A 65,058-nucleotide genomic window follows, 5' to 3' on the forward strand; every position below is an offset into this window, starting at 1 on the left:
AATGTTGTCATCTAATATATGTATGTAATCAGAAATGTCAATTACATATATTATTATCTGTTCTTACATAGTGACGTAGGAGGAATTTAGCGAATTTAACTTTTCGTTTGATATATTTACTTATGTTAGTTTTCTATTTCTGTCTAGAGTTTTCTATTTTGTGTTTTGGGTTTCTTCTCTATATATAGAGAGAGTCTAGGTTATTGGCAAAACAGTTTTCATTCTAATTAATAAAAAAAGCAGAGAATTTCTTCTCTAATATGGTGGATTTCCAAAGTTTCTCTTTATCAAGTTCACGCTTGAGAACTTGATTTCCAACTAGGCTTAGTGCTTGCTAATCCTAGAGTTTCTGACTGCGTCAAGTGGTATAAGAGCAGGCTTTCTCTTGTCTCTTTTTCAAGGCTTGATCAGCTATGGGGGATCAATCTGTGACCAAAGCAGACTTTCAGGGTTTTACCAAGGCTATGACCTCGGCTCTAACTGCTTTGACCGACCAGATGACCAATTTGACAACTGAGATCAGAAACAACTTCAACAATGCAAATCAGCAAAGAAACAAATAAGGAGAACAAGGACTTAACGTGAATCAGCATAGAAACAGGGGAAGACTAATCCCAAGGGTAGACAACAATCATGCTGTTATTCATGAAAGTTCAAGTTCTGATGAAGAGGAAGCTGTGGAGGATGAAGTTGAGCAAAGAAATCGACAAAATAATCATGACTACCGCGTAAAGGCTGACATTCCATTGTTCTATGGAACTATGAATGTGGAAGATTTTCTAGATTGGCAAATAAGTGTTGATAGTTTCTTTGAAATCATGGGTGTCCCTGAAAACAAGCAAGTTAAAATGGTGGCCATTAGGCTGAAGAGTATTGCTGCTGTGTGGTGGGACAAACTTGTTTTTCAGAGGCAAAAACAAAGGAAGGGACCAGTCAAGACATGAAGGCGGATGAAACATCTCATGATGGACAGGTATTTACTAGAGGACTATGAACAGATTCTCTATAAGATGTATATTGAATGTGTTCAAGGAAAAAGGACTGTGACAGAGTATACAACAGAGTTTCTGCGATTTTTTGAGTGTAATGATCTTGGAGAGACAGAAAATCAGAAAGTGGTGAGATACATCAGTGAGTTAAAGAGTTCTATTGAAGAGAAGATGGGTTTACAAACTGTATGGACGGTGCATGAGGCTTCTAGTCTACCTTTGAAAGCTGAGTTAATTGAAAAATCTCCTCGCAATTTTACTTCCTTCAGAAGATATTCACCTCAGAATAATCCTGAATCAATAGGAGATAAAGAGAAGAGTGCAGTAACAAAGGATACTAGCCTTGGGAACAAAGGCGCTGGAAGTTCTAACAATGGTTCTAATAATGCTCAGCAGAATAAAGCACCAATCCAGAAGCAAAGTAACATTTATGCGAGACCATCCATTGACAAGTGTTTTCGTTGTCAAGGACAAGGTCACAAATCAAACGTTTGTCCGAGTAGGAGAACTACAGCTTTGCTAGAGGAGGAAGAAGAACATGAAGAAGAGGATGAATATGCTGGTGTTGAATTTGCTGAAGAAGAATCGAATGAGACGATCAACATTGTATTTGAAAGGGTCTTATTATCATCTAAAGAAGAAGGACAACGAAAAAGTTTGTTCAGAACAAGGTGTTCAATCTTAGGTTTTGTTGTTCGAGAAGAAGGGATTCATGTTGACGAAGATAAAGTGAAAGCTATTAGGGATTGACCTGTCCCGAAATCAGTCAGTGATATACGCAGCTTTCATGGTCTTGCTACCTTCTATAGGAGATTTATAAGAGATTTCAGTACTATTACTTCTCCTATTACCGAGTGCTTGAAGAAAGGAAAGTTCCAATGGGATCTCGAGCAAGAAAAAAGTTTTAATTTAATCAAGGAAAAGCTATGTACTGCACCAGTTCTAGCATTGCCTGATTTTGATAAAGTGTTCCAAGTTGAATGTGATGCTAGTGGAGTGGGAATAGGTGCTGTCTTGTCTCAAGAAAAACGACCAGTGGCTTTCTTCAGCAAGAAATTGAGTGAAGCTCGACAGAAGTGGAGCACCTATGATCAAGAGTTCTATGCAGTATTTAGAACCCAAAGGCAGTGGGAGCATTATTTGATTCAGAGAGAGTTTATTTTGATCACTGACCACCAAGCTTTGAAGTTCCTTCACAGCCAAAAGGTGATTAACAAAATGCATGCTCGTTGGGTTAGCTTCCTGCAGAAATTCCCTTTTATAATCCAGCATAACTCAGGTGCACTTAATAAGGTGGTTGATGCTTTGAGTAGGAGAGCATCATTGTTAGCTACTTTAACACAAGAGATTGTGGGATTTGAGTTGATGAAGGAGTTGTATGAAAATGATGTTGAATTCAAGGAACTATGGGCCAAATGCAACGAGAAGCATCCTTCTGCAGATTTTCATATTCAAGAAGGCTATTTGTTTAAAGGAGATCGATTGTACATCCCTTGCTCATTGCTAAGAGAGAAGTTGATCCGTGATTTGCATGGGGGTGGTCTTAGTGGGCATTTGGGAAGAGATAAGACTATTGCTAGCCTAGAGGAGTGATACTTTTGGCCACACTTAAGGAGAGATGCTGGAGCCATTGTCAAAAGATGTTATATTTGTCAAGTGTCGAAAGGCCAATCGCAGAACACTGGTGTTTATATGCCTTTACCTGTTCCTGATGATATTTGGCAAGACTTGGCTATGGATTTTGTGTTGGGATTGTCTCGTACACAACGAGGTGTGGATTATGTGTTTGTGGTAGTTGATAGATTTTCCAAGATGACACATTTCATTGCTTGCAAGAAGACTGCAGATGCATCCAACATAGCCAAATTATTTTTCAGGGAAGTGGTGCGCCTTCACGGAGTTCCTAAGTCAATTACTTCAGATAGGGACACAAAGTTTCTAAGTCATTTTTGGATTACTCTTTGGAGGATGTTTAGAACAGCTCTTAATCGTAGTTCTACAGCTCATCCTTAAACAGATAGACAAACTGAAGTAACTAATAGAACTTTGGGAAATATGGTTCGAAGTAATTGTGGGGATAAACCAAAACAGTGGGATTTAGCTTTGCCTCAAGTGGAGTTTGCTTACAACAGCGCTGTACATTCTGCAACAGGGAAATCACCTTTTTCTCTAGTGTATACTTCTGTTCCTAGACATGTGGTTGATTTGGTTAAGTTGCCTAAGACTCGTGGAGTTAGTGCATCAGCTGAAACCATGGCTGAAGAGATTTTGGCTGTTAAAGAAGCTGTTAAGGCTAAGTTAGAAGCTACTGGACAGAAGAACAAGGTTGATGCTGATAAACGTCGAAGACTCAAGGTTTTCAAAGAAGGTGATGAAGTGATGGTGTTCCTCCATAAAGAGAGATTTCTAGTTGGTACATATAGCAAGCTGGAGCCTCGCAAGTATGGACCGTTCAAGGTGTTACGGAAGATCAACGACAATGCTTATGTTCTGGATTTCCCAGAATCGATGAGCATTTCCAGTACTTTTAATGTCGTTGATAATTATGAGTATCATGAAGATGGAGTTCTATATCCAGAAGAGAACTTGAGGACAAGTTCTTAGGAGGTGGAGGAGACTGACGTAGGAGGAATTTAGCGAATTTAACTTTTCTTTTGATATATTTACTTATGTTAGTTTTTTTATTTCTGTTTAGAGTTTTCTATTTTGGGTTTTGGGTTTCTTCTCTATATATAGAGAGAGTCTAGGTTATTGGAAAAACAGTTTTCATTCTAATTAATAAAAAGCAGAGAGTTTCTTCCAGAGTTTCTCTTTATCAAGTTCACGCTTGATAAATTGATTTCTAACTAGGCTTAGTGCTTGCTAATCCTAGGGTTTCCGACTGCATCACATAGGTAACGAAACCATTAATAGAGAAACCATTGATGAAGGACAAATGAAACGAAAAAATAAACAAATTTTAAAAAATTAGGTTTATTATAAATAATAATATTTCAATTATATAATATAATAATTTTCATATTTTCACAATATATTAACAGAAGAATAGTTTTGATACAAATTTCATGTTATCTTAATCTTAACGCTTTATTTAAAATTTATATGAATAGTCAAATAATGTTTACATCATAAATAAAAACTAAAAAATATTTTAGATTACGCTTAAAATTTTTATTGTAGGTTAATATTATTTAATATTTAACATGACATATATAAAGTTTCATTCACATTTTAAAAAAAAAAATCAAATGTACAATTCATAACATATACATTAAAAGTAGTATTAGTATTTTCATTAATTTGATTTATATAACTAATATATTTTAAAAGATATTGTTACTGTTTAGTTACCATTTATTATTTTGTTCCTTCTCTGCATCTTTTTCTTTCATTCCTAAAAAATTGTTTATTCCATTTGGTATTGTTCTTTTTATTTATTTCATTTGTAGTCAGTTTTAGTATTTTTATTTGTGTTGTCAACTTATTCAATTAACGGAAAGTTTACTACAATTATAAATTCTTATTTCAGGGATATTACAAAATATAGATCCAAAAAAAGCTGCATGACTATTTATTCATTTTTACTATTTGAGATGAGTAAGTTGAAAAACTGATGCAACTTGTAATTATATGGTTAAAATTATGCCCAACACAACTCATTCAACAAAAAAATTGAGGACAATGAAGAAATTATAATAAAAAATTGTTCATCTCATATTTTACAAAAGAATGAGTTGAATGCTATATATTCACTTTTTTTGCAAACCAAATTTTTTTCAATCGTTCATTTGCATGCAGCCATTTGCACCAAATATTGATTCATCATTGTGAACCTCCATTTTGATAATCTTTTTGGCTAATGGTCGAAAGTTAAGAAGATTCCTTAAATCCATGAACCCATGGTAGTTACTAGTCCTGCAAGTTAGTTTAACCAAAGCAAAACCGACTTGGAGTTTTTGATTGCTTTTCAGTAATCACTAAAATTAATCGATTTGGTTTATTTTCGTTAATGGAATTTTTCTAAATTGAACAATTTTTTTTAGGGTTTTCCAGTTAAAATCGGTTAAATCTGGTTATATAGGGTAAAATAAAATGTCCTTTGGATGTAGATTTTAGCTTGCATGCGAAACAAACAAATTTTAAGAACAATATATTCCCACAAAAACCTTATAACCAAATCAAGATTGCTTTTTTTTTTTTGATTCAAACGTATGAAAATATATTGAATTAAACTTTAACGAAAAATGCTTCTTTTTTAGGTCATGTTCGTTTGTTTGCCGTTGGATCCAACGACAACAGTAGCAACAGTAACATATGTTGTTTGTATCCCAGTTGTTGTGTTGTTCGTTTGTCTATCGTCAAGACAAATCATTATGTTTTTACAAAAATTTTGAATAATATTTTTAACAATAATTAATTTAAAATATAGGTTTAAAAACAATTAATTTAAAATTTTCCTTTTATTTTATTTACTTTATATTTTATAAATTTCATTTGATTATAGTTGATTTATTTGAATTTAAGTTAATTTAATTAGCAATGAATTTAATTAGATTTAGTTTAGTTTTTTATGACTTAATTTATTTAATATTTTTATTATATTTAATTACATTAAATTAAATTATATTTATTTAATTTATTTTATCAATTTTGTTAATAAATAATTCTTTTACCGCTAATTTAATCCATTTTTAGTCTTTTCACATATATTAATAAAACACATTATAATTGCTTCATTTTGTAGTGATTTATAATTTTCTATAACTCTATATCAATAGTATTTAGTTATTTTTCTTAGATTTACAATTTATCATTAGCAACTATTAAAAAGTACATTGATAACTTAAAAGATACATATTTTTGAAACAAATTTTTTTCTAGCAAAATGATTAATAAGGAAAGGAGAGAGTATATATTTTTACCACTATGTTGTTCGTTTCTATGTCGCTAGATCTATTGACCAATCGCAAAGACTGATCACAGATAAATACTGAAAATTTTAGCGACTGAAAATTGCGATCGTTAGTCATCGGCTTTGGTCAACAAACATTGTTAGGTCATTGTCGCTGGTTTGTGTCACCAACGACAGAAGCACGAACAAGACCTTACTAGATTTTGTAGAGTAAATGGAGTCAACACCTTTGATTTAATTAGAAGTTTTTCGCGTAGGTTGTAATTAATTAAAAAGCATAAACACAATCAATAAGTTGAATTTTTTTTTTTTAACTGTGGGTTAATAAAATTGTGTTAAACTTTTTTTTAAAAAAATTTGGATTTAAGTTGGATATTCCATTGAGTTGGATTGTGTTTTCCATTCAACTTAAATCACATTTCTATTTTATATACTTTATTTATAACCTAAATTCACATGTTAAATTAAACTATTAAACATAATCCTCAAAAAATTACTGAAACTGTATTTTGACTATATATTTTTCGTTTATCTTTCTTGGTGTGACTATATGAACATTTCTTTATAGTAGAAGATAAGGAGATCAAGCCTCCCATAAAGAACATAAAATTAAGTACAAACTTGCCTAGGAGCGCAACACCCGTGACATCTTTCAACAAAATTGGAGCAAACACAACTAGAATTCTTTTCTAACAAATGAACTTTAGTGTAAAGAAATATCACAGTTTGCTAATCTGTCGACCAGACGATTAGCTTCTCTACACACGTGAGAAACACATATTATTCAGTCCCTTGATATGAAGCTATGACACAACCATATAAGGAACAACAACATATGAGCGTTACTAATCTCTATCTTAAGAAACCCCACCATCATTTCCGAATCCACCTCAAACTCCCCGCTATATATATGCCATAGTAAACACCCATACTTCTGCTATCGATGTCAAGCATATCCCTAAGTTTCGTTTAAAACCTACTCCTCAAACCCAGGAAGCATCCCACATCACACCGTTGGCCGTAGCCATTCCCGAGTTCCCATGGGATGCCCCCATCTGTGTTAAGTTTCATCCACCCGTGCCTTGTGATACTTCACGTACGATACCATCTGTTCCACTCACACTATGTTTGCCCTCGGACCTCGTTGCGTCAAGTTAGCCTCTAATAATACTTCTTTGACTAGATCTTTGACAAGCTGTATTCTATCTCGATATTACTATTCGTACCAAAAACATAACCACACTTCCACTTCAATCTCCACCAAAACGCCATTCCAAATAGGATAGACCTAAATTTGTTTCTCTATCCAAATTCTCATACATCAATTCGAGTAAGGAGGTGATGAACATATGTACATATGTATTCTAATTCATATAATTTTAACCTTTTTTAATTATCAATTTCTGCAAATTTAAAAGTTTCATCCTAACCCTAAATAATTAGAAAAAAAAAAAAAAGAATAAGGAGCAGTCCATATATATAATTATATAAAAAAAGAAAATAAAATGAGGATTGATTAGAGAGAAAACAAAATATTATTAATCGTCCGATAACCCAATCTCTCTCTTCCCCCAAACACAAAAATATACGCTTTCTCTCTCTCACTTCAAAATCCTCCCGAGACCTCTCTTCTTCTCGCAGCCGACGATCCATCCAAAAAAAAAAAAAAAAACCAAAACTCGGACGACGGTGATCGTCTTTCACCTACCTCGCCGACCTCTCCGTCCTCTCAATTACGATCTACCATCACCAGAATCCGTTTTCTCTCGAGTCCGATACAAACTTGCGAAAAAAATCCCTCGAATCGTTTACGAAACTTTTTTCTCCAGTTTCTGTATTTGAATTCGGCTTCGAAGAGATTAGATTGTCCGGTGAGATTCCTATAACCGTGCTTGATTTTCAAATCAAGTTGTTTGGTTCTGAAGAAAAACAATATATACATTCATTCCGCCTCAGAGAGTTTATCATCTCTTATGTGACTGTGTGTTTGAAATAGCTGCTTCTCTATAACTCCTTTTGTTGTGCTCCTTTTCTTTATTGGGATACCTAATTCTAGGGTTCACCTACCTTTTTTTTCTTTTTCTTTTTTTTTTCAATTTGACAATTCGAGATTTAGAGGGCTTTAGTATTCGATTTCGAGTTTTAATCGTGTTTTGCGTGGTGGATCTGCCTTCGACCTTGCTTTCCTACTGAAGTGATTGCGTAGACATTATTTTTATCCTTGTTCTGTTTCTTCTTCTCGTTGAAGAGGAGGAGAGCAGCATCTTCTTACCTTGTTTACCTGAACATCAGCTTCCATTAGATCTGCTTTTGTTTTGGCATTGATGCAGATGTCATGTCACGTGCTCCTCGGATTCTGGGATGTTCTTAGTTTCAGTTTAAACATTGCTTTGCTTCTCTCTGCTGCTCTTATTTTCCTGCTAATCGTAACCAAGTCTCGTTTTTATTGTAACCATTTTTGCTTAATAACTCATTTGTCTTCTTCTTTTTTTTTTTTTCTTTCATAGTTCTATTGAGACCTTAGAAGATTGTTGCCCACTGCAAGCCAGAGAGAGAGAGAGAGAGAGCTTACTTTAGTTGCTGGCTTCATGTGAGAAGATGGCCTTCTTTAGAAACTACTCAAACGATACTGTGTCACATAATGTTGTGGATGAAAATGAGGAGCCGCAAAATGCTGCCACTTTTCAGACTTCACCTTTGAATGAAAATGTGGATGGTACCTTTAGTGAAAGAGGCTTTGACATGAACATGGATGTACGGTATCAAAGTGACCCAGAACCAGGATGTAGTATTAGGCAGCAAAGTCAGACAGCAATTGGTGATGTAGCTGGTCCTGTGGATTCCCATTATCAACCTTCGGCTAGGAGAATGGGTGTCACAGGGAGGTGGGGTTCCACGTTTTGGAAAGACTGTCAGCCAATGGGACAGAGAGAGGGCTCTGATCCTGCCAAAGATTCACAATCCGGTTTCAAAGAAGCATACCATTCTGAAGATAATCTCTCAAATGAACGTAGTGAAAAGTTAGATTCTGAAAATGAAAATGAGGAGGATAATGAAATGAACAAGCATCAAAGTGGTCAAGCTGATGTCCCAGCAGATGAAATGTTGTCTGATGAATATTATGAACAGGATGAAGATAATCAAAGTGATCATGTGCACTACAAAGGATATAGTAATCCCACAAATTCTAGATCACTGCCGAAGACAGGATCTGCTATCCATAGCAACTCGAGGGCCTCAAGAGCAATTCACAGAAACATTCACTATAGTAATAGTAATCATGAACACAATGGTGATGCTGATATAGACTATGAAGAGGAGGAAGATGGTAAACTCTTTTAATTTTTACTCCTAAATAGCTTGACTGCATTTTTTGTTAGAACTTATGTCTATGCTTTTTCCACTGAGCCCTTCCCACGCCATGTGCTTGGTCTGAACTTCAGTAACATATTTGATCTTATTTCTCATCAGAGGATGACCCTGAAGATGCTGACTTTGAGCCCTATGATGCTGTTGATGATGGTGGTGCAAGGAAAAAGGTTTGACTTCATACAATTCTTGTGTGAAGATATGTATCCTTCACAATGAAGCTAAAACTGAACAAAAAAATGGAGATAGTTTCTGAGCCATTTCTTAACTAAGTTTACTATTCGGAAGGAGGATTTTCATTAATATGTTGTGTTCTAGCCTTTTAACTTGTTTGATGGAATTCTTACAACTGGGTTGTTTTTTTATAGCATGGCCAAGGTTGGGACGTTTCTGATGAAGATCCTGAGAGTGATGATGATATCGATCTTTCCGACTACGAGGATGACTATGGTACAAAAACGCCCAAGGTTAGGCAACATAGTAAAGGTTTCCGGAAATCTAGCTCTGTACTTGAACGAAAATCATCCCATGCTTCTATTCGACAAAAGAGGAAAACGTCATATCAAGATGATGTCTCAGAGGAGGACTCTGATAATGACAACGATGAGGGTTTTAGAAGCCTGGCCAGAAGAGGCACAACTCTCCGACAAAACAATGGAAGGTCAACCAATAACATAGGACAGAGTAGTGAAGTTCGCAGCTCCACCCGATCAGTTCGTAAAGTCTCTTATGTGGAGAGTGAAGACAGTGAAGATATAGATGATGGGAGAAATCGTAAAAACCAAAAGGTATGATCTTTGGAATCCTTGCCCAGCTATTTAATGAACTTATATTCTCTGTTTTACCCTTTTGTCTGATATGTGCTCGTTAGGATGACATTGAAGAGGAGGATCCTGATGTTATTGAAAAAGTACTCTGGCATCAGCCGAAGGGTATGGGTGAAGATGCTCCCACAAATAACAAATCAACAGTTCCTGTTTTAGTTAGCCAACTGTTTGATACTGAGTCAGATTGGAATGAAATGGAATTCCTTATAAAATGGAAAGGCCAATCACACTTGCATTGTCAGTGGAAAACGTTGAGCGATCTCCAAAATGTACATCCTTTCGACACCTTTTTTAATCAATCTTTTGCATTTCTTTGTGATGATACTATTTTCGTTTCTAATTTTTTGCTTTGTTGCGTATGTTGTGTGCTCTTGCAGCTTAGTGGGTATAAGAAGGTTCTTAACTATACGAAGAAAGTGACGGAGGAGATTAGGTATAGGACAGCACTCTCACGAGAGGAGGTAATGTTTGAATGTCTGGAAGATTTTCTGCTTTTTATTATCCTTATATGTACAAGGAAGAATGCCATAAGATGCATCCCTGATGTTCCTCATCATGGTTATATTTCTTATTTCGTTTGTGAAACCATGTTTACCACGATAGATGATACTTTTCAGTTTGTACTTTTGGCATTATCGTACTAAACACGTGCTGCCTTAGTCTGTATTGGGATATGTCAAATAGATTTGTCAAAAATGTTATCATGGTATATAAATCTGAAATTCTTTCACTTGATATATTTTTCACCTTTTAGATTGAGGTCAATGACGTGAGCAAAGAAATGGATCTGGACATCATTAAGCAGAATAGTCAGGTAGTGTTTTCGATCCATCAGACTTGCAATCTAATTTCACATCTTATCCACTGCTGTTTACAACTATAGCTTTGGCAATTTATATTGGAGTATTGCTCATGTGAGCTAATTTATTTGTGTTATTTAGGTAGAAAGAATAATTGCAGATCGAATCAGCAAAGATGGTTTAGGGGATGTTGTGCCAGAGTATCTAGTTAAGTGGCAAGGGCTATCTTATGCTGAAGCAACTTGGTATATTCTCTAACACTCTGGATGGATCTTGTTTCTTGTTTCCTTCTTTTTGTAGTGATTGAGTGTTGTTTCCATAAATTGAGAAGCATGCTATAAATGATCTAGAATTTGTAATTATGTATTCATTTACCCCTCATGTATCATTTTCTTCCTGTTTTTTTTTTATTTTTAGGGAGAAGGATGTCGATATAGCATTTGCACAAGTTGCTATTGATGAGTACAAGGTAGAGTTTGATTTTCTGTTATAATTCTCCAACTATGTTCTTTTCCCCTCTGTTTAGTAGTAATAAGAATATTGGGTTCAAATTTCGTAGTCACGACGTGACTGCTGTCACTTATTCAACAAATGCAGTTTACTTCTTGTTTATAGCACACAGATATTCTAGAAGGAAATACACATGCTTACAAAATATTAAGCAACTTATTTTAGTCAGTTTAATGTGCAGGTTATTTAACAGTGCTATTATACTTGTCAATTCCTAATCTATTATATTTAGACTAGTGTGTAGATGGGTCTATTTCTGCAGAGTCAGATCCATAAAAAAATTAAGTTGCTTTAATACTTGAGGTAATTTATATCTATGATTCAGGCTCGTGAAGTTTCAATTGCAGTGCAAGGGAAAATGGTAGAACAGCAGCGTACAAAAGGAAAAGGTTTGTTACATAAAATCATTAGTTTTATAGTTTTCCTTTGTTTTTACGTTATATTGAAAGCATATAAAAAAAATAATCTTCATTAGAGAAACGCCTTACCTTGTTGCCTGGTTCTTACTAGTTTGGTCTCTGCATTCTTCCTCTCTCCAATCCAAAAGGGATAATCATTTATAATTGATTATAAACTGCAGCGTCTTTGTCTTTTATTTATTCACATAAGAATGTGAATGAGCCGGCGTAATAGAAAATTTAACGAAATACTTAAGAGAGGCATCACTTTGATTTTTATGCTCTGTCACTTTATTATGTTTATTTTGAATGTAGTAATTCTCTGTTTTGTATGTGATTCCAAAGTATGCTTCCGTTCCCACTTTATATCCTGAGATATAGGGTAGGTGAAAAATCTATTTCTAATGCTTAGTTTTGGTTACTGTTCTGTGTAGCAAGTTTGAGGAAGCTTGACGAGCAGCCTGAGTGGCTAAGTGGAGGTACTCTACGGGACTATCAGCTGGAGGGTTTGAATTTTCTTGTCAACAGGTGTGTCACTTATCTCCCTTCCTAATTGCTGGTGATGCTTTACTTGTCTGCTCGGTCTAATGGTTCGCTTCCTTTCGTTTTCCAGCTGGCTTAATGATACTAATGTCATTTTGGCTGATGAAATGGGTCTTGGTAAAACAGTTCAGTCGGTTTCAATGCTTGGGTTTTTGCAGGTGAGAATTCTTTTTTTTTCAAGCGAGCATTCAAGTTTTCTTTTTCTTAGCATTACCACTTTTCATGCTAAGATTTCTCTTCTTTTTTCTTTTAATTTTTTTCTCTCAGAATACCCAACAAATCCCAGGTCCATATCTTGTTGTTGTGCCTTTGTCAACTCTAGCTAACTGGGCTAAAGAATTTAGAAAGTGGCTTCCTGGCATGAATATAATAGTATATGTTGGCACCCGAGCTAGTCGAGAGGTGAGTAACAAAACATATGATTTTCATGATATAGCTTCTAACAATTTTCAGGGTGTTAAGAGTTCCTCTTGTATGCCCATTGTCTATCTATTTATTTCATTTATTGGCCTACTCAACAGTTTTTCTATAGTAATATATATATATATATATATATTATTAGCATATAAACGTCTCTATCCCTCTCTCCCTCTGGTGTAGAATTTTGATTTTGGTAAATTACTGGCTTTCAGGTATGTCAGCAATACGAATTTTACAATGAAAAGAAAGTAGGCCGTCCCATAAAGTTCAATGCACTGTTGACTACTTACGAAGTAGTTCTGAAGGATAAAGCTTTCCTCTCCAAGATTAAGTGGATTTACTTAATGGTGGATGAAGCACATCGACTGAAAAATAGTGAGGCACAGCTCTACACAGCTCTTTTGGTATGTGACTTTTTAAAGAACTTTTATCTATTTTCATGGTTCTGATTTCGGTTGTTCAGAATTAGTGGCGTATCTTATCTGTTTCAGGAATTTAGTACAAAGAACAAATTGCTAATTACTGGTACTCCACTACAGAATAGTGTCGAAGAGCTTTGGTATGTTGCTTCCCTTTTAAGCGTTTCTCAGAAGATTACCTTTTTTTGTTATTTCGGATTCATATTAATCCTGAAACTTGCAAGTTTATGGTCTTTGTTTGCTTATAATCTTTTACAATGTTGATTTTTGTATTCTATGTGGATCCACCCTTTTTAATACATGCCGTGCTCTTGAAAATTCTGATGATGTGTTTCTAATGTTACTGACAAAGCTTATATTGGGTTTTTAAAAATAAAAATTCTTGACATAATGATTCGTTGCTAACATAATACATGGACTGCTTTCTTGTATCATATGCTACTATTATTCCTTTGTATTTTGCAACTATGATAAACGACTTATTTTATTTTTTTTGCAGGGCTCTGCTCCACTTTCTTGATCCTGGCAAGTTTAAGAATAAGGATGAGTTTGTTGAAAACTACAAGAACCTTAGCTCATTTAATGAATCTGAAGTAAGCTTTTTCCGTTGCTTAATAGTATGTTGCCTTAATGAAGTATAGTTTATTTATTATTCAGTCGTCCACTAGCTTATACTTTTTTGGAATTTAGCTGGCCAATCTTCATTTAGAATTGAGACCCCATATTCTACGACGAGTGATTAAAGATGTTGAGAAGTCGTTGCCTCCAAAAATCGAACGTATACTAAGAGTTGAGATGTCCCCTCTTCAGAAACAGTAAGCATAATTTCAGCTGACACTTTTGATTGGGTAGCTTTAAATATTGTGACTTATATTCTGTTTTTCTGGTTTAGGTACTACAAGTGGATACTGGAGCGCAACTTCCGTGATTTAAATAAAGGGGTGCGCGGTAATCAGGTGGGTGACTTTATGATGCACCCAGGTTCTCATATTTATGGTTATGAAATAGTTATTCCTTTTCCCCTGCACTTTAGGTTGGGTGGATTATTTTAATGATTATTCAACTTCTTAAGTTTGCAGGTATTATAATTGTCAAGCTAACAATCTCTGAGTTACAATCAACAGGTTTCACTTTTAAACATCGTGGTGGAGTTGAAGAAATGCTGCAATCATCCTTTCTTATTTGAGAGTGCAGACCATGGATATGGGGGTGATATAAACGATAACTCTAAGCTGGATAAAATTATTTTAAGTAGCGGAAAGCTAGTTATCCTAGACAAGCTACTGGTTAGACTGCGTGAGACTAAGCATCGTGTGCTCATCTTCTCTCAGGTGCGGTTCAATGACTTCTATTCTTTCTAGTGGATATTTTACTTTATTGAAATGAATGTTGTCATATATCAGTTCCACTATTCTCCTGCTGCTCCCTTGTTAGACTGTGTTATACTGCACCTTGTGTTTTCTTCCCCCAATTGTGGTTCAGTGACATTTACTCTTGATTGACATGTACGTGGTTTTCTTTTCTGTAATGTGTCCTATCATGATTTTTTTAGATAACTTGTTTCAGTTATGCTTATTTCCATATCTCATCAGATGGCTCAAAATTATACCTATGGTCATCAGTAAACAGTACTTTGCGTTATATTTGGTTGTACTGCTTAGTTTGTTGTGTGAATGACACTTCCAGGAAAACAAATTTGGAACGTATAAGACTCTTTTGTTGCTGTTACACAGAAGTTGCTTTCTCTATAACTGTTTAGTGATCAAATTTGTTTAGGAAAACTGGAGCTCTTTGGATTAGAAGCTCTTTCACCTTGTTGTTTGGCTCTTTTGCATTGTTAACTCTTACAAAATATGTCTTGAATTTTATGAATTAATTATTTTTGCACTGTTTGCCTTGCAGATGGTAAGAATGTTAGATATCCTGGCGGAATACCTGTCTCTTAGAGGTTTCCAGTTCCAGAGACTAGATGGTAGTACTAAGGCAGAACTGCGTCAGCAGGCAATGGATCATTTTAACGCACCTGCTAGTGACGACTTTTGCTTTCTTCTTTCGACCCGAGCTGGTGGACTGGGTATCAATCTTGCTACTGCTGATACAGTCGTTATATTTGACTCTGATTGGAATCCACAGAATGATCTGCAGGTTTTGCCTCCAACGAAATTCTCTACGTTTTGGATTATTACTCTTCATAATTATTAATGGAATCCCAACCCTCATATATCAGGCCATGAGTCGAGCGCACAGAATTGGGCAACAAGAGGTCGTGAACATTTATAGATTTGTCACTAGCAAAAGTGTTGAAGAAGAGATCCTGGAGCGCGCGAAAAGAAAAATGGTACACTAGTTATAGACTGATCCATGCTCATATTATGTTTGCATAAATTCTCTAGCAGCACCAATGAATTCCTTAGTTCTGCATCCTCTCACCTTCATAAAATGATTTCACTTCAGAAAGCTGTCACCAATTCTTAAGTTGCAATATTTGTTATTTTCGTTTTTTTTGGGGCTGTTCAATAATCTTAGTTTCGGTTTATTATAGCAGGCTGTAACTGTTTTTGGTCCACCATTCTTTAGGTACTTGATCATTTGGTTATTCAAAAATTGAATGCTGAGGGTAGGCTGGAGAAGCGAGAAACTAAAAAGGGAAGTAATTTTGACAAGGTAAGAGCATCTTTTAAATGTTTATCGTGGCCGTTTTGTTTCCTTCAAAGGTTTCATTTCTGTGAGTCTGACACATGTTTTGTATTCTAGAACGAGCTTTCTGCAATATTGAGATTTGGAGCGGAAGAACTTTTTAAAGAGGAGAAAAATGATGAAGAAAGTAAAAAGCGGCTGTTGAGTATGGATATTGATGAAATCCTAGAGAGGGCAGAGCAAGTTGAGGAAAAGGATACTGGTGAAACAGAACACGAGCTGTTGGGTGCTTTTAAGGCAAGTTCAAATGTTTTTTCCGCTCTTTCTGTCTTTAGTTTGAGGTGAACCTAATAGATGCAAAGCACCCGAGACTATTCTTTTGCTTCTAAGGCTGAATTCTCGGTGCGGCGGTTAGGCACCCTTAGACGAAAGAGTGGTCTTTCAGGATTGGTCCTTCTAGGTCTTTATCAAGTTACTAAAATTGTCTTTCAAGTGCTGCTTTAAGTATTTGTTTTGTCCTTCAGGGGTCGTCGAAACCGTTTCTGGGGATAAATCCTTTTTTATTTTATTTGTGAAATTCTTTACTCTGCTAACTTCTCTGTGCATTTAGGTTGCCAACTTTTGCAACGCTGAAGATGATGGGTCCTTCTGGAGTCGCTGGATAAAACCTGAATCTGTGGTTACAGCCGAAGTAAAAATGCTAACTTCTACAAGAGTGCCTCCTATGTCATAGGTTTTTTCACATAGTCAGATTAAACATATTTCAGTTTCTAAACTTGTGTTACCTTTGTGTAGGAAGCTCTTGCACCACGGGCTGCTAGGAGTACAAAGAGTTATGTGGATCCTAGCCATCCTGACAGGACTAGCAAAAGGAAAAAGAAAGGATCTGAGCCTCCGGAGCATACAGAGAGAAGTCAGAAGCGCAGAAAAACTGAATATTTTGTTCCTTCAACCCCAATATTAGAGGGGACTTCAGCTCAAGTGAGAGGCTGGTCTTATGGAAATCTTCCTAAGAGAGATGCGCAGCGATTTTATCGAACTGTACGTCAAAGTTATTCTTATCTAATGTTTCTTTCTGCATATTTTTTAAGTACTGGAAAAATATTTAAATTTAAGGCTCTTCGGTTTGTTCAGCCTCAATGATTTCATGATTTCGATTTAGTTTTTAAGTTAAGTTTGAGTAGTTCCAAGATTGATTGACTGATTTACTTACTTTTACCCCATGATGTTATGGAACTGACGCTTGTTATATATCTGGTGTACAATTCAGGTCATGAAGTTTGGGAACCATAACCAAATTGCATGTATTGCAGAAGAGGTGGGTGGTGTTGTTGAAGCAGCCCCGGAGGAAGCACAAGTTGAGCTGTTTGATGCGTTAATTGATGGTTGTAAGGAATCTGTTGAAACAGGAAATTTTGAACCAAAGGTAAAACCTGAAATAAACCATCTGAATAGGAGGTTCTTTTGTTTTCCACTTTTCCTAGTTGTTCACTTGGATATTTCCATTTTTCCTGTTTTCTATCCTCTGCAGGGTCCTGTGTTGGATTTCTTTGGTGTGCCAGTAAAAGCGAACGAACTATTAAAACGTGTGCAAGGGCTGCAACTCCTATCGAAGCGCATTAGTCGATATGATGATCCAATTTCACAATTCCGGGTGTTGTCATACCTTAAACCTTCAAATTGGTCCAAGGGTTGCGGTTGGAATCAGAGTATGTGTAACCTAATTCAGTATTATCATATCAACATCTGTCTTATGTCTTTTCATCCAAATTCTTTCTATTATTTGGTATTCTCAGTTGATGATGCGAGATTGCTTCTGGGAATACTTTATCATGGTTTTGGGAACTGGGAAAAGATTAGATTAGATGAGAGCCTTGGACTTGCAAAGAAGATTGCTCCTGTTGAACTTCAACACCATGAGACTTTTCTACCTCGTGCTCCAAACTTAAAGGAGCGTGCCACTGCACTTCTGGAAATGGTGCATATTACCTGCTAAGATTTCTCTTAGTTATTAATTTTGTAATAACGTTCCTTGAAGAAGAGATTGACAGTATGAAATTCACTTTTCACAGGAACTGGCTGCAGCTGGAGGGAAAAATACAAATGCAAAAGCATCCCGTAAAAATTCCAAAAAGGTTAAGGATAATCTTATCAATCAATTTAAAGCGCCTGCCAGAGACCGAAGAGGAAAATCGGGTCCTGCCAATGTATCAACCAAAGATGGACCTCAGAGAACCCAAAAAGCTGAGCCGCTGGTAAAGGAAGAAGGAGAAATGTCTGATGATGAGGAAGTTTACGAGCAGTTCAAGGAGCAGAAATGGATGGAATGGTGTGAAGATGTCTTGGCGGATGAAATCAAAACTCTTGGACGTCTACAAAGATTGCAAAGCACGAGTGCAGATCTGCCAAAGGAGAAGGTTTCATTTTTTGTTACTCCTTGCATCGTTGATAGTGGCAGTGGCACTTTGATGTGTCTTTATCTGATCTTTCTCAAAACTTCCTTATGTTACTACACAGGTGCTTTTCAAAATCCGGAGATATTTGGAAATCCTAGGGCGAAGAATAGATGAAATTGTCGTAGAACACGAGGAAGATTTATACAAGCAAGATAGTAAGTAATGCAATCTCTGGTTACTCTGCAGCCAGGTTTCTGTTTTTTGTAAATTTGGGAATCAAAAGTTGATGATAGTTGGATAAACCCTGGTAGCCTCTAAGTAGCAAAATACATCAATATACTCTTTTACTCAGATAACCATTTTAATGCACACGGTTGTATTATTAACGGGGAATCAAAATGCAGGAATGACAATGAGATTGTGGAACTATGTTTCAACTTTCTCAAATTTGTCGGGGGATCGACTCAATCAGATATACTCCAAACTGAAGCAGGAGAAAGAAGAAGAGGAAGGGGTCGGGCCATCGCATTTAAATGGCTCATCTGCTGGCTTTGGTTCTAGGAACTTCCAGAGGCAACAAAAATACAAAACAGCAGGGAATTCCCAAGGATCGCAGCAGGTATACAAGGGCATTGACACAGCAAAGTTTGAAGCCTGGAAGCGGCGAAGAAGAACAGAAAACGATGTGCAGTCTGAGCGACCACCGATAACAAACTCTAACTCACTGGGAATACTCGGCCCTGGACCATTGGATAGAAGCCATCGGGCACGTCAAACTGGATTTCCCCCGAGATAAGTTTACTCTGTTCTGGTACAATACAATATGCTGTGCATTTGCCGGTTGGACTCTGGTTTTATCATGGATTTAGAAGTTCAACATAGATACGCGGGAGATTCATTTTTTCATATAAAAAAAAAGTCGGAAACACAGCAGCAATGTTCGGTTTTGGTTGCTAAAATTGGAGATTGGCATGCCTGACTAGCTGATGCTGACGCTGACGGAATGATATATACCGGAGAAAGCCATAAGTTTGTTGTTGAGCAAAGAGATAGCACTTACCAGGTGGTTTGCTTAGGTATAAAATAGTTGTGGATGTAGTCGAGTTGCTAAACTCCATTTCCTTATATCTATATATATGTTACCCATTTGGACTAGAGCAAATTGTACATTACCAGTTTTGTTAATTTTATTTTACATATATTCTGTGTTTCTTATGCTTTACATTGAGAATACGCCATAGTTTGTATAGTTGTTACTTGTTTGTATACAAGTGATTTATATTCAGATGCCTTTTAGTTCGACTCGAAGTTTAAAAACTAGAAAAAGAGAAACACGGGTGGAAAGCAAATACTCGCTTACGTTATGGAACAATTACTTCACATCTTGTGTCAATAATCAATATCGATTCACCCGCTAACATCATCACCAAAGCTCTTGGATAGAAGGAATTTGAAATTTCCATTCTTAAGTTGGCTGTTCCTAACTCTAAATATTATAAAGGGTATTGCAAAGTAAAGTTAAATAAAGATTTATCAAACAAGAAAAAATGTATGAGTAAAATTTTATTGCAAATGAAGAAGGTTGTATTAAAAATTAACTTCTAAAAAATATAGTCATTTGCTATTCTTGTATATGTAAACAAATATTAGTGCCCTAAATAATTATACTAACCTCCAAAATAATAGACCACATGCATACATATTGAAAATATGAATCAATATGATGTGTTAGATGTGTACATAGAAAGAAAAAAAACGTATTACAAGGAAAAAAATAATATAGAAAATGGTATGGCTCAAACTAATATAGAAAATTTATTATCAAATGATCACATAAACATAATGTTAGGTGGATAAATCAAGCATCATATAACAGTTAAATGGAAAAAGATAATCTTCAAAAGGAATAGCTAAATTCAATTTTGTCATTTTTTTGAAAGATATCTCTTCAACAACTCGGCTGAATAGTTTCTCATTTTTTTGATATGTAGTGAAATTACTCATTCGGATATGGAGATACGAATATCTCTTCCGTTATATGTTGTTGCACAAATCATCGAATATTCACTTATTTGCATATCTTTTCAGTAATCCTCTCTTTTATATAGGAAGCCTCTTAGCCAAATGCATCAATAAAACAAAATTATTCCTTTTTGTTTTTCATTTTTACAGTGTTCCAAATTGTTTTAAACTCTATGTTAACAAATCAGATAATTTAATAAATAAAAATATGTTAATAATATTTTTAACTCCAAATATATTTTTTTTAAAATGGAAACGAATATTCAAACATCATAATCGACTGGCCAAATATAGTTTGTATTTTACAAAATCTCCATATTCTACATTCAATAGCTAAATATAGTTTTGTATTTTATTTTTGTGTGTGTGTCATATAGTGGCAATAATCCTAAATCATAAAACAAGAGAGCGAGAGATAGTGAAGAAGTGCCCGAGGATTCGGCGTTCGGTCGTGTGGTCTTTGTTGCAAAACCAACTTGTGTGGCTCTCTCCCTTTTATCTCCTTATCTCCCCCTCTTCCCTTTTCCACCTCTCATCTTACGTACTTTTCCTTATTACAATTGCCTCCCTACGTGTTTTTATAACTTTTTTTCTATCCCCGAATACTTTTTTAAGCTAACTTCGTCCTTTTCTCACTACGTTTTCATTTAATTCACGAAGTTTGGTACGAAACTCAATCTCAGTAAGCTCAGAAGTAGCTTTTAGTATTATCTCTTTCGGAAACATCACTCAAACTAGAGTTCTCATCTTTCAAATAAACTACTAAGCTAGACCAAAATAAACTAATGGGGGAAAACTACAAAAGAAAGAAACAAGAAGGGCAAATATGCAAAGGTAGTACAAATGCATTGTGAGCCATACGTAAGCGCAAAGATTTTTCACTTTGCTCTTATCTGCCACGCGTCTAAGATTCCAATAAGGCAAAGCTACTTGATTGGGATACACAAAGCTACAAAATAAAATACGTACAAACATGTAAAAGAAATAAACAAATAATAAATTTTAGAAGATATATTAAAGAGGAGGTTTGAGAAGACGAAGGAGTCCAAAAGGCCCCTCAGGAGCTTCCGGCTTATTCAGAGGTTAACTTTGCTCTCTCTCTTTCTCTTTCCGATTTTGCAAAGTTACTACTTAGTTTTCTCCGCTTGTTACTCTTTTTAGTGTTATATGTATGATCTTGCCCATGAAACTTTTTAGAACTCTTTGTAACACGCATATACATATTTGTTGGCTTAAATGAGATATGATCGGTGTATTTTATTTATGTATCGATGATTGTGTTATTGTTTGTTGGAGTTGATAGTAGCAAATTTGCTGTAGTCCATATGGTCATATATGCTGCGTATACCACATGTTTTGGTTCTATCTTATTTTTTTTTTTGGGTCAAAGATGAGATTGTGTATATTTATATAGAAGATTGTAAACTTTTGACAGTGTAGAGAAGGAGGATTCAAAAGAAAAGGGGAAAAATGGACTATATGTATGGACCAGGGAGGCACCATCTGTTTGTACCAGGACCAGTGAACATACCGGAACCGGTAATCCGGGCGATGAACCGGAACAACGAGGATTACCGGTCACCGGCCATTCCGGCACTTACAAAAACCCTGTTGGAGGACGTGAAGAAGATATTCAAGACCACATCTGGGACGCCGTTTCTGTTTCCCACCACAGGGACTGGTGCTTGGGAGAGTGCCTTGACCAACACGTTATCTCCTGGTGACAGGATCGTTTCGTTTCTGATTGGACAATTTAGCTTGCTCTGGATTGACCAGCAGAAGAGGCTAAATTTCAATGTTGATGTGGTTGAGAGTGAGTGGGGACAAGGTGCTAATCTCCAAGTCTTAGCCTCAAAGCTCTCACAAGACGAGAACCATTCCATCAAAGCCATTTGCATTGTCCACAACGAGACAGCTACCGGAGTCACCAATGACATCTCTGCTGTCCGAACCCTCCTTGGTTATTCACAAACCATCTCTTTTTTTGTTTTGTGTTTTCTCTGTTTTAAATCTCACTAACTCAAACGTAAACACAGATCACTACAAGCACCCTGCTTTGCTGCTTGTGGACGGTGTCTCGTCCATTTGTGCGCTTGATTTCCGAATGGATGAGTGGGGAGTGGACGTGGCCTTGACCGGCTCTCAGAAAGCCTTATCTCTTCCAACAGGACTTGGTATTGTGTGCGCCAGTCCCAAAGCTTTGGAAGCTACCAAAACTTCTAAATCCCTCAAAGTATTCTTTGACTGGAATGACTACCTCAAGTTTTACAAGCTGGGAACCTATTGGCCTTACACACCTTCCATTCAACTCCTCTACGGTCTTAGAGCTGCTCTTGATCTTATCTTTGAGGAAGGACTTGAGAATATAATCGCCCGTCATGCTCGTCTTGGAAAGGCCACCAGGTAAAGTTTAGCTATGTAACACGCTTTTGATCCATACATCCTTCACGCCAGGGGTTAGAACATATGTATATATACATCCTCTTCCCATGCAAGTATTCGAATTGGTGATCTCTAATAGTTTACTTATACATTATGATTGCTTAATATGGTCATGTACATAGGCTGGCGGTGGAAGCATGGGGGCTGAAGAACTGCACACAGAAGGAGGAGTGGATAAGTAACACAGTGACAGCAGTTATGGTGCCCCCACATATAGACGGTTCGGAGATTGTGAGAAGGGCATGGCAGAGGTACAACCTAAGTCTTGGTCTTGGTCTCAACAAAATTGCTGGAAAGGTTTTCAGAATTGGACACCTTGGAAACGTGAATGAGGTACACATTATGAGCTATATATAGCTTAGTGTAATCCAATTTTAATTGATCAAACTCTAATCAAACATGACTACATAATCAAATGCAGTTACAACTTTTGGGGTGTCTTGCTGGAGTGGAGATGATACTGAAGGATGTTGGGTACCCAATTGTAATGGGAAGTGGGGTTGCAGCTGCTTCTACTTATCTTCAGAACCACATCCCTCTCATTCCCTCTAGAATCTAATCCATTACTCCTCTCTCTCTCTCTCTCTCTCTCTCTTTCTCTTCCTCTCAATGTAAACAACTCTCATGTTTTCTCTTTTCTCCTATATTTTTACTACATTATCTATGTTTTTTAATTTGCTATCACCAAAAATTATTAAACAAAAGGTCAAATTATGTATTACTCACATTTAACTTTGCCTCATTACGTTCATTTTATGGGTATGAGATGAGGGATTGATACTCTTACGATGTTATGGAACCGAAAATAAGTCTTTAAATGTCTTGGAAGATGGTATTCGTCTAGTTAAAAACATTTTGGAATTTGTTTGTGTGTGTAGGACAGTAGGAGTCACTTGGCTATCCAACATGCGACATCTTTGTTTCTGAAGATTAACTGTGATGCATTTTCTCCCATCCATATACCTTCTCTTCAAAATACTTCACTGCAGACATTTTCTCTACAAAAATTGGGTTACTAATTTGATTTTACCTTGTGATTTTAAAAACAAAATCAACGTCGTTTTTATCCCTAATAACATAGTGAACCATGGCTATAGCCTTATTATATATACAAAGAAAAAAAAAATCCATAGCCAAACCAACGGTAATCATTTCAATGTGCTAGTACACTCTCATTCAATCGTTTACTTTCTAAGCAACACACCAAACACAGAACTTCTATTTTGTCTAATAAGTACATCTCTAATTGTAACAATTACAAATATCTACAAATTCCAGAATTATTCAGAAAATAACAGAAATTAACCTTAAATAAAATTTAGGAGAATAGGGACAGAGAGATCTAAAAATAACGGTAGAAGATTATTGAAAGAAAATAGTAGTCAACGGAAAGTAATGCAAATGATTCGGTGTTCTAAAATAACAAAAACCAAAACAAGAAATTAATAAACGAAAAAAAAAGTATTCTTTTTTTGCTTGTTATTATTTTTGGGTGTCTTTGTTAATTTGCTTTTCCATTTTCATCTTCATGCATTGCTTTCCTTCGTCGTCCCCTCCAAGGACGACGACGGAACTGTCTTTGTATCCACCACGAAAATAAATTTCATCCTCTCCATTTGCTTTGGTTTCCCTCAGATTTAGTTTTGGCAAGAAAGAACAAAATGTCTTTTCTTGCACCTTGTCAAATCTTGGAGCTGAATATTATTTCGGCCCAAGAATTAGCGCCTGTGGCACGGTGTATGAAGACATATGCTATCGCTTGGATTGATCCAGAGCGTAAATTGACGACTCGAGTCGACAATACGGGTGGAACAAGCCCTACATGGAACGACAAGTTTGTGTTTCGTCTTGATGAGGAAGCACTCTACGATGCCACATCAATAGTTGTTATAGAGATCTATGCATTACATTGGTTCAAAGACATTCATGTTGGCACGGTACAAGCCTTAATAAGTGACCTTGTCAGCCCTTCTTCAGCTATGAGATTTGTTACCCTAGAGGTTCTTCGTGCCTCGGGCCGCCCTCACGGCCTCCTAAACATTGCGGTAGGGCTTATCGATAACTCGGGCCAAAGCATGCCTCTTTTGTTTGAAGACGATTTGTTGTTTCACAAGAAAAACATATCTCCAAAACCTGTAGGGCTTCGACGGTCTAAAAGTGATACAAGCTCAATGGTGGATTCGCCAAGGAAGGTGACACAATCCCGTGTGAGTTCTACTACAAACTCAGGTTTTGAGAAAGATGAGTTTTCATCTGACTCTCAGATGGTTGTGTACGAGCACCAGAGGAAAACACCAAATACATTGTTGAGGCAAAAAAAACAACAAATCGTGTATGGGACACCGATGAGGCCAAGGAACAAGACAGCATATACTCCCAAAAGAAACAATATTGAATATGGAACACCAATGAGGTCAAGACCGATCATTATTACAGAGTCTGATTTGGGTCCTTCAGCCTCAGTGGTTGCTGCCCAAATTGCAAAGGAGAAGGCTCTTACAGGGAAAGATGCGGAAAGTACTGTGATAAGTGTTGGTGAACGAAGCGTTGAGGGTCTTCGTTCTAAGCTAGAAAGGTGGCAAGCCAATCTACCAGTGGTTGTAGACGTGGGTTCAAGTTATCAACCAAGTTCTGAGTATAAAACAAACTCTAACTTCAACCCTAAATCAAATTACAAGCCCAATGAAATCGTCCCAAGAAATACCCAGATGGTTGGAGCTCCGCTCGCGAAGCAAGGTGGGAGGAACAACAAGAAAGGAGGAAATTATGGATTGTTTTCTTGTTTTGGTAACATTTGTGGCATTGAGTGTTCCATTGTTTGTGGTGGCTCTAGTGGACAAAAAGTATCCAAGAAGAAGAAGAAAAAGAAGTGAATAAAGCTTCAAACCATATTCCTTCAATTCTAAATGATTCATTTCTCATTATGTTTCTATTTTTCAAGCTTGTCGATTTTGCTACTCAATCATGAAATTTATACTAGTAAGCCAGGGAAAAAGGTACTTTTATTTATCCCATTACATTTTATAGTAAACATGAAAAAAATTTGGTTCAAACCGTTATGATTTCAAGAATATTAAATACTTGTGTCAATCATTTTTCATTAAGAAAAAGGTGTACATGTAGATTCTATTTTTTTTTTTATTTTAAATGAAACGATATTGGATTTACTATGTTAAAATCTTGTAAGGTCGATGCGCCAGTAATAGTAGTAGACATGGGCCTTTCTGACGATTGACAAAGACATATATGAGTTTGAAAGTTCTCTCCAGAATATGTCATAGTTGTTCTATTTTGTTTCGGGAGATGAAACGCCTAGCTTGATTTATTCCCCAGTGGTTAAATTTCCTACCTCACATTCGCGTACGTTTAACCTATCATCACCAATATCTCATACGAGTACGACAAATAAATTCAATTGTGTAGTGAATGTCCTAAATCTTTGTTTCAAAATAGATTTTTTTACTTGATTATAAAAGAGTTTTTAAAAATAAAAGATAAAAAGTTCACTTGAATGCTTTGCCTATACTCTTATGACTATGTACAATGAGGGTGTTCAATAAAATTTTCAACCGTTTAATTCATGCAATGGACATGTTGAATTTTTTTTTGGTAAGTATGGACATGTTGAATTTGCTAAAAATCATACGTGTATTAAACTGAGTTGAATAGATTCAGCTGGTTGAATCTGAAAAAGCGGGATCTACATTGACACGTGGCGAAGTATGAGAGAAGAAGGTGAATGGGTTGTATCCATTTGATTTTTGTGAGATTTTATTTCATCCTAATTATTTTAGCTCAATTATTTTATATTAATTATTTTTTTTATAAAATAAAAAGTACATCAAAATTCATCATTTTAAAAAATCTATAAATAGAGACTAGTCTAGCTTTATTTGGACATAGAAAAAAATATCAATTTTTATTAGAATTTTCTATTTTCCTTGGACCAATTTTTTTTGTGTGTGTTTAAACTTCTTCATTTTACTTCCAAAAATTAAATTTTTTTAATTATAAATTACAAAAATAAATTTATATAAAAATTATTTAATTTAAAATTATATGAATTTAGTTTTAATTGATAATTATTATTTAATATATAATTATAAATCATAAAATAGAAATAAGAATAGAGAAATATAAAATAGTAGGGTAAGGTGTTGAATTTTATTAAAAAAAACTATTGGAGAAGTTAAAATTGAATTGAATGTTGAATGATTAGGTGGAAGAAAGTGAAAATGATGTGAAATATTAACATTTTTTATTTTTTATGTTATTGTAAATCTTACTCCTTACATTAAATGTCAAGTTTATGTTGACTTTACCTAAACGATATATGAGTAAGTAATTTTATGGATTGTATTTTTTGTTCCCTAACTTTCAAGTTACAACACAAATTCAATGATATTGAATTCTCAATATGGTACTTTATGCAAAAAAAGGTAAATGAGTAAATAATTATTTTCTAATGATTGACCATTTTTTTTTCCTTATAACTGTGAAATGTAATATTCCTTACATTCGGTTTACAGTATATATTTATCAAAGCATCGGTAAATACTCCAAAGACAAATGCACATACGAGAATAAAAATAGAGAAAATGATGAGAACTTATACTATAGTCTCTATGCTCACGGTAACATTGTTGGTAACTAGAATAACATCCTCGCAGGTTGATGATGCTTCGTGTACTCCGACAGAGATTTCTGAAGAATATGATTATTGTGGCGATTCTCTCATGCTTGGTGTTCCTTGGGTTTTTCTATTAAAAGTATGTTGTGATAGTATACAAAGGGACAAGATGAAATGTATATGCCGAACCGTCACAACTCTGTTTTTGAAAAACTTTGACGTAAATAAGCTCTCCAAACTCTCTCATGCATGTGGCGATCTATTAGAGCATGGACATTGGTGTCTCTCATATTTTGGTCCCTCAAATATAATAAAATTATTTTCAGAGTTTTTAAGTTTGGTACGAGCATTGGTGTCCCTCACAATTGGTTTCTGAATAAAATAATAATATTTTAAATTTTAAAAATTAATTATTTAAATAAATATGTAAAAACATATTAAAGTTTTAATTAAAATAAAACATATAACATTAACATTAAAAACATAAGAAAATTACAAAGTTAAAAAAAACTTGAAAAAAACAAAACATACAATTAAAACATTGAGCAGATGTAAGTATCTATAATTTTTTTATTTGGAATTAACTTTTTAATTATAATACCGAAGGACGCTGCTGCACTTGCTCTTAGTCCCAGGATCTTACTGCGGAAGTAAGTATTATTATATATACACTACTCAAACTCTCACTTCTTACAAGTTTTTTTCATCATCTAATTCATATTTCTTTTGATAATTCAGTTTACAAAGTCCCGAAGGTACATCAGATTCAGAGCAGAGAAACACAATGGGATACTTAAAGACTCTTTCTCTTCATTATTTGTACCTTGTTTTAAGGAGAGTTTAATGATAAATCATGTTCTAGTTAAATCTGATATGTATTTGGTTAAGAAAAATATGACAAATTACAAAATAAGTGGACATTTTACATTAAAAAACAACAATTTACAACAGTCTATTCAAAGCATTTACTTACAAAACATAAGGACGGTATTACAATAAAGAAACACAACTTTTCGTATCATGTTTAAATTTTTGTTATTTGATTTATTTTTAACAATATTGAGGTTGTTACCGTTTATGTGATTACTATATATTATATTATTATTCCTAACTGAATCAAATCTTTCTAGGTCCGCACAGTTCAACATTAACGCTCAGCCATGGGAAAAGGGTCATATTGCGTTCTTGATTCTGATTTTGACGTTCATAATGAGTCTCCCTATGTAAGCTATGTGACCTACCTCCTATGTCTCCAGTGCGTCGTTTTCATATTTGCTTATCTTTAAATTGCTACAAGAGTGGGATGAATGATGATGATGGTGCAAACATTAAAAACAAATGACACAAGATGGGATAAAGATCTATTTCTTATTTATCCGTTGTTTCGGATTAAGTTGGTGTGTGACAAGAAACTAGTGCTTCTCTAATTTTGTACATTATCTTCAGCTAGGGTTCTCGGATACAGCCTCCCGGGAGAAGAAACCGAAAGCGAGCAGCGTTCTGAATCAAAAAGGCAGGTAGATGTACCGCAGAAGCAGAACGCTGGATGGGTCCGATATTGCTAATCAACTCTTTGAAACTGTATTTTTCAGGAAGCATGTCAAAGAGATCATAACCTTTACATATATGTCTCTGTATCCTCGGATAATCCAAAAACTCCTTGCGCCTGACTCTGTCTGCATGACTGTAACCTTTCATCTTGAAAACGAAATCGCTGAGTCGTCTGAAACAGAAGCTGCAATGCCACCCTGCGTCGGATAGTATCAAGTCTGTCTGTCGGGAGTGGCGGTACTGAGTCCACTTCCTAGTATATAGATGGACAGAGGCTCTCCAGCTGCTGTAATCAACCGGGAACTCGAAGGAGTACATGTATTCCCTCATCTCTAGATGCATTGCATCTGGTATCCCGTCGCACCACTGTAGAAACTTCACAGTGTGAGGGCTTGGAATCTCGTCAGCATCTGACATGATCACCGCATCTCCATCAGAAATCCCAGCTTCTCTGAGCAACCAGTTCATCGCAACCCGCTGTTGCCCCTCCAGCAAAAAAGGGTCCTCGTACGGCTGCCCCTTGTAACGCTTTCTCCCAGGAAACACTCCGTGTACGATCTTACCCTCTGCAAACGAGAACCTCTCCCTATTGGAATCGAAGAAAAGAGGCTTCGGGATCCCTGTAAACGTAGTGTTTGACTCCAAGATCACAAACTTTGAAACGTAAGGCTCTAGTTCCCGCCATCTGAGTTCGAGAAGGTCAAGCTCGTTGCTGAAAATGATGGCATCAAAGACTTGCCTAGGCTCTGACCGAGGTGTCCACCCATGGAGTTCACAAAGATGTCCCATGGAGACATTCTCTGCGTAGTAATGAGGTATCCGTTTGAAAGGTGGCGGCGGTTTATCCCAAAGCGGACGGAAAAGATACGATATGGTTTGCAAATTTGTCAAGATACAAAACAAACATGTCAAGAAAAGTATGATCAGAGTTGGAAACACAAGTTTTATAGAAGGTGGTTTACGCAACGATCGAATCGTCGTCATCTATGCTTCTGAAACTCACCAACTCATAATCTTTTTTTTTATTTCCCCCTCCCCCTCTGCATAAAACAAGAACACAACAGATTAAAAGATCAAAATGAAACAAATCTGACTAAAGTAACTCATCATCATCCCCTGTCCTAACATCAAAGGTTCCAACTTTAACATTCAAAATAATCTAATTTCTAAACCCTTTAACCCCAATACAGAATCTCAAACAACGAAAAGAAGAAAAAAAAAAAAAAAAAACCCACAAAACGGAGATAACAATGTGAAAAAAATGATACCTTTTTTTTTGTCGAGATTTCTGGAGCTTCAGATTTCGAAATTTCAAGTGTATGAGATAAGAAAAGGAGAACCCCAGAAGCGTGATCTCTATCTGCTCTCAATTCGATTTCGATTTCGATTTGTGTCACAGCTCCTCTCTCTTCTCTCACGCTATAAAAGAGAGACACACCATTTGGGAGAATGTAAAACGACCGCTAAACCCCTCTAATCTACGCCACAGATATTATCGAAATGGTAAAGGGAAGCAAAAAAAAAAAAAAAAACAAAACTTAAAATATATCAAAGCTAATAATAGAACATTTTTCTAATGAGGATTAGTAAGTTAAAAAAAAATTACACCAAAATATAATGTCAAATTTTGAAAAAAAAAATGTATGTAAAGCTTTTATAAAATTCTCTAATATTTTATTATAAAATTTGCGTTCTTAAATTTAGTCACTAACATATTAACGTTTTGGCCATATTTATTAATTATATCGATAAGATTACACATGTAAAATTCTTTAACCAATTAAATTTACATATTTTGTTAACCAAAATACGGGAAATTCTAAATCCAAAATATATATATATATATATATATTTAGATTTTTTTAAAAAAGGATAATAAATATCTATATGATTCACTAATTACATTACAGAAGTTATGTAATCAGTTATTGATTACATGATGATTTTTATATTAGAGCTTTACCGACTGAGAGATGAATAAATATGTTATTCTCCTTCTTCAAATCAATCTCAATTTTAGCCCTGAACATTCGGATTTTTGGTTCGGATCATATCAGATCTTGGTTCGGATTGGATCGGATTTTTGGATTATGGATTTCTCGGATTGGGATGTATAGAATCCATTTAGAATCCGAATGTTTTTCGGATCGGATCGGTGCAGATTCTTCCGGAGTCGGATCGATTTTCAAATTTTATAAAAAATCCGAACTTAATCGTAACCTTATATATATATCACTTGGAAATTATAATCACAAAGTTGGGATAGCTCAGATGGCGTCAGTTTGTGACCCTAAACCTTAATGTCTCAGATTTGATTCCCCCTTCCAGCGATTACAATTTAAATTTTTATAGCTAATGGGCTCCAGCCTAGAAATAGGTCCAAAAATAATATCAATCTAAACCCAAATGTATAGAAAATTAATTGTGTATTCAGTTTAGTGGATAACCGTTCGGATTTCGTTTCGGATCGGTTTAAAACCAAAAACCGAATCACAATTAATGTAAAAACCGATTAGTTTTAACAAAAAAACAGAACCGATCCAAATCAGTTTTTTTTTTCCAGATTGGTTCGGTTCGGTTTGTTTGGTTTCGGATTATATACACATGGCTATTCAATCTAATGAGATCGTCATTCTTCACTATATAAATATCTATAATCATCTATAGTTTTGGATAATACTCAATAACTTTTTTTTACTGATTTTTTACAAAGCCGTAAATCTGATTCTCTCATATTCATAGTGTAAAACACCAAAATATTTCTATTGCATCATCATCAGATATAACATGTTGCCTCCACCATAGTAGTTTTCATGAATGTTGTTTGCAAAGCAAAACGGTTAGGACAAAAACATTGTTCGTCTTTATGGACAACTTTTGGCATAATGGAAATCATGGCTAGCTTCAGTGCATCAAACATCTGCTCAATTTCGGCGTTAATTATTGTCCTCCTTAGAAGAAGGAGAAGATAGATATGATACTTAGGTGTTAACTGGTTCTCCCGCTACCTCCCACAAACGCTGCGTTTGCGGGTGGTAGCGGTTGCTAGCGATTGGAACCAATCACACAAACCGCTCCCAATGGCTCCTAATCGCTCCCAACTGCTCCAAACCACTGAATTTCAAAAGCTGCTTCCCGCAAGCGTTTGCAGTTGCGGACGATTGCGGTTGGATTTTTTTTTTTTTTTGTAAAAAAACTTAAAAGAAATCAATGATAATGAAATTTTTTTTGTTATATTTTCTATCTAACTATTTTACTCATTAAGGATGGGAGAAAATGAAGTACGAATACGATTGCAGAGATTACAAAATAAACAATTAGAAAAAAATAATATTCCAATTAACAATAACCCGGAAAACTTGATGTAAATTTAATGGCACATCGCACATAAGTTCAAAAAAATCTAAATAAATATAATATTTAATCAGAAATTTAAGAAAATAAGATTATTTGTGAAAAATATTAAAACAAATCACCAGTGACTCTTCTCAGCTCTCACTTGACCATTCCTACCGATGCAACTACTGACCCACAATCTAAGAGAAAAGAGAAAAGATCTACGATCTAAAGCATATGTTTTGTCATTTATCAAATTACTTAATTAAATTTTTGGTGAAAAGCCAAATACATAAAGTAATAAATATTTAAATATGAATTTTTTTTTGAATAATTATTATTTTAATAAATTTTAATTATAAATCAAGTTTAATAAAAAATTGGTGTTTTTTAACATTTATATATTAGATATCACATTTATTATGTTCCAACCGCTATTGCACCCGCTGGTCAACCAGTCGTAAACCTTCCGCAAAACGCACCAATTTTAAACCGCTAAACCAGTCGTTCAAAACGCTTAATAACGCTTGAAACTGCAATCGCCCGCTTACGCAATCTCCCGCAACCGCAACCGCAACCGCAACCGCAGCGTTTGAACCAGTCAGCCCCTTAGAAACCATAAGTGAATCGTCTTCTCTGTCTTACAATAAAGAACTAGAAACAAAAACATTTATAGTTTTCAATTGTTTAAGTTTTTTTTTGACAACAAGAGATCAGCTCATATGAGCCAATTAGATAGAAAAATGTTTACAAATAGAACATGATGTGGAGATGTTCACGCTTAACGTGCCAAAGAATCCGCATTTACATTTGCATTCCGAGAAACAAGAGATAAAGAGAATGAATAAAACTCCTCCCTGTAAATCTTGATGTCGTCTAAGTATATCAAATACACCGGCCAGTCTAAAGGATAAGACACCATCTTCACCAAGTCTGAACAGCTTGTAAAGAATGCCACACCCCGATAATCATGTTCGATCATGCATCACATTGCCTATATGAAAGCTTCTACTTATGCATGTAGTAGAGAGAGACTACGCCGAAAATAGGTGGATCTCATAGTTGGTGACGAACTTTAAAATAGAGTGAAGTACCATCCTGCACCTGCAAAAGCATCCCTAGCTTTCCAAGGTCCATCAACAAAGCATCCATAACCTGAATACAAAGTCGGAAGAGGAGTAATGCCCGCCCTTAGCCGAGGAGATGAAGCGAAAGGGGGTGTTTGGGTTCCTCTTTGTATTAAAAATTTAATTGATTTAGTAAACTTATATCAGATTGAATGTGTTATATTTGTAAGTAACAACAACAAAATGTTGATAAAAAAACCAAAAACAAAAGAAAAGAAAAGAAAAAATGATATATTTAAATATATTTTGATTACTTTTGAGAATGTGAATATATATATTTTATATAAAATTAGTATTTTATAAAACAAATAGTATAGCATATAATAAAATTATTACTTGTGAATTACGACATATGTAATTAATATATTTCTATTAATATTACTTCTCCAATTTATGATCCAATTATTTTATATTTTATATTTTTTGGTAATTATGTTTTATCAAATCTTTATTACGTTTAAAATATTAAGTAAGACATATATTTGATATGGCGAACATATTTATTTTGATATGAAAATTGTGTTTTTATCTATTGACATGAAGTGCATTAAACTAAAATCTAGTTTTATTATGATTAGTTTTATTAGGATGTAATGTACAGTTAAATTTAAGATGGATTACGTAAAATTTAGATCCGGATTCAAAACAACTGCCTAATAATATCAATATATTTCCATATATTTTTTATACTTGTAATGCTCCGGTATGCTACGCCCCAAAGGTTTTAAAAGCTGAAATAATCCCAAATAAAAGCCGAATTAAGCCACTGAAAACGCCATTAAATGCCATGGATACAAAACTCTCACTTGGTGGTGCCATGCTTAACCAACGCTTGAAACCTGAGAAGGCTACACTCAATGGCAAAAAGAACAGCTACTAGGACCAGAATTTGATAAGTGACATTTCTTAGGCTAGAACAGTAAAAATGGTAACCATATTGATGTCTATTATACCGTATCTGTACATTGTACCGGATAAATACTAGTAACTAGTAAGTTTAATAAAACAACTGATTTAATTAAATATAAAAGTTGAGAAAAAATGAGTTTGACATGTTCTCCAATCATGTATTTCTTTCAATATATAGAAGATGTATATAGCTTTCAAGTTGATTTTGAGTATAAAATAGAAATTACTTAAATTAAATTAATAGAAGTTGATACGCCCAAAATTCGATGATCACTCAGCCGGATTAGAATGGATAGAAACTCGCCAAGGTGCAAGGTGCAACAAGGGAGATTTGATGGATTGAGGGGTCGCACAACAGTTGCGGAAGACTGCTGATATTCCCAACTCCAATGGCTGCTAGATATGACACACTAGTCCAGCAAGAGGAGGCTGTTACTTGGATATTACATACCAAAAATAAAGAAATGTTCTAGACAAAGAACAAAGAGATATACTCTTAAAATGAAAAGGAAATTGATTGATGATTCTCAAATGAGATTACATGTCTTTATATAGGGATAAGAAACTTGGTAACAAAGCCAATTATTGATTATTCTTGAAACTAAAACCTAATAAAGATAGATAGTTGAATGAAGACCCAACTCTTGAAGTTTGCCTTTCCAAGGTGAGTTGAACTTCATTTTCGTCATCCCTCTTTGACCACAAAATAAAGTGATTATTTTGGGCTTTCTTGAACTTGAATTAGGCTCAAAATAGACTGGACTTGGTAGACAACATCCCCAATATAATTTCCTATGCTCTCCTTGCCCATAACCTCTTGAATTAGCCCAATAAGTGCATCCTTGAACTTCTCTCTCTTTCTTTCCTTGGTCCAATTTTGCTGATGAGAAACAACATGGGTTGTACCATTTCTTCACTTTTAGCTTAGTAGAAACAACACCTGGTTGCCATACATAATTCTGGAAGCTCTTAAACCAGTTGGACCTAAAACTCTTCAAGTGAACAACTATATTAACCTCCTTTGGCAAATGGAATGTATTGCAAATGGTTGTTTGGCTGGAAGAATTGATTTTCAACTTTATTCGTGTTGAACAAGGCTCAAGGATCTTCTTGGATGGTCTCATGATCATATCATACCCCTCCTCTTGAAAAAGTTTCGTCCTCGAAACTGTACGGCCATGGTTTGGAGAGTGTTGAAGTGATTTTGGTGGCTTCTCTTTGAGAGAATATATGAGTCCATATTGCATATCATGAAGGAGAAATGCACCCATTTCCGTGAGACCTTTCTTTTTTACTTCAAGATCCAAAACTTGCTCTGTCTTACTTGACCAGAAGTGTACCGTTGACTTTTCTCTCTTTGTTGGTGCATTAGGTGAATCATACATACTGCCAAGGTTGTTGATGATCATGCCTTCCTTTGCAGCTTCCTCACTCTTATCTTTTCTGATCTCTTTCTGCTTTGGTTCTTCAGCTTCCGTTTTCTCACTCGGTGAATTTGTTATTTTCAGCAGATTATCCTGAACTCTCAACTCCTTGTGCTCCTTTGGTGATGGTAATGAAACAAAAACAGATTCCTCTTCCTTAGAAACATGGGACATCCTTTCTTGTTGGTAACTTGGTGTGACAGTAGAGGCTCCATCAGTTGGTCTAGAAGTTCTCCTTAGAATATGATTTGAACCTCGATGGTGATGGTGGGGAACAAATCGCTTCCTCAACATAGACTTCAATTCTGCCCAAGTCTCAATAGGATATTCTCCATTTCTCCTCATTCTTCTCACCAACTGATCCCACCAAGTAATAGCATAATCACAAAATCCAATGGCTGCAAATCGTACCTTCTTCATCTCGCAATAGTTTTGACAACTAAAAACTGACTCAATCTTTTTCTCCCACTCAAGATATGCATCTGGGTCATTCTTTCCTTGAAAGGTAGGAAGCTTCAACTTCAAAATACCCATGTTATCATCCACTCTTCCTCTTGCTTCTCTAGCACTTCTTGGTCTCAAGTGGCTCCCTCTTGAGGATTGACTACTGTAATAATCATCAGCCCTTGCTACTCTAGGTTGATCTCTTTCCCTTCTATGATGCAACATTTGTGGTCGTCTCGGTTGTGCTTCCGCTTAAACTTCATCCAACCTCTTGTAGGTGGCATTCATCTCAACCCTCCACGACCTTCGCATCTCTCCCATAAGTGCTTGAAATTGTAGATTTTGAATCCCAAGCACTCCGTCTTCGATGATCCCACAATCTCGACGATCATTATACATTTTTTTTCTTTTTGCTTTTTTTTTTATTTATTTTATTTTTTGCTTTCTTTTTTTCTCTTTTTTTTTCCTTTTTTTTTTGTTTTTTTTTTGTTTTTTTCTTCTTGTTTCTATTTTTTTTTTCTGCTTTTTTTTCCTTTTTTTGTTTTGTTTTGAAAGAAGATGAATAGATAGAAGATGAAAGAAAGAAAAAGATAGAAAATCAAAAGATAAGTACCGGTTGAGTGGCTCTGATACCACTTGATACGCCCAAAATTCGAGGATCACTCAGCCGGATTAGAAAAGGATAGAAACTCACCAAGGTGCAAGGTGCAACAAGGGAGATTTGATGGATTGAGGGGTCGCACAGCAGTTGCGGAAGGCAGCTGATATTCCCAACTCCAATGGCTGCTAGATATGACACACTAGTCCAGCAAGAGGAGGCTGTTACTTGGATATTACACACCAAGAAACAAGGAAATGTTCTAGACAAAGAACAAAGAGATATACTCTTAAAATGAAAAGGAAATTGATTGATGATTCTCAAATGAGATCACATGTCTTTATATAGGGATAAGAAACTTGGTAACAAAGCCAAGTATTAATTATTCTCGAAACTAAAACCTAATAAAGATAGATAGTTGAATGAAGACCCAACTCTTGAAGTTTGCCTTTCCAAGGTGTCCTTCCCAAGGTGAGTTGAACTCCATTTTCGTCATCCTTCTTTGACCACAAAATAAAGTGATTATTTTGGGCTTTCTTGGACTTGAATTAGGCTCAAAATGGACTAGACTTGGTAGACAACATCCCCCATAGAATTTCTTATGCTCTCCTTGCCCATAATCTCTTGAATTAGCCCAATAAGTGCATCCGTGAACTTCTCTCTCTTTCATTCGTTGGTCCAATTTTGCTGATGAGAAACAACATGGGTTGTACCATTTCTTCACTTTTAGCTTAGTAGAAACAACACCTGGTTGCCATACATAATTCTGGAAGCTCTTAAACCAGTTGGACCTAAAACTCTTCAAGTGAACAACTAGATTAACCTCCTTTGGCAAATAGAATGTATTGCAAATGGTTGTTTGGCTGGAATAATTGATCTTCAACTTTATTCGTGTTGAACAAGGCTCAAGGATCTTCTTGGATGGTCTCATGATCATATCATACCCCTCCTCTTGAAAAAGTTTCGTCCTCAAAACTGTACGGCCATGGTTTGGAGAGTGTTGAAGTGATTTTGGTGGCTTCTCTTTGAGAGAATATATGAGTCCATATTGCATACCATGAAGGAGAAATGCACCCCTTTCCGTGAGACCTTTCTTTTTTACTTCAAGATCCAAAACTTGCTCTGTCTTACTTGACCAGAAGTGTACCGTTGACTTTTCTCTCTTTGTTGGTGCATTAGGTGAATCATACATACTGCCAAGGTTGTTGATGATCATGCCTTCCTTTGCAGCTTCCTCACTCTTATCTTTTCTGATCTCTTTCTGCTTTGGTTCTTCAGCTTCCGTTTTCTCACTCGGTGAATTTGTTATTTTCAGCAGATTATCCTGAACTCTCAACTCCTTGTGCTCCTTTGGTGATGGTAACGAAACAAAAACAGATTCCTCTTCCTTAGAAACATGGGACATCCTTTCTTGTTGGTAACTTGGCGTGACAGTAGAGGCTCCATCAGTTGGTCTAGAAGTTCTCCTTAGAATATGATTTGAACCACGATGGTGATGGTGGGGAACAAATCGCTTCCTCAACATAGACTTCAATTCTGCCCAAGTCTCAATAGGATATTCTCCATTTCTCCTCATGCTTATCACCAACTGATCCCACCAAGTAATAGCATAATCACAAAATCCAGTGGCTGCGAATCGTACCTTCTTCATCTCGCAATAGTTTTGACAACTAAACACTGACTCAATCTTTTTCTCCCACTCAAGATATGCATCTGGGTAATTCTTGCCTTGAAAGGTAGGAATCTTCAACTTAAAAATACCCATGTTATCATCCACTCTTCCTCTTGCTTCTCTAGCACTTCTTGGTCTCAAGTGGCTCCCTCTTGAGGATTGACTACTGTAATAATCATCAGCCCTTGCTACTCTAGGTTGATCTCTTTCCCTTCTATGATGCAACATTTGTGGTCGTCTCGGTTGTGCTTCCGCTTGAACTTCATCCAACCTCTTGTAGGTGGCATTCATCTCAACCCTCCACGACCTTCGCATCTCTCCCATAAGTGCTTGAAATTGTAGATTTTGAATCCAAAGCACTCCGTCTTCGATGATCCCACAATCTCAACGATCATTATACATTTTTTTCTTTTTGCTTTTTTATTTTATTTTATTTTTTTGCTTTCTTTTTTCTCTTTTTTTGTCTTTTTTTTTGTTTTTTTTCTTCTTGTTTCTATTTTTTTTTCTGTTTTTTGTTTCCTTTTTTTTTGTTTTGTTTTGAAAGAAGATGAAGAGATAGAAGATGAAAGAAAGAAAAAGATAGAAAATCAAAAGATAAGTACCGGTTGAGTGGCTCTGATACCACTTGATACGCCCAAAATTCGAGGATCACTCAGCCGGATTAGAAAGGATAGAAACTCACCAAGGTGCAAGGTGCAACAAGGGAGATTTGATGGATTAAGGGGTCGCACAGCAGTTGCGGAAGGCTGCTGATATTCCCAACTCCAATGGCTGCTAGATATGACACACTAGTCCAGCAAGAGGAGGCTGTTACTTGGATATTACACACCAAGAAACAAGGAAATGTTCTAGACAAAGAACAAAGAGATATACTCTTAAAATGAAAAGGAAATTGATTGATGATTCTCAAATGAGATTACATGTCTTTATATAGGGATAAGAAACTTGGTAACAAAGCCAAGTATTAATTATTCTCGAAACTAAAACCTAATAAAGATAGATAGTTGAATGAAGACCCAACTCTTGAAGTTTGCCTTTCCAAGGTGTCCTTCTCAAGGTGAGTTGAACTCCATTTTCGTCATCATTCTTTGACCACAAAATAAAGTGATTATTTTGGGCTTTCTTGGACTTGAATTAGGCTCAAAATGGACTAGACTTGGTATACAACATCCCCCATAGAATTTCTTATGCTCTCCTTGCCCATATTCTCTTGAATTAGCCCAATAAGTGCATCCTTTAACTTCTCTCTCTTTCATTCGTTGGTCCAATTTTGCTGATGAGAAACAACATGGGTTGTACCATTTCTTCACTTTTAGCTTAGTAGAAACAACACCTGGTTGCCATACATAATTCTGGAAGCTCTTAAACCAGTTGGACCTAAAACTCTTCAAGTGAACAACTAGATTAACCTCCTTTGGCAAATAGAATGTATTGCAAATGGTTGTTTGGCTGGAAGAATTGATCTTCAACTTTATTCGTGTTGAACAAGGCTCAAGGATCTTCTTGGATGGTCTCATGATCATATCATACCCCTCCTCTTGAAAAAGTTTCGTCCTCGAAACTGTACGGCCATGGTTTGGAGAGTGTTGAAGTGATTTTGGTGGCTTCTCTTTGAGAGAATATATGAGTCCATATTGCATACCATGAAGGAGAAATGCACACCTTTCCGTGAGACCTTTCTTTTTTACTTCAAGATCCAAAACTTGCTCTGTATTACTTGACCAGAAGTGTACCGTTGACTTTTCTCTCTTTGTTGGTGCATTAGGTGAATCATACATACTGCCAAGGTTGTTGATGATCATGCCTTCCTTTGCAGCTTCCTCACTCTTATCTTTTCTGATCTCTTTCTGCTTTGGTTCTTCGGCTTCCGTTTTCTCACTCGGTGAATTTGTTATTTTCAGCAGATTATCCTGAACTCTGAACTCCTTGTGCTCCTTTGGTGATGGTAATGAAACAAAAACAGATTCCTCTTCCTTAGAAACATGGGACATCCTTTCTTGTTGGTAACTTGGCGTGACAGTAGAGGCTCCATCAGTTGGTCTAGAAGTTCTCCTTAGAATATGATTTGAACCACGATGGTGATGGTGGGGAACAAATCGCTTCCTCAACAAAGACTTCAATTCTGCCCAAGTCTCAATAGGATATTCTCCATTTCTCCGCATGCTTATCACCAACTTATCCCACCAAGTAATAGCATAATCACAAAATCCAGTGGCTGCAAATCGTACCTTCTTCATCTTGCAATAGTTTTGACAACTAAACACTGACTCAATCTTTTTCTCCCACTCAAGATATGCATCTGGGTCATTCTTGCCTTGAAAGGTAGGAATCTTCAACTTCAAAATACCCATGTTATCATCCACTCTTCCTCTTGCTTCTCTAGCACTTCTTGGTCTCAAGTGGCTCCCTCTTGAGGATTGACTACTGTAATAATCATCAGCCCTTGCTACTCTAGGTTGATCTCTTTCCCTTCTATGATGCAACATTTGTGGTCGTCTCGGTTGTGCTTCCGCTTGAACTTCATCCAACCTCTTGTAGGTGGCATTCATCTCAACCCTCCACGACCTTCGCATCTCTGCCATAAGTGCTTGAAATTGTAGATTTTGAATCCAAAGAACTCCATCTTCGATGATCCCACAATCTCGACGATCATTATATGTTTTTTTCTTTTTGCTTTTTTTTAATATTTATTTTATTTTTTGCTTTCTTTTTTTCTCTTTTTTTTTCTTTTTTTTTTGTTTTTTTTTTGTTTTTTTCTTCTTGTTTCTATTTTTTTTTCTGGTTTTTTTTTCCTTTTTTTGTTTTGTTTTGAAAGAAGATGAATAGATAGAAGATGGAAGAAAGAAAAAGATAGAAAATCAAAAGAAAAGTACCGGTTGAGTGGCTCTGATACCACTTGATACGCCCAAAATTCGAGGATCACTCAGCCGGATTAGAAAGGATAGAAACTCACCAAGGTGCAAGGTGCAACAAGGGAGATTTGATGGATTGAGGGGTCGCACAGCAGTTGCGAAAGGCTGCTGATATTCCCAACTCCAATGGCTGCTAGATATGACACACTAGTCCAGCAAGAGGAGGCTGTTACTTGGATATTACACACCAAGAAACAAGGAAATGTTCTAGACAAAGAACAAAGAGATATACTCTTAAAATGAAAAGGAAATTGATTGATGATTCTAAAATGAGATTACATGTCTTTATATAGGGATAAGAAACTTGGTAACAAAGCCAAGTATTAATTATTCGCGAAACTAAAACCTAATAAAGATAGATAGTTGAATGAAGATCCAGCTCTTGAAGTTTGCCTTTCCAAGGTGTCCTTCCCAAGGTGAGTTGAACTCCATTTTCGTCATCCCTCTTTGACCACAAAATAAGGTGATTATTTTGGGCTTTCTTGGACTTGAATTAGACTCAAAATGGACTAGACTTGGTAGACAACATCCCCCATAGAATTTCCTATGCTCTCCTTGCCCATAATCTCTTGAATTAGCCCGATAAGTGCATCCTTGAACTTCTCTCTCTTTCATTCCTTGGTCCAATTTTGCTGATGAGAAACAACATGGGTTGTACCATTTCTTCATTTTTAACTTAGTAGACACAACACCTGGTTGCCATACATAATTCTGGAAGCTCTTAAACCAGTTGGACCTAAAACTCTTCAAGTGAACAACTAGATTAACCTCCTTTGGCAAATAGAATGTATTGCAAATGGTTGTTTGGCTGGAAGAATTGATGTTCAACTTTATTCGTGTTGAACAAGGCTCAAGGATCTTATCAGAAGTTATAAAAGTTGCTAATGAATTATCATAGAGAAACTAATAAAGTTACATATGCTTAATTATCGACCTAAAAACACACACATAGTTTCACTGGAAAAACATAACTAGATATAACAAAAAATAAAATGAAAGAAGGTTATACTGTTTGAGATCTCACGGTTACAATCATTAAATCTATCTATCATTATGAGCAAGAATATTGAGATAGATTTTGTTTTTACTCTCATCCTGACCCTCAATATCTGTTAAAAAAAAAAAACTAAATATAACTCCAATCCTAGAACCCATACACTACAAGAAAATGAGTCCATTGTCACGTAATATTCCTTACATGTTCTAGTAACCAACTTGCAAATTCTTTTTCTCTAAGCAAGGTTAGATTATCTCCAGTTATGCCAGGATTAGCAGCAATCATGAATTTATTGGACAACCTACATAAAAAATATTAATTATTAAGAAACATAACAATATTTTATGTTTAGCCACTAATTAATGAAAATATAACATGTTTTTCAAGTACCTTTTAAATGATTTTAACAAAATTTATTCACAGTTTAACAATCATTTAGTGTTATAACAATTTTTTTGGTTATATTCATGTTGTTTCATAGATTGATTAAGTGGTGGACATGAGATGGATAAACATGAAGTAAACTTATGAAGGATATTTAACTATAAGTTAAAATAGTTATCTACTTCATAAACAATACAATCATTTTCAGTTTTTAAGGATTATTATGAAATGTTTAAGATGTAATTGATTAGTTTATAAAAGAAAGTTTTTAATTAGTAGTTTGTATTTTCCATAATAAAATACAATGATCATTCTCTATGTAAAAGTATATTTAACTGGTTAATCAATGTATGTTTGATAAAAAATATCATAATACCATTACAATAGTTATGACTTCAATTATCGTAACAATTTTGTAAATGTTTGAGACAACTTTTTGTCATAAATTAATTTGTAACCGTAGTATTATGACCAAACAATTATGAACTTGTTATAATTTTTTTTCTTCCCAATAAAATATCTAAAAGGTCACAAATGTGTGACAAATAATTTTGTCTCAAATGAACGTTACTATTTGTGACTACATATTGTAGTAAAACCGTCACACTTGTTACGATTAATAATATTGACACTATTTAGTAGCTAATAGTGACAATTTTTAGTGACGACTTAATCCGTAATAATATTGTGACGAAATAATTACGAATTTATAACTAAAATAAAATGTCACAATATAGTATCTAAAAGGTTCACAAATTTGTGACAAAATCTTTTTTTCTCAAGCTATCGTCACAATGATCCATTTTTCTTGTAGTGATAGGATTGTCAATGTCACCGAACTCCCTTAGTTTTGTCCATAAAAGTCAGGGCTGCTTGCTTGTCTGGGCCTGATCGGACTCATTGATGGTGAGTTGCTGCAACATGTTTAGGTCAATTTGATAGCCGTCGTTATGCATCACATCACCTTTTGCCATCTTAAGCCGCTGGACTTCTACACTCAATTGTTCGTTCGATGCTAATACTTCCTTCAGCCGTTTTACTTCCACACTCAATTGTTTGTTCAACGTTGTCGTCACCTTTGGACTATTGATTTCTGCATGCAACTGAATTATTTTGTTTACACATAACAACAAATATTACGTCTATGGTATAGCGGAGAATAATAAATGTATCTCACAGTTAAGGATCTAATAAAATCCCGCCTAATGCATGAAAATCTTAAATGTGTTTTTATGCATGAAAATTTCAAATATGATTTAAAATTACTACACGAGAGAGGTCATAAACAAAGATTACCCAGTTACAACCATTTATGTTCGAAAATTTTAAATTTACTATAGATTTCAAAACAAAAAACTTGCTTAAGTAACACTGGAAATAATTAGATGATGTGTCCCGTCATGATGTTTTGCTTGTTGCTCAACGATTCAAGTCGAATCCTGAACTCCTTCTTCTCATCAATCAGCATGTTTTTATCATTCTGCATGCAAGAACAATATAAATTCTCTAAGTTAATTACATGAATCATTTTGATACGGAGTTTAGATATGAGAATTTCATAGTTGCTAATATGATGTCTCACCTCCAAAAGCGTCTCTTTTTCTTGCATCAAAGTGATATCCTTCTCAAAAAATTTTACTTGGTGTTCCAAGTCAAGAAGGTATTGTGACTTCATCTTCTTTGAACGTGCAGCTGCTTCTCTGTTTGCCAAGATTCTGAAAGACCATACACATGGATAAATGTATGATAAAAATGAAACAAAAAGCTATCTCAAAACTTACCGTCTGACTTTCTTAGGATCAGATTTCATCTCGGTAAGTTTAGTACATTTTGAAATCTTTTTCAGTTCATCAGTAGTATACTCATCTTTCCCTAACTTGAGGTCCAACGTATTCTGGTAGTCTCCATCAGCCGAACTAGTAGAGGAAACAACACCTGGATAAAGAGGTAGCTCCAAGAAGTTACTGAAACAACTATCCACTGGGACACTCCTGTAGTGTCTGCTTAAAGGTTCAATGTTTTTGCCTGCTCTTCTCTTCACACTTGAAGTAGGCGATGAAGGTTGTTTGTTATCCTCCACATGCCGATGACGAAGAACCACGTAACAATGGTGGAGAAAGGTTCATCGATCTAAGTGGATGATGATGTAATGACGACAAAGAAGGGCTCAAAGGAGGCAAGGAGAAGTCGACAGCCGACTGCTGAGTTCTCGACTGTGGTTCGGAAGGAGCGATACTGTCGCGTCCATTCATCGCTGAGGATTAAAGAAAACAATGGAGTATCTACATCATATACAATAAAACCTCTATAAAACTGATATTAATCACTATAAATTAATAAAATTTTCTGGTCCTGAGTTAGATGGATGTAGAAAATGACACAATTCGATAAAAATTGACGATAATAATTATTTTGAATTTATTTTTGATCAAGGAATAAAGAGTACTTATTACCATAATTAGCTTCAACAATGAACTAAGAAAGTTGAACAAAATGTTTTTTTTTTCTTTGATAGTTAGAGGACAAAATCCTCCATTTATACTGGTTAAGAGGAAGCTCAGGTTTCAGGAATTAGTCTTGATTTTGTCAGTAAATTAACTTATAGTTTTTTAAGTCAAAACACTTGAATGAACTTTGTGTGATTTATGTAATATAATGAAAATTTATTATATTTATGGTCATTAAATTTTACGGTTGACTCAATGATAACTAACTTTATTTATTTTGGCATCTTGTTTACTTTTGCTAATGACTAGTTTTGGTATATTGTTTATTTTTTTTACTAGTAAATAACTATTTTGAAAATTTACTTATTTTTCTATTAGGTTATTTTGGCAAGTTTTTCACTTTATCTAATTGAATATGGTATTATTAAAAGGGTTGACAATTTATTTTCTGACTTTGGAAAGAGTTATAGATCGTCAGCCACATTTTTAACTTTAAATACTGTGTAATTTTAAAAAGATACTTTGTTATTAGTAATTACATCGCTATGGATAAAGTTATTTAGAGGGAATTTTTGCAAAAAAAATATTCTTTAAGTTGCCAGTCTTTGCAATTTTACGCTTCATCTCCCAAAATTGCATATTAGTCATACGAAGTTAAAAATAATGTAAATTAAATTATATCGCATCATAATATATTTTATTTGTAAGTGATATAAAAACACATTACAATGTGATATAATAAGATTTACATTTAAGTATTGAAATTTTAATTTATTTATATATATTTATTTTAAATTTTTATTGCATTGTAAACTATGATTAATCTTGTTTTTGTTAATAAATTATCTTATTATTTTTGAAGTCAAAACACTTAAATGAACTTTGTGTTTTTAGGTAATATAATGAAAATTTATTAAATTTACGGTCATTATATTTTAGGGTTCACTCAATCTTAACTAATTTTATTTATTTTGGCATGTTGTTTACTTTTGCTAATGACTAGTTTTGGTACATTGTTTACTTTTTTTTACTTATGAATATACTTATTTTTCTATTAGGTTATTTTGGCAAGTTTTTCACCTTTTCTAATCTTAGAGTCACCCAGTTTGACACCAATTTGGCCAAAAATAACTGATTTGAACCCCAGTCGATCGTCATAACCAGATTGACACAAATTTTGTGTTAAAAGCCCAAAAAACTAAAAATTTAAAAATAACATTTTAATTTAAATTTAAATTGTTATTAAATCTTAGTTAATTGGATTATTTTTATTAAAACTTCGAAAATAAAACACTCGACATCACAAAGCATTAAGGGTTTTTTTTAAATAAAACACTCGACATTGGTTTCTTCTCCGGCGTAGGAGACAAAAAAATCTGTCACAAAATTGGTTCGTCGTGGATCTTCTTTTGAGTGTCCGGCATAGGAGATTAACAAATCGACATTTGGTGAGTCTCTGTGGGTCTGGTTTTGCGAAATAATTCGTCTTCTCCATTGATGACTCTAATTTCCGACGGCATATTCGGCTCTCCATCGGCATTTCCGGTCGGTGCTGTTCTTCTTCCATTACTGTCAATTTTAGACCTTTTATGAGTTTCTTTTTAATTCCTAGGCTAAAAAATGTCCAATACCGATTTTCAATTTCGTGAGTGTCTATTTATCAATTTGTCAACTACATCGGGTTTCTTATTGGGGAACACTTAGGACAAGTTGTTGTTTGATATGAATTTTTATTGTTGTAGCCACAGATTTATCCCATTTTAATTCTTTAGAAATATATTATTGTGGATCAATTGTAGTATCTCACATATTTTGTTTGCGATGTCGGTATGTATGTTAGCTGATTTGTTTTGTTGATCTTATTCACAAATATTTTGTTTCCGATGAATTTTATTTAAACTTTGTTTGTAGCTGATCCTATCATCTTTGTTGACTCATGATTTAAATTTCAAAATGTTTATGAATGACGTTCTCGAGTACAGTCTCCAAATATCCTCCACACATCTATGAAGAAAGAAGACCTCCTTTGCAAAACAGGAGCATGAACCACAATTGTTTTTTTTTTTTTTTTGTCAAAAAAAAGGATAATGAAAGAAGGTTTAGGCTTGGATGTGTGGGATAAATTGAAAGAATCATCTCTTGGAGTATTTATTAAGTTAGCTGAACTAGGATACACATGGTCTTCCGCAAAATTTCATTATATCCTTACACATCAGCTAGCAGTCAACAATTCTCATGAGGTATTGTCGTTGATTGATGGTAGACCTATCAGATTTTCGTTAAATGAGTTTGCTAAAATAACGGGCTTACACTATGATCTACCCGTAGGAGAACTTAGATGTTGATCATACTGAGTTCTGGAGAAAAATGAAAATACCAACAACTTCAGACGGTCCAAAGTATACTGAGTTGGAAAAGGTGATGGATTTTAGCAAGACATGGACTCTAGAAAAAAGGATGATGGTTGGTAGGTTAATTTTATTAACTGTTGCAGTACATGACATACATCACGGTTCTAGAATCCCTCTTTCAAGTGCTAAAAGGGTTTTTGATCCTAACGGTTTTGAAAAACATCCTTGGGGTCGAGTGGCTTTTACTTGCCTAGTTAATTCAGTAAAGATTATTGACTTAGATAAAGACTCTTACACGGTACAAGGATGAGTGCATGCTTTGTTGATTTGGTTGTATGAAAGTGTTCCTGGCATTGGAGAACTTTATGGGCTGAGAAGGTCTACGAGTCTTGGCATTCCACTGCTTGATTGGCAATCAACCCGGAAAGGTACAAGATTGATGAATTCATAAAGAATGAGATGGCTACACATGGACTGGTTAGTTTTTGAAATTAATTACTACATCATTTGTTTTAAAATTTGTCTCAGTTTTGTTTTTTCGATGTGACTAGGATCACTAATATGTTAAATCTATTTTGTATGTAGGTGTGTGTAAGGCACATGGTTCATGTTTCGGAGGAAAAGATGTATCAAAAATGGAGTGACGACGTGGAGGATTTACTGAGGATGTGTGTGCTGGATTGAGGTGGCCATTGGACAGATCACCTGAGCTTGGTAGAATTTGCATACAAAAACAACAATTACCAGACGAGAATTGGGATGGCTCCTTATGAGGCATTGTATGGGAGGTCATGTCGTACACCATTATACTGGACTCAGGTGGGGGAGCTGAGCATGTACGGGGCAAGTTTAGTTCAGGAGACCTCGGATAAGATTCGGGTTTTGAAGCTGAACATGAAGGAAGCTCAGGATCGGTAGAGGAGTTATGCTGGTAAGAGGAGGAGAGATCTTGAGTTTCAGGTGGGAGACAAAGTGTACCTCAAGATGGCCATGTTGCAGGGTCTAAACAAGTCATTGACAAAGACTAAGTTGAGTCCGAGGTATATGGATCCGTTCATAGTGATTGAGTGGGTGGGACCGGTGGCATATAGGCTGAAGTTGCGTGATGTTATTCGCGCGTTCCACAAGGTCTTCCATGTGTCGATGCTGCGGAAGTGTCTCAGTGAGGATGATTGATGTGTGTCAGTTTTAACCAAGAATAACACAACGGAAAAAGCTGCAAGAGCACAACAAATCGATTGTAGTACTTAAGGTATCGATCCCACAGAGACTACTAAGCTACGCGATGAGTTTTATGAAGAAGAAATATGGCTAAGACAAAACAAAAGGGGGTTTGTTTGCTGTGAGTTTTCCTACGAACCAAAATAGAAAGCAAATAAGAAATAAAGCGATGTAAATATCAATAGACGAAGTGTTGGGCAGCAGAAAATTCTCAAGGTATCATGGATCGAATCATACTAATTAACTAAACAGGGAATTTCGATTATTAACGTTCAAGAACTCAAATTTGGACTAAGCAACTGGCTTATTCCCATAGAACCTAATCACTATATCTAGACAACCTAGATACTCTAATTCTGCAGGTAAATAGGAGCTAAACACACATAAATAATCCAAGTTTGATAAGTTCACAAGTAGAACGCCATAACTCAACTTTTGGTTGGTTATGACACTTTGCTCATCTAAATTACTTTAGGCGATTTAAATCTATCCTAAAAGCAGTAGCTAGGGCGTCAATCAAGCAGTAAGCAACAAAGATATATTTAGATAGAGAACAATAAACGAATAGACCCAAATCTAATCACCATAGTCAACAATCCATGAATCCCCTTTTGAAAACCCTTAAACCCAACAAGAGAGCTACTCAGACATACTCATGCAAACCAAAGTTATATGAATAAGATATTGCATAAAAGATTAAGATTATGAGAAAAGGGTTTAGAGATATTCTCTAGAATACAAAGTAGATGATTCTTCTTCCTTAAACAAGTAGAGAACAGAAACGAAAGAATATAGAAAGAGTAGAAAGAGAGATGGTGACTTCAAAGCTGAACGACGATGGCTTCCAAGAAGAGCTGAGAGAGGACGAGCTTTTACGGCTGTGTAGGGGTCTCTAGTGGTCTCTAGAGCTTCTGTTGGAGGCGTGGATGGATGTAAAATGAAGCACACCTCGAATCCCTAGGTTTTGAAGAGTATTTATAGGATTTTGTCTTGGATTAGGGTTTGTGGGTAAAAGCGTATTTTCTTATTGAGTTCAGGACAAGGGGCGGCGAAAGAGGCTTCTAGACCGTTGTGGAGGCTTGGACTGGGCCGTCATGATGGTCGATGTTCAGGCCTTCAATAAAAGCCCATCGGCCGGATGGTTCTCCTTACGTCGGTTTATAACACGTCTCGTTAAATTGGGCATATCTTCCGGAAGACTAAATGGATTGACTTGATTCCACTTCGAGGAGAAAGACTACTCTCTCAGCTTTCCATAGACACCAAAAATAATATACTTTCAGGTCTGGAAGTTCTTTAAAAGTTGCTATAAAACCATGTTCTTCAAAAGTACTACAAAGCTCTGAATCTGTCCTCAAACATGTTTTCCTTGTCTTTTGGTCCTTTTTGCTAGAAAACCTCGAAAACCTTCTTGGAACCTAAAATACTTGATAATAGACATTAAAGCCTTGAAATCATATCAAACTTTTCCTAAATGCATATGAAAACTATAGCTAATATGGGTAAAATAATGATGTTATCAACTCCTCCTGACTTAGACTTTGCTTGTCCTCAAGCAAACAATCAAAGTAAATCATGGAGAAGAGGTTTTGAAAATCACGGGAATTGTAACACCCGCAAAACAAAACTGTCCGTTTTGGGGGAGGGTGTCGATCGACACCATGGTGGTATTGTCGTGGAATCAAGGCAATGAAGAGGAGGGTGTCGATCGACACCAGCGAATCGGCATAGATCGACACTGTGGGGTATTGTCGGTCGACACCAAGGCCAGTGTCGGTCGACACTTGGCTGGTGTCGGTCGACACTTGGCTGGTGTCGGTCGACACTTGGCTGGTGTCGGTCGACACCTCCCTTCCAGCGAGATGATGTTTGTTTTCCTGGTTTGTATATCTTGTTTGTTTATTGTTTGGAACATTGGTATCACTGTTGCTTGTGTGTATAGCCCACTAGATGGAAGGATTGCCTCAGGTAAAGGCAAAGTATGATCGTGGAATCAAGGCAATGAAGAGGAGGATGTTCTAGGGACTCGATTGGATGTTGTCTGGCATTGTTAGGTTGCTAGAGTTGGGTCTTTAGAACTTGCTAGGTTGCTGGTTCCTTGTTTCCTGTTGTTTGATATTGGAATGGTTATGTTTTGGATATTGGTTATTTTATTATTAGATATTATTGGATATTGGTTTGGTTGTGTTATCCGCTGTTGTGTGTTTGTGGTTAGGTGGCTAGTGGGTATGGGACCACTAGCTGTAAATTATTTATTTATTATTTTTATTATTATTATTATTTATTATTTATCATTTTAACAAAACAAACGGGCCGGATCGTTTCAGTTTGGTATCAGAGCCCTTACGGTTCTAGGTTTGGGTTCACTAGGCTTTGTGCTGTAGATGTTTGGGATTGCATGTCTTGATTGATTATGTGAGTTAGTCAATTGTGTGTGGCATGATGTCCTAGAACATCCTCTTCGAACCTACAGTGTGATTCCATGGTGAGTTTATGTTTTTGTGGTTTTGTGTTATGTTAATATTGCTTGTTAGCCTCTGTTCTTGGAAGTGCAGTGGTTAGAGGTGTTTGATTTGTTGGTCGTGGACGTGGGCGTTGTCGTGGTTGTGGTCGGACGGGTTTCCGAGGCCATCGAGTGTGTGGTCCAGAGTTCCACGAGGAGGTACGTTGTAGGATCACAAGCGTATCAGGAGTGACCAGAGAAGGTTAGCCGGTGAGCGTGCCGGGGGTGTTGGGAACCCAAGTGTGGGGTTGCAGTAGGTGGAGCCCAGGGTCGAGATGATCGCTTGGCGTGGTGTGGGAGCGGTTACCGAGGGGGGTACCAGTGCAGGCTCTAGTGTACCGCATGTGGCGGGGTGCAGCCGAGGGTTGCGGATGTTGAGGACTATCTATCTCTTGTTAGGAGGATGGAGCAGCTGTAGATGATCGTTACAAGATTCTTCTCGAGAGGTATCGAGCCTAGAGGGACAGATAGGTGGCCATATGCAGTTGGACCAGATACTTCTCTGTTTGATGGGTAATCCAGGTTGTTATGAGAATTTGAGTGGGCAGGTGTAACATTGCAATGTTATACTCGGACCACAGGAGGTACTTTTGGTCGTGAGATGTTTATAGTCGTTAAGGATTGTTGCTCCTGAGGGGATGGTGATTCTCCTGAATACCGATAGCTCGAGGGGCTGGGCTCCGAGAGTGGCAGAGGGGATGATGTTCCCCTGAGGGGATGGGTAGTTCCCCTGATATCGAGATCTTGAGGATTGTGGTCCAAGAGTGAGACGGTATAACTCAAAGACGCTGGTCTGAGAGTGAGATCGGTATGGCTCGAAGGTTGCGACCTAACGGCGGAAGAGTTGGGAGCAAGCAATGCCTAAGGCGTGAGTATAAACATGACGATTGAATGTAGACCTCGAGAGATTGACGGTGGTTTAATCTTGGGTTTTGGATGTGTTGACCAATGGGTCAGGGTTTTATGACCAGAGCGGTTACGAATGTGTGGCTGTTGCGCCAGGATTGTGAGACCGGTGGTGCTGGAGTCCCGGGAAGGGGAGTTGCAGCAGGTTTGAGCCGGGAAAGGCATGTTTTCCGGGTACGTAAGGTTACGAGAAGCCTTCATGGCAGGATAATCTAATCGTTGCGACAATGTTGTATTAAGTTCATTGGAGATGGACAAGGTTGCTAGATTCAAGGTTTTGGCAAGCTTGCTGAGGGAAACAAGGCAAGTGGTTTGAGTTGGCGGCTTGCAAAGCATTTGATGCGGTGAATCAGAATATTCGAACGTATGGTACTAGTTTGTTTTATTACGCTCGTATTGATGATTTGCTGTGGAGAATTGCTAAGCACGAAGCTAATTTTGTAATAAGTTATCTTGTTGAAGTTTCCTTAAGAGACAAGTTACTAGAGGTTCTTGGATAGACAAGAGGTGTTGATATCCGGGTGGTGGTGAGTTGATGTCAGCATACTTGATTTTTAGTCTAGTAGAGCTGAGGAAGAAAACAAGGGATTCTTACGTCTTATCACTTCACCGTGGGGAGCGTCGGTGTTGTTCTCCAAGTAGAAGGACGAGGTATGGGCATTATGAGTTTGTAGTGATGCCGTTTGGATTGACAACGCACCAGCAGCGTTAATGAGATTGATGAACAGCGTGTTTCAAGAGTTTCTGGACGTGTCTGTCATCATTTTCATCGACGACATCCTGGTTTATTCTAAGAGTCCTGAGGAGCATGCAGTGCATTTGAGAGCGGTTCTGGAGAAGTTGCGTGAGCAGAAGTTGTTTGCTAAGTTGAGAAAGTGTAGTTTATGGCAGCGTGAGATGGGTTTTTCTGGGTCACATTTTGTCTGCAGATGGGGTTTCTGTAGATCCGGAGAAGATTCAGGCTATCAGGGATTGGCCTAGACCGTAGAATGCCACAGAGATCAGGAGTTTTCTTGGGTTGGCAGGTTACTACAGGAGGTTTGTGCAGGGGTTTGCGAGCAGAACACGTCCTATGACTAAGTTGACAGGGAAGGATGTTCCTTTTGTTTGGTCACAGGAGTGCGAGGAGGGCTTTGCAAGCCTGAAGGAGATGTTGACTACCGCTCCAGTGTTGGCTTTGCCTGAGTAGGGAGAACCCTATATGGTTTATACAGATGCATCCAGAGTTGGTTTGGGGTGTGTGTTGATGTAGCATGGGAAGGTGATTGCCTATGCTTCGCGGCAGTTGCGGAAGCATGAGGACAACTATCCTACTCATGACTTGGAGATGGGTGTTGTAGATTTTGCCCTGAAAATTTGGAGATCTTATATTTATGGTGCAAAGGTACAAGTGTTTACAGATTATAAGAGCCTGAAGTATATATTCACTCAGCCCGAGCTGAATTTGAGGCAGAGGCGGTGGATGGAAATGGTGGCGGATTATGATTTGGAGATAGCCTATTACCCTGGTAAGGCTAACTTGGTTGCTGATGCCTTGAGTCGGAAGAAGGCGGCTTCGGCTCAGGAACAAGATATGGAGTCTCTGGTAGGGGAGATCAGCGCTTTGAGTTTGTGTGCGGTTTCTCAGGAGCCGTTGGTTTTGGTTGCAGCTGATAGAGAAGATATGTTGAGCAGAGTGCGGTTGGCTCAGGAGAACGATTTAGGGCTGGTGAATGCCTCAAAGGATGTTGATTCAGAGTATCAGGTTTCGGCTAATGGTACTATTTTGGTGCATGGGCGGATTTGTGTGCCTAAGGATGAGGTGTTGAGACAGGAGATCCTGAGAAAGGCTCATGCGAGCATGTTCTCTATTCATCCAGGCGCGACTAAGATGTACCATGATCTCAAGAGGTACTATCACTGGGTCGGGATGAAGAAGGACATGGCTAGTTGGGTTGCGAGGTGTGATGTGTGTCAACTGGTGAAGGCTGAGTATCAGGTACCAGGTGGATTCCTGAAGAGTCTTCCCATTCCAGAGTGGAAGTGGGATATGATTACTATGGACTTCGTGGTGGGTTTGCCAGTGTCAAGGACGTTTGATGCAATTTGGGTCATTGTGGACCGGTTGACCAAGTCGGCCCATTTTCTGGCCATTAAGAAGACTAATGGAGCAGCGGTCTTGGCTAAGAAATATGTGAAGGAGATAGTCAGGTTGCATGGGGTGCCAACGAGCATTGTGTCTGATAGGGATTCCAAGTTCACTTTGGTGTTCTGGGAGGCATTTCAAGCAGAGATGGGCACTAAGGTGCACATGAGTACAACTTATCATCCCCAGACAGATGGACAGTCAGAGAGGATGATCTAGACGTTGGAGGATTTGCTGAGGATGTGTGTGCTGGATTGGGGTGGCCATTAGGCAGATCACTTGAGCTTGTTAGAGTTTGCTTACAACAACAGTTACCAAGCGAGTATTGGGATGGCTCCTTATGAGGCTTTGTATGAGAGGTCGTGTCGTACACCGTTATGCTGGACTCAGGTGGGGGAGAGGAGCATGTACGGGGCAGATTTTGTTCAGGAGACCTCAGAAAAGATTCGGGTTCTCAAGCTGAACATGAAGGAAGCTCAGGATCGGCAGAGGAGTTATGCCGATAGAGGAGGAGAGATCTTGAGTTTCAGGTTGGAGATAGAGTGTACCTCAAGATTGCCATGTTGCAGGGTCCGAACAGGTCATTGACTGAGACTAAGTTGAGTCAGAGGTATATGAGTCCGTTCAGAGTGATTGAGCGGGTTGGACCAGTGGCATATAGACTGGAGTTACCTGATGTTATGCGAGAATTCCATAAGGTTTTCCATTTGTCTATGTTGTGGAAGTGTCTCCATGAGGATGATCAGTTTTTGGCTAAGATTCCTGAGGATCTTCAGCCTAACATGACTTTGGAGGCGAGACCAGTGAGGGTGCTCGAGAGGAGGATCAAGAAACTTCAGAAGAAGAAGATTCCTTTGATGAGAGTCCTTTGGGACTGTGATGGTGTTGAGGAGCAGACTTGGGAGCTAGAGGTGAGGATGAAGGCAAGGTTCAAGAAGCAGGTAGTGACTTGAACTTGTCTAGCCTGGTCCCAGTTGTAGTCCGTGGCTGGAGCAGGAATATTCCAGCCCATCTCTCTTGTTTACTTGGTCGCTTAGGGGTGGTTGGTTGTGCGACTAAGTAACAAGATGAGGTGGTGCTCGGGATACGAAATTTTCGTGAGGCGATGTTTGAGGGAAGGTTTCCTGAAATAGAAGTTTCTATAAGTGGAAAGTTTCCAGAAGTGGGAAGTGCTAAAAATGGGAAGTTTTATGGGAGATAGAATTTGTCCATTTTTAGTGGCGGACTTTTGAGTCATTGCGCCGTGTGTGGCGGTCTTTCGAGACATTGTGTGGCCTTTGTGGCGGGCTGTTTAGCTGTGTGTGGCCTTTGTGGCGGGCTGTTTAGCCATTGTGTGGCCTTTGAGGCGGGCTGTTTAGCCAATTGTGTGGCCTTTGTGGCGGGCTGTTTAGCCAAAGTGCCTGTTTAGGAGGTCCTTCGGGACAGATGGTCTTTGTGACAGTCCTTCGGGACAGATGGTCTTTGTGACGGTCCTTCGAGATGAGTGACCTTAGTGGCGGTCCTGCTTAGGACATTTGTTTGGCCTTGGTGGCGGTCCTGTTTAGGACACTTGTTTGGCCTTTGTGGCGGTCTTGTTTAGGACATTTGGTTGGCCTTGGTGGCGGCCCGTGGGGACAGTGAGATAATCCTTGTGTGGTCATGAGGTATTCCAGTGAGGGAATATGTGGTTGGTAGGACATTGTGTTGTCTTACGCGAGCCACGGGATGGAAACCTGGATAGGGATAGGACTCAGACGTGTTCAGAATTGTTTGTTCGTAATGCAAATTTCGCTTCCAAAGGCCACTCTTGTATATTGCAACAATGTCAGCGACGTCTACATATCCTCTAACCCGGTTCAGCACCAACAGACAAAGCACATCGAAATCGATATCCACTTCGTTCGTGATAAAGTCGCCATAGGTGAAATAAAAGTCTTGCATGTCCCATCAGCTCACCAATTTGCAGACATTTTCACTAAGGGTCTACCCTCGCCATTGTTCTTAGACTTCCGTGACAGTCTCAACGTCCGCTCCTCCGGTGCACCGACGGTTCGACTGCGGGGGCGTGTTAGTTAGGTAGTAAGATCCTATGTGATCTTGCACAAATTGCATTGACCGATGCATGTTCAGTTTTCTCGGTTGAGTTTTAAGTTAAACGCTGCGTTTTGGGTTAGGGAAAAACCCTTAAACTCGAGTTTTGTCTCATTCGGCGAGTTTGGCCGTTTTTGAGAGAAAAGGAGAAGAGATAAAAGGTTATTGAGTGTTTTTGAGGTTTTTGGGAGATTTGAGGTTGTTACTGTAGAGATCTGTAGCTCGGATCGTTGTAGGAGATTCCTAGGAGCATTTTCTTCCTGTGTTTGGGTCGGATTTCTTCTGTGGCAAAGGTAAGTGCATGACCATGGTTTATCTAAGCTGGAGATTCTCTGATCTGCGTGTTTATGTGTTGTGTAGCTTGTTAGAATGTTATCTAGGTTCATGTGAGGCCTTCTTGTGGCTTGGGATCGAGTTTGTGGCTTGTAGGAACAAAGATACGACGTGAAGTTTCGGGGAAAACGATGCTCGACATGTGCATCGGTTGGTGCACTTTGTGTGTCGGTTGATTCACTTTGTGCATCGGTCGATGCAGTGCGAGGACGGCGCAGATTGACCTAGGAGCATCGGTCGATGCCATGTGGAGGCTTCGGTCGATGCAACTAGGGTTTCCGCGTAATGTCGAGCATGCGTCAGTTGATGCAATGGGAGCATCGGTCGATGCATATCATGTGTTGGTCGATGCAGTCCCCAGTTGGTGTCGGTCGATGCAAGCTTGTGTCGGTCGATGCAGTGCCTGGTTTGTTTGTTGATTGTTGTTTGGTTGTTAGAATATCTCTATTGCTTGTGTGTATAGCCTAGTAGATGGGAGGATTGCCTTACTAAGTGTTTATAAAATACTCATGCATTGCAATTTGTGTTTGTGGTGTAGGTAAAGACAAAGTGTGATCGTGGAATCAAGACAATGAAGAGGAGGATGTTCTAGGGACTCAATTGCTAGGTTGCTAGAGTTGGGTCATTAGAACGTTGTTAGGATTGCCGGTTCTATGTTTCCCTGTTGTTGGTTATTGGAATTGATATATTGCTTATTGGTTATTATTTATTGGATAATTTATTGGTTAATGGTATTGGTATTATTTCCGCTGTTGATTGTGATTGTGGTTAGGCAACTAGTGGGTATGGGACCACTAGTTGTAGATTAGTTATTATTACTATTTATATTTTATTATTTATTAAAAAAAAAACGGGTCAGGTCGTTTCAGTTTGGTATCAGAGCCCTTACGGTTCTAGGTTTGAGTTCACTAGTTTTCTGTTGTGATGTTTGGGATTGCATGTCATGATTGATTATTTGAGTTAGTCAATTGTGTGTGGCATGGAGTCCTATAACATCCTACGGTGTGATTCCAAGGTGAGTTTATGATTTTTTTTTGTGTTATGCTAATTGCGTGTTTAGCCTTCCGTTCATGGTAGTGCAGATGGCTAGAGAAGGTGCTGTTGCTGGTAGTGGTCGTGGACGCGGACGTGATCGTGGTAGGGGCAGAGTCCTAGCGGTTAGTGAGACTGCAGACCAGAGTGTGACAGCAGAGGGTGTTGGCGAGTCGCAGGGTGTCCAGGGGGATTCCATGAGTGTGGCAGGAGGGGGCGGTGTTGATGCTCCAGTAGCCGGTGATGTTAGCGCCCCAGGTGTGGGTGTAAGACCCCGACCCTAAAAACCTGTACATGGCCGTACAGGCCGATAAAATTTTTTCTTAGGGCCTATGCAAATTCTACTCGTTCGTTTAACAATATGCAACAGCGGAAAGGTATAACAGGTTCAATAAAAGCCATAATTTAAACTACCCAAAGCCACCATCCTCTTCCTCCCTTGCCTCCATCACACGAGCTGGTCAGCCACTAAAGTCCTGATCACCGGACCTTTCTTTTCATGCGTCCATATAAAGGAGGCGTAAGCAAACATGTTTGCTCAGTGGAGCGGTCATCCCGTCTCACTAGGCTCAGCTCAATAATCTCAAACCGACACAGGGTATATTCCAATCAAGTCACGCAAGTCAAACAATTCACATAGGATAGTTGTCCAAGTCGTTCAAACCAACCACCATTCATATTGCAATAGACCACATTAACCATTAGCTAATACAAGTAATTAACGAGATTAAATAAACCATGGGTCAAGAGAATCAACCATGGAACTCGGCCACAGTCACACACTCACCTTCTGTTTTGACCTACGGTGCTAATCTCTCGATCCCTATGCCCAATTCTGATCCCCGCCTCTACACGGACATATCTACATCGTTAACCATCGATGTATGAACCATATACTATCGAAGGATCAAGGTGGAGGAAGACTTACCGTTCTTCTCTCGATCTAGACTTAGGAATTCTCGGCCAAGCTCGATGGAAACCCTTCTCTCTTTCTCTTGCGGCGGCTAAAAGGTCTTATGCAAAAACTATAGAATTTTTCTAAGGATTCTATCCTTTAAATAGGGTCGACTAAACCGCCTTGAGTTGCCCCAAAACGATAAACCCTATCGCCCCCAACTTCCTAATTTTTCGCATCTATCCTTGTCTAACCAATTTTGCCTTTTCCGCGAGTTTCCATTTCTCTCGGGTTTCCTTTCCCATGAGTCAGCTTAAATCTTCACAAGATCTCCGAGTTCCCGGGCCACCCATCGGCCCATGGTCTAATTGGTCTATCCTTGTCCATCGGACCGATCCATCGTTCACCGATGCAACCATTTCCGGATAGTCCTACTTCACTATCACTCTCACTATAACTATCACCATCACTAGGACTTTCACTCCCACTATCACTCGGACTGTCACTTAGACTAAGTACCGAATATTCCCATTTTCATCCAGAAACTTACATGCCTGCATCATCTACAACATAATGTTTAGAATTCCTTTTCTTCAGTTCAAACATCTGTTCACTACTTCGGTAGTCTCGAACTCTCCATTTCCATCTGGAACCATTGGCTATCAAATCACGGTCGTTATAGTGGGAGTCCCAGTGGGTGGAGTCCCGAGTGCTGACACAGTTGTTGGCGCGGTTGCCACCAGTGGCACCAGTAGAGCCGCCAGTTGCGGCGGGGGTGCAGCAGCCAGTGGCTGCCGATGTAGGGGTTCATTCTCGTTAATTCAGCATGCTAAGGGAGATGGGCCGTATTGGTACCAAGCGGTTTTTGGGAGGTACTGATCCTACTGCTGCGGATGCGTGGAGGACGAGTGTGGAACGTAACTTCCATACTCTGAGATGTCCTGAGGAGTTTTGGGTGGACATTGGGGTCCACCATTTGACTGGTGATGCTCAGTTGTGGTGGAGTGTTGTGGATGCTAGGAGAGTGAAGAGGGAGATGTTTTGGGCTGACTTCATCTTGGAGTTCAACCGCAAGTATTTTCCTAGAAAGGCACTAGATAGGTTGGAGGTGCAGTTCCTTCAGCTAGCTCAGGGGACTCGGTCAGTGCCGGAGCTTGACTTGGAAAGCCAACTTCTGAGGTATAGGGGTCAGGATATGGAGTCTGAGGATGCTCAGATCAGGAGGTTTTTGAGGGCCCTACGTGATAATTTGAGGGTTCACTGTAGAAGACGGAGTTATGCTACACGTGCAGAGCTTGTTGAGACTGCAACAGGGATCGAGGAGGATATCCGGGCACAGTCTGTGGCGGCTAGCTCATCAGTTCAGCCTAGTAAGACTAAGCATCAAGGAGGTTCTCGCAAGGGCGGCAAGCCTGCGCAGGGAACCAAGAGGAGATGGGAGGCTATGCAGAGGCCGAGTGGTGCGAGTTGCTTCGGTTGTGGGAGCAAGGATCACAAGGTTGCTAGCTGTCCCAAGAGGAGTGCTCTGACTGCAGCAGCTCCTGTATGCTATCATTGCAGGGAGCCAGGGCACATCAGGCCCTTGTGTCCCAAGTTGTAGCCGGTAGCAGTGGCAGCGTTGGAGCAGGTGCAGCCGGGAGGGCAGCAGGTGGCACGGATTGAGTATGTGCCACGGGTTTACACGACTGCAGTGACTGGTACTCTGTCTTTGTGAATTCTTGGTAGGTTTAGATTTTATGTTGTCCTCTGATAAAGTGTTACGTTCTCAACACATGAGGTTTGTGTAGGGACCTTGTTGGTGGGCGGGTTTAAGTCCCATGTTATGTTTGATTCTGGAGCTACTCATAGCTTCATTACCCCGGAGTGTGCAGAGAGTGCGGGTATCAGGGGAGATCCCGGAGAGCGTGCGGGAGTTGTCAGAGTTGCTGGAGGCAAGGTTCTGAGAGTCATTGGTCGAGCAAGGGGTATCGATATTCAGATCGGGGGAGAGTCTTGGCCTACGGATTTGCTTATCAGCCCGGTGGAGCTGTATGACGTTATCTTGAGGATGGACTGGTTGCATCGGCATATGGTTCATCTGGATTGTCATCAGGGTAGAGTGGAGTTTGAGCGCTCAGGAGGGAAGTTAGTTTTCCAAGGGATTAGACCGACTTCAGGGATTCCCGTGATCTAGGCCATTCAGGCTGGGAAGATGATCGAGAAGAGCCGTGAGGCTTATCTGGTTACCATATCTATGCCAGAGTCAGTGGGAAAGTCTACGGTTAGCGGTATTCAGTTTGTGGAGGAGTTTGAGGATGTGTTCCAGTCATTGCAGGGATTACCACCATCTCGGTCTGATCCTTTTATGATTGAACTGGAACCAGGGATGACACCGTTATCCAAGGCTCCTTACAGGATGGCTCCAGCAGAGATGGCAGAGCTGAAGAAGCAGCTAGAGGATTTGTTGAGCAAGAGATTAATCCGTCCTAGTGTATCACCGTGGAGAGAGCTGGTGTTATTCGTTAAGAAGAAGGATGGGAGTTTCTGCTTGTGTATTGATTACATGAGTCTCAACCGGGTCACTATGAAGAACAAGTACCCTCTTCCGAGGATCGCTGAGTTGTTGGATCAGTTGAGAGGTGCTACTTGGTTCCCCGAGATAGATCTGGCGTCGGGTTATCAACAGATCCCGATAGATGAGGCAGATGTGAGGAAGACTGCTTTTAGGACGAGGTATAGGCATTATTAGTTTGTGCTGATGCCGTTTGGGTTGACTAACGCGCCAGCAGCGTTTATGAGATTGATGAACAGCGTGTTTCAGGATTTTGTGGACGTGTCTGTCATCATTTTCATCGACGATATCCAGGTTTATTCTAAGAGTCCTGAAGAGCAAGCAGTGCATTTGAGGGCAGTTCTGGTGAAGCTGCGGGAGCAGAGGTTGTTTGCTAAGCTGAGCAAGTGTAGTTTCTGGCAGCGTGAGATGGGTTTTCTAGGTTAAATTGTGTTTGCAGATGGGGTTTCTCTATATCCGGAGAAGATTCAGGCTATCAAGGATTGGCCTAGACCGCAGAATGCCACAAAGATCAGGAGTTTGCTTGGGTTGGCAGGTTATTACAGGAGGTTTGTGCAGGGGTTTGCAAGCAGAGCACGTCCAATGACTATGTTGACAGGGAAGGATGTTCCTTTTGTTTGGTCACAGGAGTGCGAGGAGGGTTTTGCAAGCCTGAAGGAGATGCTAACTACCGCCCCAGTGTTGGCTTTGCCTGAGCAGGGAGAACTATAAAGACCTGTTCCCTCGGTACCAGCGGTACATGAGTTGGTACGTACGCGGTATGTGAGTTGGTACGTACGCAGTTCATGAGATTGTACGACCGCGGTACGATCGAGAAAGTGCCAATAAGTACCGATAGCGGTACGGCAACCAGTGCCAATAAGTGCCAATAGCGGTACGCCCACCAGTGCCGATAGCGGTACAACAACCAGTGCCGATACCGGTACGCCAACCAGTGCCGATAAGTGCCAATAGCGGTATAGCAACCAGTGCCAATAAGTGCCGATAGTGGTACAACAACCAGTGCCAATAAAAGCCGATAGCGGTACGACAACCAATATCGATAAGTGCCGATAGCGGTACGGCAGTCAGTGCTGATAAGGATCGATAGCGGTACGCGAATGCGATCGATAGCGGTACAAACCTCGGAACAAGAATAGGACGAATCATGGTCCGTAAAGGACAATAGCCGTGATTTGATAGTCGCTGGATTCAGAGGAAAATGGAGTGTTCGAGACTACCGAAGTAGTGAACAAATGTTTGAGTTGTAGAAAAAGGGATCCTTGACTTACATTGTAGATGATGGAGGCATGTAAGTTTCTGGATGAATATGGGAAGATTTCGGTACTTAGTCTAAGTGAAAGTCCGAGTGATGGTGATAGTGATAGTAAGAGTGATAGTGAAGTAGGACTATCTTGCGAAGATTGAAGCCAACTTACGGGAAAGGAAACCCGAGAGAAATGGAAACTCGCGGAAAAGGCAAAGTTGGTCGGGTAAGGATAGATGCAAAATGTATGGAAGTTAGGGGACGATAAGGCTTATCGTTTGAGGCAACTCGAGGCGGTTTAGTCGACACTATATAAGGGATAGAAACCCTTAGAGAAATTTTCTAGTTTCCCATAAGACCTTTTTAGCCGCCGCAAGAGAGAGAGAAGAGTTTCCATAGAGCTTGACCGAGAATTCCCTAAGTCTAGATCGAGAGAAGAATGGTAAGTCTTTTTCCACCTTGATCAGTCGATAGTTTATGGTTCTTACATCAGTGGTTAACGATGTAGATCTGTCCGTGTAGAGGCGAGGATCAGATTTGGGCATAGGAATCGAGAGATTAACACCGTAGGTCAAAACCGAAGGTGAGTGCGTGACTGTGGCCGAGTTCTATGGTCGATCTCTTGACCGATGGTTATTCGTGATTGCTTGCTTGGCTTGTTAATGTTTATATTGCAATATTCAGAAGTTGGTCTAAACGATTTGGACAGCTATCCCATGGTTCTTTGACATGCATGACTTGATTGAACTAACCTATGTTGGATTGAGATTATTGAACTGAGCCTAGTGAGATGGGATGACCGCTCCACTAAGCAAACTTGTTTGCTTACGCCTCCTTTTTATGGACGCAGGAAAAGAAAGGTCCGGTGATCAGGATTTTAGTGGCTGACCAGCTCGTGTGACGGAGGCAAGAGAGGAAGAGGTTGGTGGCTTGGGTAGTTTTAATTTATGGACTTTTATTATACGATTTGTATCATTACCACGCATGGGTGGTAAGGATGAATTGAACCTTGGAATTAATGAATGCGTATTTTTAAGTTATTTCACCTGTTTTACATATCCGTTGTTGGAAACTGTTAAACGAACGAGTAGAATTTACATAGGCCCTAAGAAATTTTTATTGGCCTGTACGGCCATGTACGAGATTTTAGGGTCGGGATCTCACAAGAACCCTATGTGGTGTATACAAATGCATCCAGAGTTGGTTTGGGGTGTGTGTTGATGCAATATGGGAAGGTGATTGCCTATGCTTCGCGGCAGTTGCGGAAACATAAGGACAACTATCCTACTCATGACTTGGATATGGGTGTTGTAGTTTTTGCCCTGAAGATTTGGAGATCTTATCTTTATGGTGCAAAGGTACACGTGTTTATGGATCATAAGAGCCTAAAGTATATATTCACTCAGCCCAAGCTGAATTTGAGGCAGAGGCGGTGGATGGAGCTGGTGGTGGATTATGATTTGGAGATAGCCTATCACCCTGGTAAGGCTAACTTGGTTGCTGATGCCTTGAGTCGGAAGCGGGCGGCTTCGGCTCAGGAGCATGGTATGGAGTCTCTGGTAGGAGAGATCAGTGCATTGAATCTGTGTGTTGTTTCACAGGAGCCGTTGGGTTTGGTGGCAGCTGATACAGCAGATCAGTTGAGCAGAGTGCAGTTGGCTCAGGAGAAGGATTTGGCGCTGGTGAATGCCTCAAAGGATGTTGATTCAGAGTATCAGGTTTCGGCTAATGGTACTATTTGGTGCATGGGCGGATTTGTGTGCCTAAGGATGAGGAGTTGAGGCAAGAGATCCTGAGAGTGGCTCATGCGAGCATGTTCTCTATTCATCCAGGAGCGACTAAGATGTACCATGATCTCAAGAGGTACTATCACTAGGTCGGGATGAAGAAGGACGTGGCTAGTTGGGTTGCGAGGTGCGATGTGTGTCAGCTAGTGAAGGCTGAGCATCATGTACCAGGTAGATTGCTGAAGAGTCTTCCCATTCCAGAGTGGAAGTGGGATATGATTACTATGGACTTCGTGGTTGGTTTGCCAGTGTCCAGGACGTTTGATGCTATTTGGGTCATTGTAGACCGGTTGACTAAGTCGGCACATTTTCTGGCCATTAAGTTGCCTGTTTAGGCGGTCCTTCGGGACGAGTGGTCTTCGTGACGATCCTTTGGGACGAGTGGCCTTGATGGCGGTCCTGTTTAGGACATTTGTTGGGACTTTGTGGCGGTCCTGTTTAGGACATTTGTTTGGCCTTGGTGGCGTTCCTGTTTAGGACATTTGTTTGGCCTTTGAGGCGGTCCTGTTTAGGACATTTGTTTGGCCTTTGTGGCGACCTGTGGGGCAGTGAGATGATCTTTGTGTGGTCATGAGGTATTCCAGTGAGGGAATATGTGGTTGGTAGGACATTGTGTTGTCTTATGCGAGCCTTGTGAAGGAAACCTGGATAGGGATAGGACTCAGACGTGTTCAGAATTGTTTGCTCGCGACTCTTGGGGGACTTAGGTTCTCCTAGTACCATCATATTATGAGATTTTGTGGCTTGAGAGTATGGATGGTATATCGACTTCGGATGACGATCCGGGGGCGCGTTGTAGGGTGACAACATGAGAGACGAGTATTGGACTTCTTTATATATTATGGCATGCGGGCTTCGGCCCGATGGGGAGCCAATATCATGGCATGCAGACTTCAGTCTGATGAGGAGCCGATAAAAACTCA

The 65,058-nt window shown here is 38.1% G+C and overlaps 5 protein-coding genes and 1 long non-coding RNA gene across 8 annotated transcripts; 4 read left to right on the forward strand and 2 right to left on the reverse strand.

Annotated features, from left to right (window-relative positions):
• Positions 1-7,408: 7,408 nt before the first annotated feature.
• Positions 7,409-19,505, forward strand: LOC104766622 (protein CHROMATIN REMODELING 5). 3 transcript variants are annotated; one of them, XR_015591144.1, is made up of 31 exons: positions 7,409-7,772; positions 8,409-9,229; positions 9,373-9,440; positions 9,639-10,058; positions 10,142-10,366; positions 10,475-10,558; positions 10,852-10,911; positions 11,039-11,142; positions 11,315-11,366; positions 11,733-11,796; positions 12,240-12,333; positions 12,419-12,506; positions 12,616-12,750; positions 12,981-13,172; positions 13,260-13,327; positions 13,687-13,780; positions 13,878-14,002; positions 14,080-14,143; positions 14,312-14,518; positions 15,090-15,332; positions 15,415-15,525; positions 15,765-15,851; positions 15,942-16,121; positions 16,435-16,515; positions 16,624-16,865; positions 17,095-17,250; positions 17,356-17,533; positions 17,621-17,802; positions 17,897-18,241; positions 18,342-18,435; positions 18,625-19,505. XR_015591144.1 is itself a non-coding variant. In XM_010490536.3 (31 exons), exons 2-31 carry the CDS (start codon positions 8,500-8,502, stop codon positions 19,014-19,016), a joined length of 5,169 nt encoding a protein of 1,722 aa, XP_010488838.1. In that variant the 5' UTR covers positions 7,409-7,772; positions 8,409-8,499; the 3' UTR covers positions 19,017-19,505. The 3 variants fall into 3 exon arrangements, 2 of the variants coding, with proteins under 2 accessions (XP_010488838.1, XP_010488839.1); XM_010490536.3 differs by having other exon boundaries at positions 16,620-16,865; XM_010490537.3 differs by lacking the exon at positions 12,616-12,750 and having other exon boundaries at positions 7,416-7,772; positions 16,620-16,865.
• A 1,086-nt stretch (positions 19,506-20,591) lies between these two features.
• LOC104766621 (serine--glyoxylate aminotransferase) lies at positions 20,592-23,411 on the forward strand. The gene is made up of 5 exons (XM_087502127.1): positions 20,592-21,324; positions 21,678-22,202; positions 22,279-22,645; positions 22,807-23,017; positions 23,106-23,411. Exons 2-5 carry the CDS (start codon positions 21,713-21,715, stop codon positions 23,241-23,243), a joined length of 1,206 nt encoding a protein of 401 aa, XP_087358253.1. The 5' UTR covers positions 20,592-21,324; positions 21,678-21,712; the 3' UTR covers positions 23,244-23,411.
• A 702-nt stretch (positions 23,412-24,113) lies between these two features.
• On the forward strand, positions 24,114-25,737 carry LOC104766620 (uncharacterized). Its single transcript, XM_010490534.2, has one exon. The coding sequence runs from the start codon at positions 24,346-24,348 to the stop codon at positions 25,555-25,557; it is 1,212 nt and encodes a 403-aa protein (XP_010488836.2). The 5' UTR covers positions 24,114-24,345; the 3' UTR covers positions 25,558-25,737.
• Positions 25,738-28,663: 2,926 nt separating this feature from the next.
• LOC104766619 (uncharacterized) lies at positions 28,664-30,380 on the reverse strand. The gene is made up of 2 exons (XM_087502128.1): positions 30,134-30,380; positions 28,664-29,905 (listed from the first exon to the last, which is right to left on the reverse strand). Exon 2 carries the CDS (start codon positions 29,847-29,849, stop codon positions 28,761-28,763), a length of 1,089 nt encoding a protein of 362 aa, XP_087358254.1. The 5' UTR covers positions 29,850-29,905; positions 30,134-30,380; the 3' UTR covers positions 28,664-28,760.
• A 13,151-nt stretch (positions 30,381-43,531) lies between these two features.
• Positions 43,532-44,772, reverse strand: LOC147920809 (bZIP transcription factor 29-like; the record flags this gene model as incomplete). The annotated part of the gene is made up of 3 exons (XM_087501239.1): positions 43,532-43,771; positions 44,251-44,383; positions 44,450-44,772. Coding segments are annotated over 3 exons (696 nt in total), but the record flags the coding sequence as incomplete, so codon positions are not given.
• Positions 44,773-46,449: 1,677 nt separating this feature from the next.
• LOC147920810 (uncharacterized) lies at positions 46,450-48,793 on the forward strand. Its single transcript, XR_015590733.1, has 2 exons — positions 46,450-47,943; positions 48,052-48,793. It is a non-coding gene; the product is annotated as an uncharacterized LOC147920810 (long non-coding RNA).
• Positions 48,794-65,058: the final 16,265 nt, after the last annotated feature.

Source organism: Camelina sativa, chromosome 19 (genome assembly GCF_030686135.1).
Source record: "Camelina sativa cultivar CO46 ecotype springtype chromosome 19, ASM3068613v1".
NCBI lineage: Eukaryota > Viridiplantae > Streptophyta > Magnoliopsida > Brassicales > Brassicaceae > Camelina > Camelina sativa.

Excerpts from the sequence above, each read along its gene's own strand:
- LOC104766620 (XM_010490534.2), top strand. The coding sequence starts at position 24,346 with ATGTCTTTTCTTGCACCTTGTCAAATCTTGGAGCTGAATATTATTTCG.
- LOC104766621 (XM_087502127.1), top strand. The coding sequence starts at position 21,713 with ATGGACTATATGTATGGACCAGGGAGGCACCATCTGTTTGTACCAGGA. Across the intron at positions 22,646-22,806 it reads CGTCTTGGAAAGGCCACCAG|GCTGGCGGTGGAAGCATGGG; the intron begins GTAAAGTTTAGC and ends TCATGTACATAG. Across the intron at positions 23,018-23,105 it reads ACCTTGGAAACGTGAATGAG|TTACAACTTTTGGGGTGTCT; the intron begins GTACACATTATG and ends AATCAAATGCAG.
- LOC104766622 (XM_010490536.3), top strand. The coding sequence starts at position 8,500 with ATGGCCTTCTTTAGAAACTACTCAAACGATACTGTGTCACATAATGTT. Across the intron at positions 12,507-12,615 it reads CAATGCTTGGGTTTTTGCAG|AATACCCAACAAATCCCAGG; the intron begins GTGAGAATTCTT and ends TTTTTCTCTCAG. Across the intron at positions 14,003-14,079 it reads ATGTCCCCTCTTCAGAAACA|GTACTACAAGTGGATACTGG; the intron begins GTAAGCATAATT and ends TTTCTGGTTTAG.
- LOC104766619 (XM_087502128.1), bottom strand. The coding sequence starts at position 29,849 with ATGACGACGATTCGATCGTTGCGTAAACCACCTTCTATAAAACTTGTG.